The following is a 72,089-nucleotide window of genomic DNA, read 5'->3' on the forward strand; positions in this document are numbered from 1 at the left end:
TAAACAGGGCCTCAGTGTTATAAGTAACACTGAAGCAGTGTTGAAGTTAATGAGATAATTAGGGGATTAATTGAGTGATGATTGATCATTATTGAAGACATCTGATTAGATGTTAAAAAGCAGAATCACTGAAGGAGAAAAGCATAAATTTTATGGTGATCAGTGTTTGCTCTAGTTGCGCTCATGACCTTTAAACTATTAACTTTAGTTTGGCTGCCCTAACTGAGTTATAACAGCCAGGTGAACAAAGAGAAAAGATGATCTAATGGTGTTTGTTGTGTTTTAACAATAATTATTTCACAATCATTTAACATGAATCACTTAACTCATATAGAAGCTAATTTTTTGTTAGATTTACTTTATCAATTACAGCAATACTATACTTGAACAGCATAATTTTATATGTACAACAAAATCCAAATGATTTCTTTGTAATTTATTTTGTTTGACACAGACATGAAGAATCAGCCTGTGAACCTCAACAATGGTGACAATTATAAAGCATGTAGTGCATTCATGGCTCCTATCATTACTGCATGAATAAATAATGAGCTTATGTTCAGAGTTGATCTGTTTGTCACCATTGCTGAGATTAATATTCTAATTCTTGATGTCTGTGTGTGCCTACTTGTGTTTCCACTCATGTTGTGTATTTAATCCGTTGTCCTTGTGGTATAGGCTATGTGGGAAAAATGTCATGTCAATTGAAATAAAGAATAAGTAAACATAAGAGTTCGATCAGAAGAAAAGATATGAATTATTATTAGAGACGCGAACTGTTTTGGATTTACACCCTTCAAACTTTATCACCTACGGGTATGAACGATAAAGCATTATTTAATGTAATGTTATAGTGATATTTTGTAACTGTTTTGAATGACGTGTTGTTTCTACTATGTATTCACAATGAGTTTGAGTGGCTATGGAGCCTGACTGATTGTTGTAACTGTTTAGAATTACAATTTGATGCTGTTTGATGACGACGTGTTGATTATGTGTTTTAGATGATCTTGTTAATCTACAGGTTGTCTTTACTGATTGTTGTAACTATCACAATTTGTAACTGTTTATGATGTGGTGCTAATTATGTACTCCCAATGAGCTTAATTGTTTACAGATGGAGCTCTGTTGATTGGTCATGTGTTTATCTTAAAAGAGATGATTTTGAACATTTGTATACTCCTGATGAAGGTCGTGTGACCGAAATGTTGTGTGTTAATAAATATTAATTTTAAATTGCAAGTAACGATAGTGTGCGGGAGTTCCTTATCTGTTGAAACGACCTACCTGTTTGGTCTTATTATCCTACGCACCTATCACTTGCAGGTGTGCGATGGAGTTTGTTCACTAACTGTGTGTGCCTACATAAAATACTTTTTTTTTCTTAGAAGTTTTTTTTATTTTTTTTTATTTTTTTATCAAAACAACTATTAAAGGATTAGTTCACCTCAAAATGAAAATGTTCTGATAATTTACTCAGCCCAATGCCATCCAAGATTTTCTTGTCTTTCTTTCTTCAGTGGAAAAGAAATACATTTTTTTGAGGAAAACATTTCAGGATTTTTCTCCACATAATTTTTTCATACCGCAATGCATGATGGGAGCCATGAATGAGTTTTAATTGGTGGCACCCAGAATGCACTGCAACATGCTTTATTGTCACCATTGTTGAGAATCACAGGCTGATTCTTGATGTCTTTGTGTCCAAAAAATAAAATAAAATATTTCAAAGTCTTTTGATCAGAACAACTTTTAAGAAATCTTTTTGATTATATTGAAAATAGTGTACCGTATAATCACATGCTGCTGTAATCAACAAGGTAAACCTAACTCTCTAAATTATTTTTGTGATTCAGGTCAAATGATGACTATGTCAAAACATAACCAACACCACCTGATCAACTTTTCTCTTTGTTCATCTGAGAGTTATAACTCCGTTACACAGCAGCCAAACTAAATTTAACATTATTAGTTGAGCCCAACTAAATCCAACACTGATCACCATAATGGCAACTTAAAAAAAAGAGATTTTGTCCTTCAGTGATTCTGCTTGTTAACATCAGGTGTCTTCAATAATGGTCAATCATCACTAAATAAATCACTAAATTATCTTATTACCTTTAACACTCTTGAGTCTGGAGCCAAATAAACTCCCAGGAGAGTTCATTTAACACTGGAGTTTTTGCTGTGTGAGTTCATGAGTGGAATAAACATATGGTTTGACTTTTACTTTCTGACCCCTGGACTTTCCACCTCTGATTTTAACATATAATATATTTTAAATATATACAGTGAGGAAAATAAGTATTTGAACACCCTGCTATTTTGCAAGTTCTCCCACTTAGAAATCATGGAGGGGTCTGAAATTGTCATCGTAGGTGCATGTCCACTGTGAGAGACATAATCAAAAAAAAAAAATCCAGAAATCACAATGTATGATTTTTTAACTATTTATTTGTATGATACAGCTGCAAATAAGTATTTGAACACCTGAGAAAATCAATGTTAATATTTGGTACAGTAGCCTTTGTTTGCAATTACAGAGGTCAAACGTTTCCTGTAGTTTTTCACCAGGTTTGCACACACTGCAGGAGGGATTTTGGCCCACTCCTCCACACAGATCTTCTCTAGATCAGTCAGGTTTCTGGGCTGTCGCTGAGAAACACGGAGTTTGAGCTCCCTCCAAAGATTCTCTATTGGGTTTAGGTCTGGAGACTGGCTAGGCCACGCCAGAACCTTGATATGCTTCTTACAGAGCCACTCCTTGGTTATCCTGGCTGTGTGCTTCGGGTCATTGTCATGTTGGAAGACCCAGCCTCGACCCATTTTCAATGCTCTAACTGAGGGAAGGAGGTTGTTCCCCAAAATCTCGCAATACATGGCCCCGGTCATCCTCTCCTTAATACAGTGCAGTTGCCCTGTCCCATGTGCAGACAAACACCCCCAAAGCATGATGCTACCACCCCCATGCTTCACAGTAGGGATGGTGTTCTTGGGATGGTACTCATCATTCTTCTTCCTCCAAACACGTTTAGTGGAATTATGACCAAAAAGTTCTATTTTGGTCTCATCTGACCACATGACTTTCTCCCATGACTCCTCTGGATCATCCAAATGGTCATTGGCAAACTTAAGACGGGCCTTGACATGTGCTGGTTTAAGCAGGGGAACCTTCCATGCCATGCATGATTTCAAACCATGACGTCTTAGTGTATTACCAACAGTAACCTTGGAAACGGTGGTCCCAGCTCTTTTCAGGTCATTGACCAGCTCCTCCCGTGTAGTTCTGGGCTGATTTCTCACCTTTCTTAGGATCATTGAGACCCCACGAGGTGAGATCTTGCATGGAGCCCCAGTCCGAGGGAGATTGACAGTCATGTTTAGCTTCTTCCATTTTCTAATGATTGCTCCAACAGTGGACCTTTTTTCACCAAGCTGCTTGGCAATTTCCCCGTAGCCCTTTCCAGCCTTGTGGAGGTGTACAATTTTGTCTCTAGTGTCTTTGGACAGCTCTTTGGTCTTGGCCATGTTAGTAGTTGGATTCTTACTGATTGTATGGGGTGGACAGGTGTCTTTATGCAGCTAACGACCTCAAACAGGTGCATCTAATTTAGGATAATAAATGGTGGAGGTGGACATTTTAAAGGCAGACAGGTCTTTGAGGGTCAGAATTCTAGCTGATAGACAGGTGTTCAAATACTTATTTGCAGATGTATCATACAAATAAATAGTTAAAAAATCATATATTGTGATTTCTGGATATTTTGTTTTAGATTATGTCTCTCACAGTGGACATGCACCTACGATGACAATTTCAGACCCCTCCATGATTTCCAAGTGGGAGAACTTGCAAAATAGCAGGGTGTTCAAATACTTATTTTCCTCACTGTATATATATTAACTTATATTTTCTCTGGCTGCCATAATTATCTCATTAACTCTAACACTGCTTCAGTGTTACTTTTAACACCCTGCTGGTGGTTCCCATATAAACACAGAGCGGCGTGAAATTTAACACCAGTGATTTTACTGTGTAGGCTGTCTCCATTTATTTTTTACCTGAATGTGCTCATATGTCCAATATTTGTTTATTTGATTGTTCTCAAATAGTTTGAGCACTCAGATATGTAATAGGTCTATAGGTCAGATAATAAATAGGTCTATAAGACATCAGTATTTACAGCATAAACACATTCTGCTTTTCTACAAAGATTTTTCTTTATTCACAAATCTCACTGCTGTTTGTCTGCTGATTGACACTTCCACCACCCTCAGAAAGCAGGCATGAAGAGAAATGTAAAGTAGAGAAGAAGAAAAAGAAGCAGAGAGCGGAAGAGGAAGACCAGCCGAAGACTTCAGAAGAGGAGAAAAAAGAGAAGAAGAAAAGGCGCCGTAAGCGGATCGTCAAGAGGGTGTTGGTGGGAGCCGCTATAGGAGTCGCTGTTGCAGGAGCTGCGGTGGTCACTGGTGGACTCGCGGTTCCTGCTGCTATGGTGCTAAAAGGTGCTGTTGTCGTAGGCGCAAAAGTCGCCGTAGATAAAGTCAAGAATAAGAAAAAAGATAAATGACTCATAAACCCTTACAATAACTGCAAGAGTCTCTTACCATTCTTGACAACTGATTAAACATGATTTATGAAGCTTAAAGAACATTAAAGGATTCTATGAGGCACTTCATATTTGGAACCTCTAAAAGTGTCCATAAAAGCCTCTTTAGGGGTTCAGTCATAAGAGTCCTTTATGGTTCTTCATAGTCAGGAAAAAGGTTCTATAGAGAATCCCAATGAACATTTGTTTTTAAGAGTGTACAATACATGCATATACATTATTTTTCAATGATAAATGTCTGATGTAGAGACACGTTTAGTGTTTAGCAAAACATTCCTTTTATAATTGAGTATTAAAACCGAGTGTAAATCAAATTGTGTAATTAAATCCTACATGATGTCCTCATGGTTTCTTTATGAAGATTAGTTGCTGTTGTCTGTTCTGGTTATGGTTCCCTGTACCTCGTGTTTTTAGTTTTTCAGTTTTTCATTGGTTTCTTTGTTTATTACTTTTTCTGTGAGTCATTAGTTTCAGTTCTGGTGTGTCTCTACAATTATGATCTAGATTATTTGTGTATACATACAGAACTACTGAGCACCTGTTACGATTACTCAGATGTATTCCATATGAATAAAATAACTGATATTAATAGTTCAGGTTCAGGGTAAATGATTGGGGCCATGGTTATGAGCACAACTTTTCCCAACGCTTTCCCAGTGTTATTCAAAAGTCTGACTGAAAGGGGTAATGCAGAACTGCAGTAAGACTTCCTCACACTGGAAGGTGGCAGCAATAGATGGCATTTTACTTGGGATCCCAATAGGTCGGTACAACTGAAAGAGAATGTCTCGGTTACGTGTGTAACCACTGCTGACGCCAGGTTCCTGCTCAGTTCCTCAGCGAAATACAACTGGTGCTTGCTAGGGGTGGAACGATACACAGAAGTCATGGTTCGGTTCATACCTTGGTTCATACATCACGGTTCGGTACAAGTTCGGTACAAAGCAAAGCAAAAATGCAGAAAGCTATTTTTATTTTATTGTGCATGTCTCAGGCTGTTCCACCAAAGGAAAATAAATGTCTTAAGCCTTGAATTTTTTTCTATAAGTTTTATTAATAAAGTAAAGGGATAGAACCAGTTTATTTGTAGTGCACTGACAATAGTTTTATATAGTTAGTTTATTAATTAAATTAATAAAAAGACAAAAAAAGATATTGAGATGTTTGGTAATTGCACCTGAATGAATTTAAAATTAATTTGCTAAATTTCAGATCAATATATTTGTTTTCCTTAAAATTTTAATAAACACTAACTTTATTCTCATCTGAATTATAAATAATTTATTTCTGTATAAAATAATAGTTTGAGGACAAGAAATGAAAACCAATGCAATATGATGAATGTCCAAAATATGGCACCAACAGACTGTTTTTAAATGGGGTTGGATAAATATTTTTTGCTTTTAAACAATGTGTGTGTGTGTGTGTGTGTGTGTGATTTTGGTTGAGGTTACAGTTTGACAAGATTTTACAGTTTTGACAAAAGCACAATGTTGTGTTTTATTGTGAGTGTAGACAAATATAAGTAAACACTTTGCAGTTTGAATGATGTCCTGGGGCCTGTTTCAGAAAGGAGGTTAAGTGAAAACTCTGAGTATGTTAACCCTGAAATGAGGGAAACTCTGGGTTCTCTTACGAGAGGTCTCTCGTACTGCGTAAGTAGCTTACGCTAGGGGAAAACCTCTTTTCCACGAGATATTGAAGCCAAAAAATTATCCTTATAATTTTGTATTATTGCAAAATGCGTTGCGGCAGCATGCGGCCATGGGCGAGACAGCTCGCGCGCCCATTGGCTGCTCTGCGGCAACTGCATCAGCCTACCGAGCGAGGCCTGAGGTGACGTCATGCCAATGAGGGCGCTTTGCGCCCTCTGCGTCACGTCCCGCCGAAACGGGCGTGGCTTAGTAGGAAGGCTCGGGGCAGCTGATCCCTGATTTTTCATCTCTTCAGCGAAGCTCACGCATCGTTGGATCCCGAGAGAAGCCACGCCGTCTGAAGAAGCCTTTCAGCGGGACGAGCCATCATCTGAAGCTGCTGGCCACGCCGCCTTCTACTGCTGCCTCTCCCGCTGCGCTATCCGGCGCCTATATCCTTTACCTCAAACTGTTCTTTGTGTGTGTGTGTGTGCTCGCTCCGCGACACACACTCTAAAAGAGCTCACGTCTTTTTAAAGATGCCTTCCTGCGGCTCGTGCCGAGCCCCACTCAGCGAGGGAGACCGCCATGTCATCTGCGTCTCCTGTCTGGGTGAAGATCATGCAGCGCTCGCCGACGGCGGCTGCCCTCACTGCGAGCTACTGCCTATGATGACTCTGAGGACTCGTCTGGCAGTTTTCTCCGAGCCTGCACCTCCCGCTGTGTTGCCACGCCGTAAAAAGCGCCACGCTCAGCGGGTTCCGGAACCTTCTCCAGCCCGCCAAAGCTCGCCGGTTCGCCCGCTTGCTTCACCGGCTTCCGTTGAATCACTTCCTGATGCGCAGCGGCCGCGGTCCGCCGCCGTTTCCATCGAGGATGCTGACTCAAAAGCCGCGTCTGGAGAGGATGACACCTGCTCTCTGCTGGCCTCGGGCAGCGAGGATTGGGCGAGCTCTGTGGATCTCTCGCCTTCTGTTCGTAAACCAAACAAGAGAGCTAACATCGAGAGGGAACTGATGCGTGTACTCGCGTTGGCCGCGGCGAGCCTCGGCCTCGAGTGGTCTGCACCTGAGCCTCCTTCTCACACCCGGCTGGATGGTTGCTTCCTCCCTGGGGAGCGCGCTTCGCCTGAGTCCAAACCGGCACCCTTTCTTCCTGAGCTTCACAAAGAAGTTGCCAAAGCTTGGAGCGCTTCCCTCTCAGCACGAATGCGTTCGTCTGTGTCTCCAGCATTCTCTACTCTTGATGGTGCTAGGAACTGTGAAGAATTCTGTACACAGAGTGTGTGAAGATGACATTTCCTTTGCAAACATTGTTTCTGGGGCAACGCAGCAGAACAGGAAGCCGCTTACCCTGCATGAGATGACGGAAGCTGAAATGCTCGAGCTGGTGCGGAAGATCAGTATCAGCGACTGTTAGATGCTATGCCGTTAGAATTGCTTTTTAGAGCCTTGCTGCAAATAAGTGTGTGGAAAACTATTTCAAAGGCAGAACCTGGGTTCCACGGAACTCAAGGCTATATAAGACGCAAACAAAGGAAGATTTATTGCTCTTCCTTGCAACCAACAACCTAGTACGCCAGCTTTACTAGGTGCAAGAAGCATGCTATCTTTAGCTATTTTTTACATCTGTTAGTTAGTACTCATTGACAATCTGTAATAAGTATTCTTACCATTTGATTATTTTAATAAAGTTTGTTAAACATTTTTTATAATCATCTGACTGAATCTTGGATTTCTTGAGTACCGTCTTCTTCTGCCTGGAACAGGAAATCTTTTGTGAAGAAGACGCACACGTGGGGTGAGCATTCTTTCTGTTGAAAGTATTATTACCATGTGTGTTGATTTGATCATATAGCCTAGCCAAAGAGGCAGCATGTAACAGAGTGTTGTTATATTGCAAAAAAGGTTCAAGGAGTACCTCAAAAGACAGACTTATAATACTTGTGATATATCTATTATTTTCATAGTAGAATATTAGCTTGTATAGACTGTTCGTCTAACTCCTTAAGGGTACGACTAGGGGATAGGCTCCTTAGTTACTGCGAGAATATTTCTATAAACTCAGAGGCTAACATTCACTTCCGCCGGTCGAACAGGCGATAGCAGCCCACCTTTGCCCGCCCTCTGCTGGACGGCGGACGAAACCGGTGCTGCCGTCTAAAGCCTGCCGCATGACGTCAACTCTGCTCGGGCGTACTTTCTCCGCCGCTGGGCAGGCTGCGTCAGCGCTGGGCCGATCTCCTCCGTAAACTGGACGAGATGGGACCAGAAGCAATCTGCTTAGCGGACTTGAGAAGCACTTCGGACCTCGCTCTCCGCGCTACTAAGTCTGCTGCACAGGCCATTGGACGATGCATGGCTTCTGTCACCGTTGCTGAGAGACATCTATGGCTGACGCTCACGGAAATGTATGAGTCTGAGCGCACCGCGTTCCTCGACGCCCCGCTGTCTTCTGCTGGCCTCTTCGGATCCTCTGTCAACGAGTTCGTAGAGAGATTCGCCGAGGTGCAGAAAGCGTCGCAAGCTTTTAAGCACTTCCTACCGAAGCGCTCCAGTTCTACAGCGGGTCGTGCAAAGCCGCCTGCTCGGAGCTCTCAGCCACAGCCTCCGCCCTCTGCCGCTTCATCGCAGCGCCGACAGGACCGCAGCTCGAGGCCTTGTTCTCGCTCGACTAGCCGCCGTCCCGCTCCGCATGGGCCACGGCCAAGGATTGAGGTGAAGTCGGAAGCCCCGAAGCCATCCTAGCACGCCTAGGAAAGCGTCGGTGTTCGAGTCCCGCCGCGGCCGAACTCTCACCGAAACGCACCGCTCGTTCAGTTCCAGGAATTGTGACTGTTCCAGCGTATCCTGCAGTGTACAAGCCGGTACAGCTGCCCGCTTGCCTGCACACAAAAGCCGTTTTTATGGCTACCCAGATAAATCCTTTAAAGAGTGTATTTTCTGGTGTCCCGGCCACGGCCACGGCCGAAGTGTAGAGCAGATGCCCACTGCCCAGTGCCCATCCCTACACACAAGCACAGCCCTTCACACAGGGCCCGCGCTCATAAAATCGACTCAGGTCGATCGCGCACCCAACATAGTAAACGTGCCCACTGCCCAGTGCCCACAAACACTATGTTCTGCATGTCTCACGGTTTCTGTAAAAACGAAACCTGTGCGCGTTCACTCTGCTCAGGCAGACAGCGCGTCCAAAGCAGTAAATGTGCCCGCTCCCCCGCGCCCACACTTACTCACAGACATTACAAGTCCTACGGGACTCGCCCAGCCCTCCCTCACTCGGTTAAACACCGCAGCGGGGTCGAGCGCGAGCATTCTGCCCGCTGTGATCAGCGCGCTCCCCGCCTCAAATGTCACAGGCATAACGCCTATATTACAGCACACCGAAGCGCTTCTGTCGCCCAGCGAGCAGAGCGCGCTTCGCATCCAACCCCTAGCCACCCACGCGAATGCGTGGGCAGCGCTTCCCGGGGTTTCGGAGTGGGTGCTAGACATTATAAAAGGAGGCTATTCGCTACAGTTTTGTCGGCGCCCTCGCCGCTTCACGGCGCGAGTCGAAACCACGGTGAATTCAGAAGTAGCACACTTACTTCGAGCCGAAATATCAAAACTGTTGAGCAAAGGGGCTATAGAGCCTTTATCTCAAGCTCAAAGCGAAGGGGGGCTGTACAGCAGATACTTCCTGGTACCGAAAAAGCGCTCGCACCCCTCAAGCTCCGAGGCATGCGAGTGCTGAACTATTTGGACGACTGGCTAATTCTAGCTCAATCACGCTCAGAGCTCGTGGAGCACAGGACCATTTTACTCGATCACCTCGAGAGGTCTCAGAGTCAATTGGGCGAAGAGTTCTCTGAACCCCAGTCAGACGATATCTTTTCTGGGCACAGTTCTGGACTCGCAGTCTATGATAGCGCAGCTGTCATCACAGCGCGTACTAGACATTCAGCGCGCAGCGAGCTTTTTCTGCTGCGGCGCGACCGCCCTGCTCAGGAAATTTCAGAGGATGCTCGGTCTCATGGCCTCAGCATCATCAGTTCTTCAGCTGGGCTTGCTCCGCATGCGCCCTCTGCAGTTCTGGTTGAAAGCGCGGGTACCGCGCAAAGCGTGGGCATCCGGTCAGCTTCGTCTCAAGGTCGATCAGATTTGCGTTTCAGCTCTGAAACCTTGGAAAGCAAACGACTGGTACCAATCAGGTGTAAGCCTGGGGATTTCCTCGAGGGTGAAAGTGGTGTCGACGGATGCCTCCACCTCCGGATGGGGAGCGCTGCTCGAGGGCAGACCGTTCTTCGGCCAGTGGTCAGAACGGGAAAAGCTTCAACATATCAACTGCCTGGAAATGTTGGCAGTGGACAACGCGCTGACGTGTTTTTGTCCTCAGATAAAGGGCCACCACGTTTTAGTCCGTTGGGACAACATGTCAGTGGTGTCCTACATAAATCGCCAAGGCGGTCTCAGATCCCGAAATTTATACAGGCTGGCGGAACGCCTCCTGGTATGGGCTCAGCGCAACCTGCGCTCGCTGAGAGCAGTGCACGTGCCTGGGCTACAGAATTTGGGGCCAGACAGACTGTCCAGGAACAACATTCCGGCAAGCGAATGGTCTGTACACCCGCAAACAGTCCAACTGTTGTGGGAGAGATTCGGCAGAGCGGAAGTGGACCTGTTCGCGTCTTATGAAAACGCTCACTGCCCTGTGTTCTTCTCCAAGAGCAAGAGCGCGCTGGCCCAAGCGTGGCCGCGCTGCCCGCTCTATGCTTTTCCCCCGTCTCTCTCCCGCCTCAGGTAATAGAACGGATCAGGGAAGTGAAATGCTCAGTGCTGCTCGTAGCGCCGCTCTGGAAGAACCAACCATGGTTCCCAGTTCTGATGCAGCTAGCAGACACTGCCCCATGGCCAGTGCCATTGAGGAGGGACCTCCTCTCTCAGGCCAAGGGTTCGATTTGGCATCCTCACCCGGAGTTGTGGTCCCTTCATCTATGGGTGCTAAACGGGTACCCGCTGACCTCCCAGAGGGAGTGCTAAATACTATCAGTCAGGCTAGAGCTCCGTCTACCAGACGGCTCTATTCCTCGAAGTGGTCGGTATTCTCCGGCTGGTGCACAGCTCTGGGCTTTTCACCCTTCAACTGTGGGGTGACGGAGGTTCTCTCCTTCCTACAAGAGCTGATGGATAAGGGCAAAGCCCTTTCCACGCTCAAAGTCTATGTGGCGGCCATAGCAGCGTTTTCTAAATCAACGCTCGGTCAGTCAATAGGAAGGAACGATTTAGTCATCCGCTTCCTCAGGGGAGCTAGGAGGCTGAATCCTCCCAGACCTCCCTCAGTCCCTATGTGGGACCTTTCTACGGTGTTGGAAGCCATGAAAGGTGACCCATTCGAGCCTATCCAAACGATTAGCCTCAAACACTTGTCTTTCAAAACAGTGTTTTTGCTGGCTCTCACCTCAGGCCTCACTCGGTAGGCTGATGCAGTTGCCGCAGAGCAGCTGTCTCGCCCATGGCCGCATGCTGCCGCAACGCGTTTTGCAATAATACAAAATTATAAGGATAATTTTTTGGCTTCAATATCTCGTGGAAAAGAGGTTTTCCCCTAGCGTAAGCTACTTACGCAGTACTCGTTCCCTCTTCTAGAGAGAACCGAGGTTACGTTAGTAACCGAGTACGTTTTCTGTTTCAGAATGGGAGGTATGTCAAACCCGAGAAAGCAGAGTAAGTCAAGCCCGTTTCTGAAAGAGAGGTAACTTATACTCAGAGTCAGTTACCATGGCAACTGTTTTTCTTATGCCGTATAAATGCATCTTGATTTAAGAATTTTCAGATATTTTGAATGGAAACAACAAGACAAAAAGGCTAAGTAAGAAAAGCATTTTTTTTGCAGTGCAGTACATTCATTCATTGTCCATTTTTGTATATAACATTGGAGATGCAGAGCACAGTAAGGCCACTATATGAGAGCGGGAAGTAAAGTGTGCCTCGCTCTCACGCTCTTTCTGAGAGTTTTCGTTGTTTCCTGGACACAAACCCGTGAGAACCATCAAATAAGAGATTCAGGATTGCAGGTCAGTGGTGGAGAAATCGGTTTAAACGAGGTAATCTGAGAAATGATGTTCACTTGATAACATCTTGAGTCCACACTCAAGAGTGTAAAGTGTTAAAATATGAGTGTTAAATTAACACTCAAGAGTATTGAAGTTAATTAGATAATTAAGAGATTCATTTAGTGATGATTGAGCATTATTGAAGACACCTGATGTTAACTAGCAGAATCACTGAAGGAGAAAATCACAAATTGTAAGTTACAATTATGGTGATCAATGTTTGCTTTAGCTGGGCTCTTGACCCTTATATGTTTACTTTATATTTTGCTTGTCTGCTGTTATTGATTTATAACAGTCAGATGAACAAAGAAAAAATGTGATCTGATGGTCTTGGTTATGATTTGACATAATCATGTTGTGATCTGAAAAACTAATTGAACTAACTAAACTTATTGAGTTTGGTTTAACTAGTTAATTACAACAGCTCTGTGATTCTACAGCATATGATTTTCAGTATATTTCATATAATCAAAAATATTTAATAAACATTGTTCTGATCAAAAGACTTTCAAATAAATTCATTTAGAAACACAGACATCAATAATCAGCCTGTGAATCTCAACAATGGTGACAATAATAAAGCATGTTGCAGTGCCTGCCACCAATCACAACTCATTAATGGCTCCCATCATGCATTGCGGTATGAATAAATTATGATCTGAATTGTCTATGTAATTTACTTTTCCTAATTGAATATTCTGCTCGCCACCATTGTTGAGATGCATAGACTGAATCTTGATGTCTGTGTGTGCCTAAAACACACAGGCACAGAAACTGAGGCCTCTACCACAATAGGCTTCAGAAGAAATGTGTAAGAATTTAAAATCCTTGACATAAGTTACAGTCAGTCCTGTGTTTGTAGGAAATCAAGGAACTTTTTGTAATTTGATGAATCTCCAGAAAACATCATCCCAGCAGGCACAGGATATAGACTACAACATCGGTCAGACATTGGATCTTGGTTGAAAATGAAAGTCGGGTTGACGTATAAATCCATTGTTTGTTTGACGTCAAGCTCCAACGTTGGGCAGTCGTTAAATTTTGGTTGGAATAAACCAAACAAAAAGGTGAAATGCATGGCCGTACACTTATTACCAGCTTCACTTAAAACTAACCAGATTTACAGATTTACAAATTACTTATTATTACTAATTCACGGTTTGGTCCTAAATTTCTAGATTTATCTTAGTGTTTTACTTGAACTAAGCATGTAACAACAAACGTTTATCACATATTTACTTAACGTTTAAACTTAATATTTTAGATAAACTACCATATGCATAAATACAGTTTAATGATTTGACACTAAAGAATGAAATCTGAACACTGGAGAAGCCTTGTTTACCTGTGACCAGCAGAGGGCGCTGTGTCATCCAGTAAATATGTATGTGTGTGTGTGTGTGTGTGTGTGTGTGTGTGTGTGTGTGTGTGTGTGAAAGGGATAGTTCACCCAAAAATGAAAATCAGCCCATGATTTACTCACCATCAATCCATCCTAGGTGTATATGACATTCTTCTTTCAGACGAGTATGATCCGAGTAATATAAAAAATGGCTCTTCAAAACTTCTGTTTCTGTTTTTAAGTCTATCAAAGTGCATCTATCCATCATAAAAGATGCATTGATAGATGGATAGATGCTCTTTGATGGACTTCAAAACAGAAACATTATAAAGCTTGGAAGAGCCAGGACATTTTTCGTAGATCATATTCGTCTGAAAGAATAATATCAGATACACCTAGGATGGATTGACGGTGAGTAAATCATGGGCTCATTTTCATTTTTGGGTGAACTCTCCCTTTAAGGGTTTGCAAGCGAGTTTGTGTTTACCCGGGTACGAAAAAATTTTGTCCACAAATTGAATTGTATTTTATGGTTTGGAAATGGAGGTGTTTGTTGCTTGAACAGAATGTAATTTAGCTGCTCCCTGTATCTAAAAAATAAAGTGAAAATATGCAAACTAAATGAGAGATGAAAATGGTCTAAACTGAAATTTTGTCTAACAAAAATGGAAATAAAAGTACTAACACCAGAAAAATGTGACCGTTTTTCTTTAGCATGGAATGATTGGTATATTTATTTTACTTGTATTTAACTCGCACATATCAACAGATCTCTCAACATGTTTGCGTTCTGGTAATACAAGCAATGATCAGATGCAGAAGTGCATAACCGTAAATGCCCTATTTTGTCTCATTAACTCGAAACGGGAAACTCACGAATATATGCATGCTTGTTACCAGGGCAACCAAATATTTCACACACCAAATAGTGCAACGCTGACCAAAATGCGACCAAAAAGGCGGCTACATGACATTTCCCTACTTCTGTAATATAACCAATCACTGTCAGTGAAACCCATAGTAAAACCCTTGCAGTTTCACTTCAGTGTGTCGACAAGTGAAAAGGAGATTGATCTTAACACAGGTGAGAATTGAGTCTCCATTCATAATGTTCATATTGGTCATAATCTGTAGGCTATATGATGCTAGGTGATTTGTTCAGTTTTGTTTATTATGTTGACAAGTTTTATGTTGTTGATTAGTGATTATAGGCCTGGACATGTTACTCCACAGCCATAACACACAATTTAGCCAAACAAGCATTGGACGTTATTAAAAATAGGCAATAATAGGCAAATTTATAAATAGTAAAAATGCTACTACTTACTAAAAAAACGAACTTTTTGGTTAGTCTTCTATATGGTGCTCAAGTCCACCTGGGATGTCGTGTTCAAGACGTCAGGTGATTAACTACACAAAAATACAGCAAGGTTTTTAAACTTCTTATGAAGAACAAAGAAAGTGCATCAGGTGTGTTTCTTGCTTTTTTAACGTTTTGTATTATTATTATTTTGTGAAGTCACTGTAAACTTTATCATTACATAGGCTATTATACTATATAAGTATTACAATACCATTATATTTTGTGCAGGAAACTAGCTTATTTTGTTGTAAATAAAAAAGTATAGCCTACTGTGAAAAGTTGTAGGCACTTCTGCTGTAAATGAGGATGCTTCCAAAAATAATGTCATAAATAATTTAATTGAACAATTAAATTATATTAACTAAATTAGAGTTGTCAAAAAGTTTCAAACACTTTCAGACACTTCTGTGTGCGCTCAAACGCTCCCGTGTGTTGAGCATTGTAGCCAGTCACAGACATATATGATGAGCGCGTGAACACAATAGCCAATCAGAGGTGTTTAAGATTCTGCTCAACCGCATTCAAAGAGTAACAATTTTAAAATTTCGGTACCAAAGTGGGTACTCGCAGGTGTCAACTAGTCCAATGTCGAGAGTGAATGTCACGGGCGAGTGACGTCACGACCAGGAAAGGATAAAAGCACATCTGGTTTGACCGCCGTACTAGGGCTTGCATAGACTAGTCGAGTAGTCGATAGATCGACTACTTCAACCACTAGTCGACGCTGTCGGAAACAATCGACTACTCGAGCGCCGATTAACCATAAGTGAATTAAAAATGGCGAACGTCACCAACAGACACCACACGTCAGAAGGTGTGGAAGTATTTCATCAAGGATGACAAAAATATTGTAACTGGCCAACTCTGCAAGAGGCCGTTCACATATTGCGTCTAAAAACGTGTGGAAAGCGTGGCCGTGCCGCTGTCTCCTACAAGCACTTGCGCTCCCATGGCGTCTGTCATTGCTATGCAACTATGAACTGCGCTCTCCATGATGACGACAAAGAAGTATCAGCAAAGGATTAATTGATTTCTAGCCCTTGCATTAGCTTTACTGCTAGATATATTTCTGGAGATGAGAAGGAAAAACCCGCCTGGAAAAACTAGCGCACCATGTTGCTTCCATGACGAGCGCGCTCACCGCGCCTACATTTGAAATAACGAGATGACCTTAAGCGTGAAAAAGACGCGATATGTGAACGGCCCCTAGAATCAGATGTCTGAAATGAAAGTCAAGAACGGCTATTTATTTGGCTTTTGACTGTTACATGAAAATTTAAAAATGAAATGTCATAATTATAATGTTTTGAGAGTTTACTTATGCAATTGTTGCATTAGTCTTTTCATTTACAGTAGCATGAACCACGAATAGTCGAGTAACTCGAGTATTGTTTTGATAAGAAATCGACTAGCAGAAATCAGTAGTCGTGCAACCCCTATGCCGTACAAACAATGATTCAAGTTGTGTGCTTCTCCCTGCCCTTGTTATATCACGGGTGGGGATACACACAAACTTTGTGTGATGTGTTTGGGAGTGGAGCATGCTCTGTCAGTCTTTGAGGGAGCTGACCGTAAGCATTGTGAGAGGCTGCCGCTTCGCATGCTCCATTCTCGCCTGTCACTCTTAGAGGAGGGTGTTCAGGTGAACGTTCCCTGTGGTTCGGGCCCCGCTGCTGCCCGAAGCTCTTAAAGGGATACTCCATTTTAAAATGAAAATTCTGTCATCATATACTCACCCTCATGTTGTTTCAAACCTGTATGAATTTCTTTCTTCTGCTGAACAGAAAGGAAGATATTTAGAAGAATATCAGTAACCAGACAGTTTCTGGTCTCATTGACTTCCATAGTAGGAAAAAAATATACTATGGAAGTCAATGAGACCAGAAACTGTCTGGTTACTGATATTCTTCTAAATATCTTCCTTTCTGATCAGCAGAAGAAAGAAATTCATACAGGTTTGAAACAACATGAGGTTGAGTATATGATGACAGAATTTTCATTTTAAAGAGGAGTATCCCTTTAACGTGGGGATCGCAAATGGATCTCAGGGCGGGGTTTGAGACAGGTCCCGCCCTTTTGTCAGTCTCTACCCGTGGGATCCAGTGCTCTCTCTCCGGAGTTGGAAGCCCGCCCTGCTGTTCCTTCCACCCCGGAGGAGAGACCGATGCTTCAGCTGTCTTGTTCTGAGGAACCGAATGTGCTGAGCGTCGAAATGGTGGAAGATGAATTGCCAGCTCTTTCCCCAGCGTATAAGGAGCTGGTGGAGGTGTTGTCTCGCACTGTGTCCAAGTTGAACACCGAATGGCCAGCCGAGAAACAAGGCGCTCGTCCCAAAAGTTTATTAGATGAGCCCTTATTAACCTCAAGCACAGTACCTCCACCGAGGGGACTTCCATTCTTTCCCAACCTCCACAAAACCTTATTCTGCAAGAGTATTTAGCCCCTAGGTCCACGTCTACTCTGATATAAGGGGGCTAAAAGAACATGATTATGGGGTGATGCCCAAAGTAGAACAGGCGCTTGCCAGTTATCGGTCCCCAGCCTCGGCAATCCCTGAAGTCCTCAATGCTGCCCATTAAGCCACTAAAACATAATCTATGCTAGTGGGTAAAGCATATACAGCAGCAGGTCAGACGCTCGTTATGAGGTATGAGCATGCCTTCATACTATGGCTAAATTACAGGTATACCAGGATGACCTTCTAAGGGACCTGGAGACTAGTGAGGGGGCGGGGCCTGACGTGGTTCGAGAACTGCGTCGGGCCACCGTTTTGTCTCTCCGAGCCACTGAAGAGACTGCTCGTGCTATTGGGCGGTCAATGGCAGTGAATGTGGCATCAGAGAGACACCTTTGGTTAAATTTATCTGAAATCACTTTCCAACATTTCAGCAGTCACAGCAGATATTTGATCTACCTAGCTGACATTTTTTTTTTAAATATTTACAAGCTCGCAGCTTTGTTCAAAAGAGTTTTTCATCATTCCCTAAAGAACCGTCAACCTCTCAGATGGACACACTGTTTTTACAGAATCCATTTATCAAAGGAGGAATTTCCATTTCCATTGCCCAGATGAGGCCCGGATATGTATGTTATCCGGGTCTGGATTTAGGCTGTCTCAGTTTTTTCTGTTTCTTTTTTTCGCAAATAAATGTATAGAAACTTATAGAAACTGTGCAATGAAGCAGCAGGTTTTTGTCATTTAATTAACAAAATGTGTTTTCTCATAATAATAGAGAGAGAGAAAAAAATATACTCACAGAAAGATGCAGAGGAACATCATGGAAGAACCTTCTATTGTGAATATTATGCTGTTGGGCTCGACTGGATCAGGAAAGAGTGCTTCAGGAAACACCATCATAGGTGTTAGAGAAACATTTAAAGAAGATTTGTCTCCTGAGTCTGTGACCAGAACCTGTGAATCAGCACAAACAGAGCTGGATGGACAAACAATCACAGTGATCGACACTGTAGGACTCTCTGATACATCAGTGAATATTAAAGATGCTGAATCTCAAGAGAAGATGCTTACTCTTCATAGTGTTGATGTGTTTCTGCTGGTGATCAGACTGGGTGAGACTTTCACAGAGAGAAGGAATGTTATGCAACTGAGCCAGCTTTTTTTTGGATCAAAGCTCTTAAATCACACAATAGTGCTCTTTACTCACGGAGATCAGTTACATGAGCCAATAGAGAAATATCTGAATAAATGTGAAACACTGCGGTCAGTAGTTGATCAGTGTTCAGGAGGTTTTCATGTTTTTAACAACAAAGATGAAGATCGATCTCAGGTCACTGAGCTTCTGGAAAAGATAAAGAGTCTGCGAGAGAAGAATGGAGACAGCAGATACACTGAGCAGGATAAGAAGACTCTTCTACTCAAACAACATGATGCTGCAGTATCATTATTAGCAGCAGCAGTAGGAGCAGCAGCAGTAGGAGCAACAGTAGGAACAGCAATAGTAATAGGAACAGTAGCAGGAGCAACAGTCGGAGCAGCAGTGGGAGCAACAGAAGCAGTGGCAGGGGCAAAAGCAGGAGCAGGATTAGCAGCTACAGTGGGAGCCGCTGCATTGACTGTTGGGAAATCAACAATAATGGGAGCAGCAAGAGGAGCAGCTCTGGCAGCAGCAACAGCAATTAGTGCTGGAGTATATCTGTGGTATGCTAAATAAATCTCATTATAATGATTAACACAGTTTCTTATTCCTTAGATATTTTTTCCAGTGTTAAACAAAAGAGCATTTAATTAAAAAAATTTGATGTGTGAATTCCATAAAACAAGGAATTTTGTTATAATCATTGGTGTTCGAGGGCTCCCCTCCTGTGGCTATTCATGGTACTGCAGACATTGTATTTTGTCCCTATAGGCCTATGTCACTAGCCTGGCAAGCCAGACCTACATCAAGATGTTAGGTCTGGCAACTCTCCATAGACACGGCTCAATCCGAGGGGCGGGATAAACGGCTGTCTTTCAAATTCCCTCTGCACGCAATAGGACAGCGCTTAAACCAACCAGAGCGTTTTCCCAACAGTGGAGCTAACGTTAGTTGATAGATTCAACTTTCAAACATCTGGCCGGCAAAACTACGAACACATCTTCCTTTTTTAAAGAATGACTTAAGTGCCGTTCTTTGCTCTTTTCTCAAAGAAAAACTTAACTCCAAGTCCTCCAGAGTCGCGGCCAAAGCCGATTCGAAAGACTGTTCTCCTGCAGCAGCTCTTCTTTGTTTTCAAGTAGCAGGGAACCATCACAACTCTGTCGTCATTATGTTAAGCCCGCCCCGCCTACTCTATACACGACGTGATTGGCCTGATCTAATTTAGGTTTTTGCAGCTCAAAAGTCAACAGAGAGTTGCTAGACTACCCTGGCTGCAAAATACATTTTGCTGCCGCTAGGGTGTGTCTAGATTTCTAGGCTACTATGTCACACTTCCTGCTTCCGGAACGCGGAGTAGGGATTCAGAACTTCCGGTCAACAGTATTTCTCGATAAGGATTTAGATTATCAGCCATAATGTCTAAACCATCCGAGGTAGGCTGACCACGAGCTATGAGGTTGTGAAACGAAGGTTTTTGCACCTGTAGAAGCTATAAGTTCATATGAAATCAACCTTGTTTTAAGAAAAACATGTTTTATCCGCGATCTTATGAAAATAAAAAACTACACTACCCACAATCCTAAGCGTAGCAGCAACGTTTGCTGATTGGTCCAACTCGCTGTTACCATAGAAACATTTACCTTACTGGCGAACGGCTAGAGCTATAACAACAATGGCAGGCTACACCCGCAGCTGTTGTTGTAGTGTACCGGGTTGCTCTGCATCAGGACGTAGACCTCAGTTTTGACGTTTCCACTTGAGAGTTTTCATTTACCATCCGAACCACATCGTCATATGTGACTTCAGGCAGGTTGCGGAGAGATTTGGTCCAGCGGTATCTATCGGACTCCGCCATTGTAAAAAGCTAACTGGAAGAGCCGTATCCCTGCTAAAAGACGTACTTCCGGTATTCAGTTTTTTCGTGACATAGGCCTATTATCTTGCTGTAGATTCGAGTGTCGCTGCAGTTCGGTTTCTGCCGTTTCAGCTCATTAACAGATTCATTGTGATTATAATGATTTAAGTGAATCTTTTCAACGCAATTTCTTTCATACATGTATTTGAACAAATAGATAATGCAAACTTTAACACCTTAACACAGTTTTTGATAATGTATTGAGTGTAGGCTACACGTGCGTCACACGAGCGGGATCTAGTTATTGTGGCCATTGTGTCTATGTCTTAACAAACTGACAATTATTTGTATTAAGAGTTGAGTTGAGTGAATATGTAATTTCTATTTTTTTAGTCTTTTATAAATGTCTGCAGTAGTTTCTCTTCAGCCAACATGATTTCTACTTATTTTTCTGTCTAAAAAGCATGTTGATTTCATGGTTATTCTAAGTGTTAACTAGTATTTAGCAATTTATGTTTTCCAGTTATCGTCTAATGTATTGTCCTGTATTAGTACACTGTTATTAATTACAGGTATATTGTTATAGTTTTCACGTTGTACTGTTACCATGTGTTTGCATATGTCCAGTTTGGCTTCGTTGCTGTGGTCTTTTATGAATGTCTGCGGTAGTTTCTCTTCAGCCAACGTGATTTGTACAAATTTTTCTATCTAAAAGGATAAATCAGAGTTGAAAGAATCCACGTGTTGAGTGTGTCACTCCACATCTGTTACACAGTCATGATTTCCCTATGTACTTATGTGATTTTCATGTGTTTCTGCTTTAAGGAAGGCTATTATTTACAGATTTATATTCGATTTATATGATGATTATTATCATTATTGTTTTCATGAAAAATACAGCATGCTTGTTACAAATATTTTGGGTTCTATAATAATTAAGCGTTATTGCTTCAAATGAATACTTTATATTATTGTTGCTGGAGATGGATGTGTGTGATTGGTTATACGTGCATGTGCACGTCATTGTGTAGCCTACATTAGAAGAGGGAGTTCTCGCGATACGCTTCATTCACAATAAAGCAATGGAGAAGAAGCATCGCTTAAATGTGTATTCATTTAATATCATCTTTTACATGTTAAAATGTACAAATTCATACCATCATTGTTCTGGTCGAGTTGTGAGAAAGACTGTTCACGATATATTTTTTTTCCCAATGTATATGTGACTGTTATGTCTAAACTCTGTATTTAGCGTTAACGATTTACGCCGCACGTTTGAGCTTCTGCAAATGAAATTTAATGACATTTTTGAGTGCAGCATCAGAGGACAAGAAAACAAGAAATGACTGACTGATGGGGATCCAACGTTTTTTGCAATGTGAAAGACGATTTTTCATTTTATTTCTGTTCTGTTCATCTCTGTTTGTAATAATTCAACAATCGACACGGATCCTTTAGTGAAAAGTTGCACAAATTACTTTTAGTAATTATGTTTCACGATTTGGTCCTAGATTTATCTTAGTGTTTTACTTGAACTAAGCATATAACAAACATTTATCACATATTTACTTAATGTTTAAACTTAAAGGGATAGTTCACTTTAAAATGAAAATTATGTCATCCTTTACTCACCCTCAAGTTGTTTCAAACCTGTATGAATTTCTTTCTTCTGCTGAACACAAAGGAAGATATTTTGAAGAATGTCAGTAACCAAACAGTTAACTGGAACCATTGACTTCCATAGTATTTTTTTTTTTTCAACTATGGAAGTCATGGTTCCAGATAACTGTCTGGTTACTGACATTCTTCAAAATATCTTCCTTTGTGTTCAGCAGAAGAAAGAAATTCATACAGGTTTGAAACAACTTGAGGGTGAGTAAAGGATGACATAATTTTCATTTTAAAGTGAACTATCCCTTTAATATTTTAGATTAAGTTGGTAAACTACCATATTGGTATATGCATACAGACAGTTTATTTTGACACTAAGAATGAAATCTGAACACTGGAGAAGCCTTGTTTACCCGTGACCAGTAGAGGACGCTGTGTCATACAGTGTGTGTGTGTGTGTGTGTGTGTGTGTGTGTGTGCGTGCGTGCGTGCGTGCGTGTGTGTGTGTGTCAGAGGTGGAAAGTCCAGGGGTCAGAAAGTAAAAGTCCTGCCATATATTTATTCCACCCATGAACTCACACAGCAAAAACTCCAGTGTTAAATGAACTCTCCTGGGAGTTTATTTGGCTCCAGACTCAAGAGTGTTAAATTAATGAGATAAATTAGTGATTGATTGAGTGATGATTGAGCATTATTGAAGACACCTGATGTTAACAAGCAGAATCGCCAAAGGAGAAAATCTCTTTTTTCAAGTTGCCATTATGGTGATCAGCGGTTGCTTTATAAATGTCACCATTGTTGAGATTCACAGGCTGATTCTTGATGTCTGTGTGTTTAGAAACTAAATTAGATAAAAAAAATTGTATTTTAGATATATTAGATAATTAATTATAGCAGCTCTGTCCCTGTATAGGATAATATTTTTAACTATATGAGTCCAGAGATTCAGGTCAAATGATTGTGTAATAATGATTGTTAAAACACAACCAACACCATCAGATCACCTTTTATCATTGTTCATTTGGTTGTTATAACTTAGGTACAGCAGCCAAACACAATCTAAAGTTATTGATTTAAGGTCAAGAGCCCAACTAAAACAAACACTGATCACCATAATGGTGACTTACAATTTACGGTTTTCTCCTTCGGTGATTCTGCTTGTTAACATCAGGTGTCTTCAATGTTGCCAATAAAAAATAAAGAGTTCTTAATTCATCTTTGACGTCTGTCTGTTATTTCAATATTTTTGTTTAAAAAAAAGTAAATTTTACTCATTTTAAATGGTTAACTTTTAATGAATTAATTTGATTAATTATTACTCAATTCTAATTTGTTCAATTTAATTAATAATATTGCTTGTAATCTGTTGCCACAATTTTATTGAGTAAATATAGAGTATTCATTTTTACAGTGTAAAGAAACAGATCAGCTCTTCAGACTCGTGATGGACCATGAGATGGGTTACACAGATCTGAGATGGTCACTAAATAGAGTAATGAAACACAACAATCTGTCAGGACAAAACCCCTTTCGCAATTTGCATACAATTGTCGAGTTCACGCGCTTGGTCATAGGTACTAAACCTATGCGCGTGAACACGACAATCGATTACTATGGACTTCTACCGAAAACAGGAAATAAATACAGTATGAGTGCTGGCTGAATAAACATAATTTTTATTCATATCTTTCACATCTACTGCAGTCAAATTCACTCGTGTTCACGCTGAAGGAATCACTCACATTGGCTGTGCACTTGTAATGACACATCAAGGATGTTAAGAGGGTAAAAGCAGGTTTAAGACTTGTCCTATTGAAGTCAATAGGGTTCAAATTTTAAAAAGAGGATGCACGATGTAGGCAACACCGATTTTTGTCGTTGTTCTCTGTATTGACAGCACTCCAAATGTACAAAAAAATTAGCTCAATGTTAAAATTGGCCGGAGTTCTCCTTTAAAACAACTAATAAAAAATAGTAGTAAGGGAAAAATGCACAATCCTTTTTGTGTTTATTTCTTATACTTGTCAAATGAGTTTAACAGACTGGTAATGCCAACAAATTCAACATATTATTTAGCAATTTTTGCAAAAAAAAAAATTCTGCATTCTCTAGGATAATTTGGGACCTCTCCTAGCTTATTGTATCTCCAGCAGTGGAGAATACCCTCTCAGAACAGGTGAAACCTAATATTTCGATTTGAATGATTGATTCATAAAGACTTATCTTCATTACTGGATGAATCAGAGCCCTAGCAGTTAAATAAATAGAACGGCACGCATCTTGCGGAAGAACACTGTAGCCGGAGCTACTTCTCTGTTAAGTAGTCCGAGTATAAACACTTATTACAGGCTTACCGTAGTGATTCAGGATAAGACAAAAACATGGTTTGAAAAAAGGCATTCATGATGTACACGCTCATTATATACATTTAGTAAATTCTGAAGCAAATTTTCGTCATTTGAAGCGACTTTCAAAAGGTGATCTACTCTGTTTTGGTTGCTATCGTAGACATCCGTGTTTATTCTCGAACTTTAAACTTTTATTTCAGTACTTCTGTGATCATTTGAATATTTGTAACACCGAAATACCGATACTGTGTTGCTGAAAAAGATTGTGAGAGTAAAGCTGTTTCATATTTAGGGCTGCAACTAACGATTATTTTGATAATCGATTAATCGGTCGATTATTTTTACGATTAATCGATTAATCGGTTTATGTACTTATACTTTAGTTTTGCCCATTTTTTTCCCAAATAAATTATTAACAAAGGGTCTTTATCATTCAACAGACTTTTTAGAGATTTTAACCATTTTGCATCGTCATATCCTCATCAAAAACATACCTGGAGTTGTTTTATTATGTGTTAGTAATCCTTTGTCGAACTCTTCTGCAATCAAAACACTGACCCATACGTACTCTAGCAAATTTCACAAGGAGATTTCAAATAATGTTTTCACCATGGCTGTCCTTAGGGCTACTAAAGTAGTTTAACATCCCGAACAAAGCTTATGAAGGAATCTTTCAGAACATATTTTCACGAAGAATAAGAATAAAACAGAATAAAATTGCAGTAAATTGCATTTTATAATTTTTTTCCTGTAAACACACAGCTTATACCTGGGAAACAGCTTTATAGCTTATGCTGTGAAATTGTAAACAATCCTTCGAATAAAGTGCCAATGGCATGAAACCTGAATGGAAATCACATTTTAAAGTAAAAGTAAAATCCATCAGAAGGTTGTCCAGAAAAAAAATGGACACACAAAAAACCTGCTGTGTGAAAAAGAGTAGTGAATACTTAGAAAAAAAAAGTGCATTTCAAATACATTTACCCTCTCTCATTCAGTCATAATTAGGCTGCAAGACTTAATTATGAACTGGTAAACGACAAACTGATCACAGAACATGTTTGTAAAGCTTTAAACAGCAATGTTATCAGCTTTTACGACTAAACATTTGCAAACAACATTGTACTGCAGAATCTGCGTATCAATTGATTTTGATTAATATGCGCGAGGGAGAGAGAGCAAGACAGCGCTCGGGATGAGTGCGCGCGCGCGGCCGGGGCTCTCTCTCTCTCTCTCTGCTCGTTCATATGCTCTGTCAAGCGCGCCCTGTTAAACTGGAAGGACTTAAAAGCACATGGAAATGATACACTTTCACTCTGTGATGGTTAGACTGTGCAATTAATTATTTTTTCTGAGAGAAGCCAGCTTCCATTGAAAATGAATGACTTCCGATAACTTTGGAAGCTCAAGTCGGCAGCGGTGTGAACGTACAGTTACTCCACTGCCGCTTGCCTCCGCCATCTGGCTGAATGCTGCAGAGACGCTGAGCGGGAAGCACGTGACATAAAACGAGGCCAGTTATTGGCTATTCGCTACTTCTCCTTCTGTACTGGCTGAGTAAAACCTCCGGTGGCTCATTACTGCCACACTTTGGTCACCGCAGATTTAAAATATGCACGAAATGAGCCGCTTACGGTAAATAAAAGTTATTTAGCAACTAATCGATGACTAAATTAGTTGACAACTATTTTAATAATCGATTTTAATCGATTAAATCGATTAGTTGTTTCAGCTCTATTCATATTGACAACTGCTCAGCGACAGCGCAAACAGATTTGAATGTTCCAGAATCCAGTGTGAAGATCGCGTGGGTGTTTGAATCGAGTTCGTCTCTCTCTCTCTCTCTCTCTCTCTCTCTCTCTCTCTCTCTCTCTCTCTCTCTCTCTCTCAAAACGTATATAGTAGCGCGAGTGCTTTCATTACTATTTTAATATTCATGAAGTGAGTGTGAGACGTAGCTATTAAAGGATAAGCTCCCAGCACTTCGCCCACAAATCGGCCCAGAACCGTTTTTGGAACCGAAACTTAGGAATTTCGCACGGTTCCGGTATTTTTCGAAAAACACTACCGGTTCTGGATAAGAGCCGGTTTTCGGTTCCCAACCCTACTCACGAATGGCCGAGCCGTCCACTATATGCTTTTCCCCCGATCAGGATGCTGCCACAGGTCATCGAGAGGATCAGGGAAAGCAAGTGTGCAGTGCTACTGATAGCCCCTCTCTGGAAGACCCAATTATGGTTCTCCGAGTTGGCTCAACTGCTGGAAACAGCTCCCTGGCCGATTCCACTGAGGAGAGACCTCCTCACTCAGGCGAACGGGAAAATTTGGCATCCCCATCCCGACTTATGGGCCCTTCACGTATGGCCCCTCAACGGGTATCCGGATGTCTGCCAGATAAGGTTATAAAAATCATCAATGAAGCTAGAGCGCCTTCAACCAGGCGCCTCTATGCTCAGAAATGGGCGGTGTTCTCCAGCTGGTGTGCAGCACGGAACCTGGACCCATGTTTATGCGAGATACCAAGTGTACTAAATTTTTTACAAGAGCTACTGGACGCGGGTCGCACCCCCTCTACGCTCAAAGTATATGTGGCGGCCATAACAGTTTATCACGCTCTTGTAGCCGGTCATTCACTGGGAAAGAACGAACTCATTGTGCGTTTCCTTAAAGGGGCGAGGAGACTGAATCCCCCGCGACCAAAGCCTCAGGCTTTGCTTTGGGCCATTACATGAGCGAAGTTAGCACGCACAGCATTTTGAATGGGGTTCCCACAGCGTAAGCTAGCTTACGCAATATGAGAGACCTCTCGAAAGGGAACTACTCGGTTACTGACGTAACCTCGGTTCCCTGAGATGAGGGAACGAGTATTGCGTAACCCGCCGTGCTTTGTGCTTATCTGGACTTTGCTTCAGAAGTATTTAACCTGACTCGGCTCGGGATGGGCGCATAATAGCATCTGGCCACGCCCATTCTGTCGAGCTCTGACGTGCTGGGACTAGACGTTCGTCATTGGTTCACGCGTCTGAGCCGCCTCGCCATAGGTTCGTGCAGTTGCCGCAGCACAGCCTATGACTGTGCTCGCAGCTCATCTGTGTATGCTGTGCAGCTGCACTGCGTTTTAAAGATTTTTAGCTTCAGTATTCTCGAGAAAAAGGAGTTTTTCCCATAGCGTAAGCTAGCTTACGCAATACTCGTTCTCTCATCTCAGGGAACCGAGGTTACGTCAGTAACCGAGTAGTTTATATGTATGTGCGAGTAGGCTATTTATAGGTGTATGCGTGCGTCAAGTTTATATAAGTTATTCACAAGTGTATATGCATTCATTACTTAAATATCATGTATTGGTATGGATTTCATATTAGTGTGCACGTGTACTTCATATATGTATTTTGAACATCCAATTGTATACATGTTTATCTATTTTATAGGTGTATATGCACGTGTTATGTATGTAGGCTATTGATAAGCAAAGTTTGATTTAAATCCTACATGGCGCCTCATACTTGAATGTGTATTCATTTAATATAATTTTTTACAGGTATAAAATGTTCAAATGCATACCATCATTGTTCTGGTCGAGTTGTGAGAAAGACTGTTCACGATATTATTTGTTTCCCAATGTATATGTGAGTATTATGTCTAAACTCTGTATTTATCGTTTACGATTTACGCCGCAAGTTTGAGCTTCTGCAAATGACATTTAATGACATTTTTGAGTTAACTATTGACATAAAATGCACACCCCAAACGGTCCATATTTAAAGTTTGCATGACATTTGTATGAATTATAATGATACAAATACTGCATTTTCAAAGATCTGTATTTGACACTGCACAGATATGTTGCTGAGTTTGATTGACACATGTTAATTAGGGTCAGGGGTCACAGAAAACATTCAAGAGGACAGAAATAAACAAAGTTTTACTTTTAAAACCAAAATGTGCAGCATCAGAGGAAAAGAAAACAAGAAATGACTGACTGATGGGGATCCAACGTTTTTTTTTGCAATGTGTAAGACGATGTTTCATTATATTTCCGTTCTGTTCATCTCTGTTTGTAATAATTCAACAATTGACACGCATATCCTGCATCATTGTGACAGAAATGAGCCACTGTAAGTCCTGCAAATGTGCTTGTAGTTTTTTGTGGTTCAAGGTAATTGGGGTATTTAGTGAAGAAGTTGCACAACTTACATTTAGTAATTATGTTTCACGATTTGGTCCTATATTTATCTTCGTGTTTTACTTGAACTAAGCATATAACAAACATTTATCACATATTTACTTAACGTTTAAACTTAATATTTTAGATTAAGTTGGTAAACTACCATATATATGCATAAAGACAGTTTATTTTGACACTAAGAATGAAAGCCTTTTTTTACCCGTGACCAGCAGAGGGCGCTGTGTCATGCAGTAAATGTGTGTGCGTGCGTGCGTGCGTGCCATTGTAAGCGAGTTTGTGTATTTGGGTACGAACTTTCTTTGTCTACATATTTAATTGTAATTTATGGTTTGGAAATTAAGGTGTTTGATGCTTTAACTGAATGTAATTTAGCTGACCCCTCCATCTCGAAAAAAAAAAAGGAAATATGCTAAATAAAAACAAAACAAAACTAAAACATTTTGTCTAAAATTTAAATATATTGGAAATAAATGTAGCCTACTAACATGAGAAAAAGAGTTTTTCTTCATTTTGGTGCTCACAAATAGAAATATCATTAAAAACTATCACTGATTCACTCCGTGTATAATGTTATGCAGTGTCGGCCTCGTTTATGATGAGAAATTCAAGTTTACCCAGATAGATTTTGACGAAAACAGAAGCATGTAGGCTACCATATACAGTAGGCTAGGCTACCTAGCCACGTTAACAGGAAACAGGAAACTAATGAATATTTATGTCCAATGCAACCGAATCTATCCTAAAACTCGAACCAAAACGCGCCCGATCCTGACAAAGATAAGAGGAAAGGTGATGATACACAGGGCAACTTTTTGAGCAATTTTGCTGGGCAATCTTGCCGAGCGATTGTTGCTTGGGCGCTTTCCCATTGAAAATGGGCAATACATTTCTATCTGGATATTTTAGATCGGTCGTGGGCTGTGTCTCATCTGGTTGCCCGTTGACGGCAACATTGCCCAGCAACATTGCTCAAAAAGTTGCCCTGTGTATCATCACCTGAGGGCTACACGAAATGTCCTTAGCTCCCTCTGCAGAAATAACCGGTCATTGTCAGTGGTAACCATTCAGTGACTTTCAGTTTCACTTTAGTGCGTCATGATCAAGCCTGCTTGTTTACATCAGGAAGTGAAGAGAAACTTGGTGGCGCTCATCGTGGTTCTTCACACATGTGAGTAGATGTTACATGGACTATATCTCCAGTCATTAGTGTTCATAATGGTAATACAGTTTTATATGACGCTCCAAGATTTGTTGAGTTTTGTGTATTATGTTGACAAGTGTTGTGTTGGTGATCGGAGCGATAGCCTATAGGCGTATACGCACATCACACCAGGTGCGCCTAAACACACAAAACAACAAGCACTGAAAGTTAAAAACGAGATTAACATCACATCATGAAAAATAGCTACGGTAAAATAATCTTAGGAAATGCAAGTGACTACTGTGATCTGCCTGTCACGTTTTTTGTTGAGAAGTGGGTTAGTGTCGGCGCGTTAGGAGCTCAAAAATGAAAGTAGGCCAATAAAAAACATTTGTACTAATGCAAATAATGAAATGTATGGCTGTTTTGATCCGACAAGCCAGTTAAAGTAATGGAGTTCGTCGTTATTTTGATGGCTGTAGACCATTAGCGCCATATTGGCGCTCGGGCTTCAGTTTTTGACGCAGAGGAGGGAGGACAGGTTGTTTTCTACTTATTTTCTTTTTGATCGATTAAAGATTAACTAGTTTAAAGATTAACTAGTAAAATACACATGAACGCCACCACACAAAGTCATATTACCACTGCTAACTGGAGATATTGATATATTTTGATGAACTTGTTTGCTTTTATTTCTAAAATTCAGTAATTTATTTTTCCCCCAATAATGGGCATATATATATTAAGGGTTTAATGCTACACAAACATGACGGTTCGGTACATACCTCGGTGTTGTAGTATTCGGTACAGCAGGGGGGAGAAAACTAAACACAAAATTACTTATTTTTTTCTTTTTCTTTTAAAATAAACTTCTTATATTTCTCAAATATGTACACGTGTTTAAATAAATTATATTGTTAAAAAAACTATGGAATTATTAAAAAAAAGGGAGCCCTTAATTACACATTACTATAATATTAAAGGTACCAATTAACAACAGAGCTCAAATTATTAAATTGCTGCTATTTATTTTTAGATATAATAATCAACACACACACACACAAAAAAAACGTATATTGCACATAAGGCCGGTTTTCCATCAACTTCTAAAAATAATTATAAAGTTAATTTTCTATTCCAATTCATTTTTATCATTTACACAATGGCTGTCATAACTTGTAGTCATGACAAATTTATTTAAACAAACATTAAATAATCAAAACATTACTAACAGTTAAATAATTAGAATACATATGCTTATACAGTGCATATATGAAATGCTCCTCTTTAGAGTTCATTTCTCTAGCGAACTAATCTGCTCCGGACACTAAATGCCTGAGGTAAATGTAATGCTAAACGTGAGATATTATTCTCAAGCTGTTTTACTGATATCTTTCCGCAGCCGAAACAGTGGTTGAGAGATTGATCGATTGTCTCTTTTTCTTCTTCTGCGCTTTTTACTGGTATCAAACAGCGTTGCAATGCTACGCGTCCCCTTCTGGATTGGAGTTTGAATCGCCTGTAACTGTATGTATTCGTTGTGTGACTGCATGCACCGAGCCGTGACGTCCTTACTGTACGTTTGGGACGAATACATGTACCCAGAGGCGCTGCAAAGACCCCGCATTTTGAGGGGGCCCCTGATGTCTAATAATTTAAACAATCAGAAAATGTTAATATAAACACGCAGCAACATCTCTGCATCCCCCTCTAGTTTAGCTGGCTATGCCTTGCCTCAGCCGACTTAATCAAACTGGCGCAGCGATTATTCACAGTACTGTAGATAATGCATGATTTGATTTGTTAAACATTAAGAGGACTTCTCTGTCTGGCATGGCCACTCACTCTAACCTTTAACCTAGATAAATGTGCGGCTTTGTGCGCTATTATTAGGTTAATCTCAAAGTGTTTGTGCGGAGTGTGGAAGCTGAAGAATAGTGCACTTTACTGCATGACATGCGTCATCACAAATTTTAACTGGAAATTAGCAAATATTTGCCTTACAGACATAAATAGAAAAAAAAGCTTGAAATGTCTACTTTTAAACGCATCAATTCAAATCAAAACAAAGACTCTCTGTTTATGTAATCCGTATGAAAGGTGCATTTCTCTCTATAGGCGCGTTCACTGCGAATATGGCGAGCCAGCATCGTTAACTACATCTATGCAGCTGAAACAGACTCAGAAAACACTAGTTATTAATAAACAATTAAAATGTCTCCTTCATATTTTTTCCTGACACATTTATAATCGTTAATTTTGCTGGTGCTTTTTGGCAAGCTTTATGAATGCGCTTGTATGTTGTTTAATTATGTCTAGGTAACAAAGATATGTTGACAAAAAAATATTTTAGAAGGGCCTCATTAATTAATTTTGCCTGGGGCCCGACCTTAAAGGGATAGTTCACCCAAAAATGAAAATTCTGTCAGTAATTACTCACCCTCATGTTGTTCCAACCCCGTAAGACATTCGTTCATCTTCGAAACACAAATTAAGATATTTTTGATTAAATCTGAGAGTTGTCTAACTCCTCCATAGGCTTCTAAGGGACTGAAACTTGCTGGCCCAGAAAATGTACTAAAGACATCGTTAATACAGTCCAAGTGACTCCAGTGGCTCAATCTTAAGTTTATAGAGCGACGAGAATAGTTTTTGTGCGCAAAAACAAACAAAAATAACGACTTTATTCCACTTTTCATTTCCTTCTCTCTGGGCCTCGAGTTTTTTCACGTAGTGTAATAGCGTAGCGCGTCTGTGTTGCACGTCACCACATATCACACATGACCAGCGTTGGCCAATAGTGAGCCTACGTGGTGACGTACAACACAGACGCGCTACGCTATTACACTACGTGAAAAAACACTACGTGAAAAGACCCGAGGCCCAGAGAGAAGGAAATCAAAAGTGGAATAAAGTCGTTATTTTTGTTTGTTTTTGCGCACAAAAAGTATTCTCGTCGCTTTATAAACTTAAGATTGAGCCACTGGAGTCACTTGGACTATATTAACGATGTCTTTAATACATTTTCTAGGCCAGCAAGTTTCAGTCAGTTAATCAAAACTCTCAGATTTAATAAAAAATATCTTAATTTGTGTTCCGAAGATGAACGAAGGTCTTACGGGGTTGGAACAACATGAGGGTGAGTAATTACTGACAGAATTTTCATTTTTGGGTGAACTATCCCTTTAATGTATGTTCGCCTCTGCATGTACCGTCAACCCCTTGTATCTATACTTAAGCTATGTAAAAGGCAGCAGGTTTAATTAATTTAATTAACAAAATATGTTTCCTCGTAATAGAGAGAGAGATGGAGAGGAAAAAATCTGTTCCACTCACAGACAAGATGCGGAGGAACAGCATGATTGAACCTCCTTATATGAGTATTATGCTGTTGGGCTCGACTGGATCAGGAAAGAGCGCTTCAGGAAACACCATCATAGGTCTTAGAGAAACATTTAAAGAAGATTTGTCTCCTGAGTCTGTGACCAGAACCTGTGAATCAGCACAAACAGAGCTGGATGGACAAACAATCACAGTGATCGACACTGTAGGACTCTCTGATACATCAGTGAAGATCACAGATGCTCAAACTCAAATAGAGCAGATATTGCATAGTACGTGTGATGGTGTTGATGTGTTTCTGCTGGTGATCAGACTGAGTGAGACTTTCACAGAGGAGGACGTTGCAGTTGTAAAATGGATCCAGAATAATTTTGGAGCAAAGTTCTCAAATCACACAATAGTGCTCTTTACTCACAGAGATCAGTTACGCGGTCCAATAGAAGATTATCTGGGAGAATGTAAAACACTGCGGTCAGTAGTTGATCAGTGTTCAGGAGGATTTCATGTTTTTAACAACAAAAATGAAGATCCATCTCAGGTCACTGAGCTCCTGGAAAAGATTGAGTCACTGAGGAGAAAGAATGTATGTGAGAGATACACAGAACAGGATTACAAGCAGACTCAGAAAGTTCTTCTACTCAAGAAATGTGCAACAGTAGGAGGAGGACTAGGAGCAGCAGCAGCAGCAGTAGGAGCAATGGGAGGATATGTAGGAGTAGGTGGAGCAGCAGGAGGTGGAGCAGCAGGAGGTGGAGCAGCAGGAGCAGCAGCAGGAGGAGCAGGACTAGCAGCTTCAGTGGGAGCAGCTGCATTAACTGTTGGGAAAGCAGCAATAATAGGAGCAGCAGGAGGTGCAGCTCTGGCAGCAGCAGCAGTGGGTGCTGGAGTCTATTTATTGGCAAGAAAATATAGCTCTAAAGACAAAGATAAAAGTAAATAAAAAACTGTATCATTACAAAACATGTATATAACATTCTATAGCATAGAACAAACATATTTGAAATAAACACATTTACTTCCACATTTAAGCAGTCAATGCTTCAAAACAAGTAATTCAAGTAGGTTAACAGACAAAAAAAGCAAAAATAAATCTTGTACTACTAGACAATACTGATGTAATAGTCAGATTTTTTTTTTTTTTTTTTTTGCATTGTAATATGTTTATTTACATTTCCCCATCCTTTTTACTGTTTTGTATCAACTTAAAGCCCTTTCATACTGAACACAAAATGATTGATTGCCTTCAGCTAATTCACATCTGGACGATAGGTGGCGCTGACTAAGAATCCATTTTGCCTCGTGTATCTCGTATGTTTCCCATTTGGCTTTCTTTATTGTTATAAAAATATCCCGAGCTGCATGAAAAACACACACAGAACATATATCGTTGTATTCATATATTTATTTGGCTTCATGTTTCATCTGTATGTTTCTCTCAGATCTAGAGCGAATGAGCTCTGACTCATAACAGACACGCACAGAAGAAAACAACGCTCGCTCTTCAGATCACATAATTCAGTGGAAAATGAATAGAAATGATAATCTGTATAAAGAACATGTGAGAATAAATCTGTTCTCAGACACCAATGATTAAAATAACTCAAAATCCATTCTCTTCTCTCTTCCGGAATACTTTTCTTCTGTGTTTTTACAAAACAGTGCCACCACTCATTTCTTCTAATATGTTTAATATGAAAAACTCTTAACGTGGCTTAATATACTAAGCATCAATAATTTTCTTTAAAGATTTTCTATGGGAGGAAATCGCTTAAAGCAGCACTAGGTAACTTTTCAACCTTCATAATATATTTCCAAGACTCTTGTGATGGTACATCGACTTACAATAGGTTGAATAATACGTCTGCCATAGCCTGACGGGGTCTGTATCATTTTTAATCATACTTTTAAACTTCGGGTTTCGGGTAGTAACCCCAGAACAAAAATAACTACAAAATTCGACTGCTTTACGGCATACCTCACTTCCCCCAACACGTCCTCACATGCTGTTGGACTTGTAAGTAACGTTATATTGCTTATATTGTATATCACTCGGACAAGCTTTCTCTCGTTGGTGTGAGCTAAAAAGCACCTGGCGTTCTTGTTGATTGATTAGTAGACATCTTCGGAGGCTAGCTGTGCTTGTTCGATGTCAAGGCTGGATTAGTACCCCCAGGGGCCCCTGGGCACTGAAGCTCATGGGCCCCCCTCCCCTACCTGACAACCACACCCTCCAAAGGAACACACACACACACAGGTGGCCCACCAGGTGTGGGATTTAACATGCCAATCACTATTGATCAAAAGCTGAATGACTAGTTCACAAGACAATGATACAAAATATTTTTTTCTGAAAAGTAGGGCTGCACGATTTGGGGGAAATGTCATAGTGATTATTGAAGTCAATATTGCGATATGCGATATAGTAAACAAATGGTTTCATGAGTTAACTTGCTTATTTCTCAAATAAAATGCACACACAGATTAGTGATAATGCTGAAATTTGTAGCCTATTTCTCAACTGAAACTAGAAACAACAACTAAATGCACTGTGTTTTCAAATTAAAATAATATATTTTTTTAAATTAAATATTGTTATTTGTCTCAATGATACAAGAGTTAAAAATAAATGTCATATTTACCTGTGCCTATAACAGGTAGACCTAGGACATATACCGAAATTGAATAAAGTTATCAAACTGCACTGCATAAATTATAAATTAAATATAGACTAATCCTTATTAAAGCAAAAAAAAAAAAAAAAAAAAAACTGTAGTCAACAGCAGAGTCATTTTCTCTCTTCTTTTTGTTCTTTGATTAACTTTACTGACAGAAAGCTTTATTGGCTGCTGTCTCTTTAAGACCAGCTGACGGAGACGCTGATCTCACACGCGCCTCACCCCCAATTTCCACCGGCTGCGTTACGGCTGCGTTACGGCTCCGGCACGGTGGCGGAGTCAATAGGTTTCCATTAAAGTCAATGAGTGTATTTCCACTGAATGCGGTACAGCTGCGTTCCGACTCCGGCAATCCGCAGCCCTCCGGAGCAGATACGCAGAGCTTCTATTTTTGCCGGATGCCGGAGAGCTCCACAGCACTACAGGGCAGAGTGCGCAGGACAGGAAGTAGAGCAAAAAAACAGAACAAACCAAAACAAAATAAAAGATCCGGTTAATTTTCTAAATAAAATACACCGTGATCATGGCGGATCATATTTCCCTACACTACACCTTGAAAACGTCATAATATACCATTCCTCATAACGTTCTGTTTATAGAAACTATATATCGCGCGATCATACGTGAATTAGCGAGATCTCGTGGGTCCTCGTGACTTCAGCTGTCAGTCATGACCGCAGCCGTTCCGCAACAAATCCGGACCTGGTGGGTATTGACGGACGACGGAACACGGAGCTGTAACGCAGCGGAGCCGTTCCGCAGCCGTTACGCATCTGGTGGAAATTGGGGGTCATTCTCTCACAACTCTTCACGTTCATCATAAGACAGCTCTTATGTTATGAAGATACTTGACAAAACGGACATTTTGGCATAATTGTGTGTGTTATTGTAAGTTCAAGCACGAAAGATAACTGTATTCTGGCGTGCTGTCTGTGCGCACGATACTGGCGCGCGTCTTTCTGTATCTGTGTGTGTGTGTGTGTGTGTCACAGTCACACTTTTGTCTTGTCGCACATGAATTGTTTAAAAGCATTTGCATGAATAAGAGATCATATAATGTAATATACACTTTTTTTATTCTGATTGGATAATTATCAAGATCGAGACCAAGCCTTGTGTATACTATTTTTATGTAGCAGCTTAGTGGCGAACACACACACAAAAAAAACTCCGATCACGGAGGGCCCCTCTCTGCGCAAGGGCCCCTGGGCACGTGCCCAGATTGCCCATATGGTAGATCCGGCCTTGTTCGATGTCCGACGATTTGTAACGCGTTGTGTTTATTCCCCAATCGAACTTGTGTAACTGTCTGTCACACGTTCTACCGTCCACAGCATTACTTGATAGACAAAAATAGGACAAGAATGAGCATCAAACAGAAACAACCCGATTACGGGACAGTTAAACAGGGTGCGCGCAGCTCTTAAAGGGGACACACCTTATTGCCACTCGTTACAGCTTCCATCAGACTGAACAGGGACCGGTATACAGGGGGGAGGTGATCAGGCCATGAGTGAAGAGACTGCTCTGCGTGAGTGGTATTTACAACAGTAACGTTAAATACAAGTAGTCCACAGCGACTCTAGGGGTCGTTGTTTGACCAAAACGGAATTCTTACCTAGCCCTTAATCAGTGTTTGGGGTCATTATGACCCCACTGGACTTTTCTTTCATTTTTTAAAAATGTTACCTTCATCTCAGGGGCATGAAACTCTGGGACTTCTCCTAAATAACCTATCTAAACATGCACAAAAAAACTGGGCTTGATTTGGTTGTTCTAAAGGTGTGTAAAAAAAAATTTACCTTTTAAGGTGTTTGGGGTCAAAATGACCCCACATTGAAAATGAATGGGAAAATGAAAAAAATGACTTTTTTTAATTTTGTTTGTCAAAAAAATCAAATTAAATCCATTATAAATCTGAAAATTTCTACATATAAACCAAGGTCTGGTCCTAGAGCATAAATAAAAAGTAGAACGAACTTTCTATCTCACACACACACACACACACACAGACACACACAAACACATAAACAAACAAACAAATGTATGTTTTTGCAACAGAGAGCATTTTTACAGAATTTGGCAAATAAAATAAACAAAACTGGCATAAATCTAAAAAAAATTTACATTTAAATCAAGGTCTGGTCCTAGAGCATAAACCCAAAGTGGAACGAACTTTCTATCTCATACACACATACACACAAACGCACACAAACACACACAAACACACACATGTATGTCACTGCAACAGAAAGCATTTTTATAGAAATTGGCAAATAAAATAAATAAAACTGGCATAAATCTAAAAAAAATTTACATTTAAATCAAGGTCTGGTCCTAGAGCATAAACCCAAAGTGGAACAAACTTTCTATCTCATACACACACACACACAAACACACACAAACACACACATGTATGTCACTGCAACAGAGAGCATTTTTATAGAAATTGGCAAATAAAATAAACAAAACTGGCATAAATCAAAAAAAAATTACATTTAAATCAAGGTCTGGTCCTAGAGCATAAACCCAAAGTGGAACGAACTTTCTATCTCATACACAAACACACACAAACACACACAAACACACACATGTATGCCACTGCAACAGAGCATTTTTATAGAAATTGGCAAATAAAATAAACAAAACTGGCATAAATCTAAAAAAAAATTACATTTAAATCAAGGTCTGGTCCTAGAGCATAAACCCAAAGTGGAACGAACTTTCTATCTCATACACAAACACACACAAACACACACAAACACACACATGTATGTCACTGTAACAGAGAGCATTTTTATAGAAATTGGCAAATAAAATAAACAAAACTGGCATAAATCAAAAAAAAATTACATTTAAATCAAGGTCTGGTCCTAGAGCATAAACCCAAAGTGGAACGAACTTTCTATCTCATACACACACACACACACAAACACACACATGTATGTCACTGCAACAGAGAGCATTTGTATAGAAATTGGCAAATAAAATCAACTAAACTGGCATAAATCTGAAAAATGTCACATAAGCAACATGGAACAAGCTTGTTCCCACACACACACACACACACACACACACACACACACACACACACACACACACACACAATCATGTCATAGTGGTGACTTGTAATGGTTCTGCAAATGTATATAATAATTTGATAATAATTATATAATTAATATTATATAATTATAATAATTAATTTGATAATAATAATAATTAGATTTTTTATGTATTTCAAAATGTTTAAATAAATATTCACATATATATATGTATATATATATCAAATTTGTGAGGAGAAGTGAAAATGAGTGAATGAATGGTTCTCTATGGCCCTCTATTGGATACATTTGGCCATTGCACTTTAATTCCTTTCCCATAAGAAATAAGTTTTTTCGACTAACCTTTAGATGGCAGTATTCCATCCCTAACACATAGAGCAATGCCCAAAAACCATTTAGATTGAATTTATATCATTATTTAAGTGATTTTTTCTTTAAAAAATCATTTTTCATGAGCCAATTTATGGCCTAGTTATGTAATTGTGCAGTAAATAGGTAAAAAACTTCAAAATTTCCACAAAAACACAGCATAAATGTATAGTTGAGAAGTAAATAAAAAAAATGATATATAGTTTTCCATATAAAAATGTATATTTCCTTATGCAATCGCTCTTTAAAAGTTTGGGGTCAAAATGACCCCAAACACCTTAAGTGTTATCCTTTTCGAACACTGATTAAGGGCTAGTGGGGCTTTAATGTGTAATTAAACGCACTGTGTTCATATTCTGGGCTCATCTGCTTTTGTATACTTTAGTATGATGTTTACTGAGTTTGGTCTTTTGCATAGAACATAAAACCATGTGCAGATGTTGCTGTTAAAACAGAACCTGTACAAATGATATCAACTGGTTTTTCATGACAGTGATTCTGTGCTCTTAGTTTGAGGATTTTTTTTTTATTTTAAGGTTGTAAAACTGACACCTGTTTCCTTTTGTTGGTGTTTCTTTAATTTTTTAATTTTTTCACATGATTTGCCTTTTGTTATAATAAATGAAAAAATAATAAAGTAAAATCATTTTTTAATATTTATGTATTTTTTATTTATGTTTAGATGTGCAATTTGTTTCCTGTTATGTTCCATTTCATTTATTTATAGACATTTGCTATACAGGCACACAGAAACTCTCAGTGTTAAATGAACAGTAGCACTGTTTGCTACACTGTTAGACCTTACCGGGTTTTTTTACAGTAAAATACTGGCAACACTGTTGCCAGTAATTTACTGTTAAGTGTGCAGTTCTTTACTGTAAAAATGCACTAAAACTCGAGTTAACTAATTTCACTTGCAAAAACCGACTGCCTTAAATTGACCAACTGTCATTTAAATGTATTAACTAAAATTTATAATGCATTAATAACGTGAGCAAAGTATTACTGTGAACTTATTTCATTTGAAACCACAACAAAACTTTTGTAAATGAAGAGATTTCCACTGAACCAGCAACTACACAGTCACTGCTTTTTAAATAAAGCAATATGCAGCAAATCATCAATGTTTGTAGATCTTCTCCTGGACTGAAGCACAGGCTCTACTCTTCTGCACAATGGTGACCCAAAAAACAAGATTTTACAGTAAACTACTGGCAACAGTGTTGCCAGTATATACCTGTTTTTTAACTTACAGTTTATTACTGTTAAAATACATTTTGTGGGTGTGTCTTTTTATCTTACACTGTTAACCCTTTCAACCCCACAGGGAAATCCACACTACAAAGAGTAAAAGTAACATTGAGACAGTGTTGCAGTGAGATAATTAAGTGAATATGTAAGTGATTGTTGAGCATTAGTGATGAACACCTGCTGTTAGAACAGAAAATAGAGAAACACAAGACCTACAACTGACTTCCAGCCATTACACATTATTACACTTATTATTAACCAGTATTACTTTATTTTATACATCTACAGAAGTTGTTATTAAGATGTTTAATTGAAAATGAGAATAAGAAAATAAGATGTTTGAAGTTACCATTATAGAGATCAGTGATTGCTTTAGTTGGGATGCTGATGCTAAGACATTAGATTTTCTTTTGCTGCTTGAGTTGTGTTTTTGCAAGTCACACTTGTGCACACACACATTTTATGAATGATTGCGGTTATAATGATTATGATGACAAAATCATCATATTGTCTGTTCATTTGTCCTCAATCAAAAGTGTTACATTACCACCACTGTGAAACCACAACAATAAATTACAATGATTCATTTTTTAACACATCATGCATAACCAGAGAAACAGAGCTACACTGACTTGTAGAAACACAGAGATATCATAATTTAGCATATGAATCTCAACAGTGGTGGCAATACATATTTTTTTATTCATGCAGCAGTGCATGCTGGGAGTTTTATATTATCCTGGAACCCAGCATGCATTGCGACATGACACTTTTGATTGTCACCATTGTTGAAATTCATGAGCTGATTGTTGATGTCTGTGTGTGTCTGACATAAGCAGGAGTTAAAAATGTTTTAAAGCACTATATCAGTGGTTCCCAAACCTGTCCTGCCGGCACCCCAACACTGCACATTTTCTTTGTCTCCCTAATCAAACACACCTCATTCAACTCATCAGCTCATTATCACATGGGTTAATGAGCTGATGAGTTGAATCAGGTGTGTTTGATTAGGGAGACAAAGAAAATGTGCTGTGTTGGGGTGCCGGCAGGACAGGTTTGGGAACCACTGGTCTAGGGGTCAGAAAGTAGTAGTCCTGCCATATGTTTATTCCACGCATGAACTCAGCCAGCTGATTTCACTAATTAGTTATATCTCCTGTCTGAATTAGCAAATCCAGGTGATTGGAACAAAATACTGAGGACTTTTACTTTCTGAACCTGGACTTTACACCTCTGAAGAGAATAGAGAAAGAAACAAGCAGAAACACAAGAACTACAACTGACTTCAGCCACAGTTTTAAATTAAATCAACTGAAGAGAAAAGAAGACATTAAATCTCTGAAGATCTCAGCAGAGGAGGATTAAACAACTCCACAAACAGCATTACCAGCTTCACTTATTACTAACCAGACTGACTTTACTTCTGATGTCTACAGAAGGTTTTATTGAGAATTAAAAGAGGTTTAACTCTAATGTGTTTCATTTGAAGTCACCATAAAAGTATTTCCATTAGTTGGGCTCTTAACTCTTATTATATCTTTTGACTTCTATGGCTGCTATGACAGTGTGTTTGTCAAACACATTTGCAGCAGCAAAAAAAGCTAAAGTGAAATGAGATCAGGTGATGATGGTTACCTGTTGATCGACCAAAACATTTTTAATAAAACACCAACATCTAAAACTGTTAATTTTCAAAAAGATCTTCTGTAGATGAAAGACAGAAATAAGGTCAAACTGCTTTGTAAAAAGAGAGATTTCATGTCTTTTTAGTTGATTTTATCTAATGCCAAGTTCACACTGCACGATTTTCAAAGTAGTCGGGTCACTGTTCTTTTCACACTGCGTGACTATCTGGGGTAACATTCAGTTGCTGCTGTGTTCACACTGAATGATGGATTGGCGACAGGAGGTTTCACACTGCATGACTTTCAGGACGAAGAATCGCCAACAACTTCTGTCTTGTCCGCAAACCACGTTTCACAACCAAACACACGCAGGTAAAGAGTCGTAGGGGTAAATAAATAATTTTGCAATGTGATTCTGTTGCTGCTGGTCAAGAAATGTGCGTGCTTTGTTTGATAAAATAATATGTATCTATTAAAATACTGATATTCTGGTGTATAACTCCTCCCCGAACATCCCGCTGTCCTGTATCTTGCTCTCTCATTGGCTGTCGGTCATCGCTAATGTCGTTTTCAGTCAGAACACATTCACACAGCAGGATATTGAATCGCCGACAGGTCCAGATGTTTAGCATGCAAAATATCTCAGGCGTCGGCGACTCGTCTGCGATTCTCTCAGATCTTGTCTTTGATCAGTCACACTGCTTTATGTCACTCGCGTGAACGAGCACCGATTTTGCCTATGATTTCGGCACAGGCGTAACTATCGGTAAGCAGGGTAAGCGGTTGCTTACGGGCCCGGACCAATCAGGGGCCCGCCCGCGTTACTGGAAGATATTGATTGACAGCTGGGTACCCCTATCGCATTTTACTACATTAGTCTGATCGCATTTGAGTAAGGATAATTTTACTGACTCTCTCGTTCGATCTCGTTCATCAAAATGAACGAATCTTTATTTGAGTCATTCGTTCATTTAAGTGGCATTAAATGTTATAGCCTACTTTTAACAGCCAAATTCCCCGAAAACATCCACCTACGCAATCTCAATCATATTTTGAATGAAGAAATCATTATAATGCAGCCAACGATAATTTACAGGGAACATAAATATTTAATTTACCTTCCGAGTCTTTGGTTCATTTGTCATGTGACGCACGCAATAAACGGATCGTTCACGAACGACACATCACTGAATTTTGAATACATAATGACAACAACGTTTGACTGATCATTAAATAAATGTTTGAAACGAACAATGATGAATTTGGTGTAGCCTAATTTGTTTCTAATTGGGACTGGGGAATCCCCGGGTTAACATGCGCATTGCGTGCAAAACACTAAAAAACGTTGAACTTGAGACAGATATAAAGGAGTCGTCAAATTTTAAACACAAAACGAAAAACGAAAACGAAAAGAGGAATTTGACAAATGAATTAATAAATTACCAAAAATAGGAAGCTTCTTTAAAAAGATGACACATGGGCAGATCGAGATTGAGATGAAGCAAGCGAGTGAAGCGAGTGAAGCGAGTAAAGCACGCACCTGAAGCGATTGAGAAAGCCCGTGCGCAGAGGAAAGCCCGGAAAATGCAGCTATAATGTAAGTGAGCATACTATATGTGTATATAGCAGTGACAGTAACAGTAACAATGTGTTATTATGGTGCGCCGTCACCAGCAGGTTTTTTTTTTTTTTTTTTTTTTTTTTTTTGTGCGCGTGCGTCATCACGTAGTAGGGGGGCCCACCTTGATAATCCTGCTTACGGAGACCAAGGTCCCACACAAGAGTCCTCACATTCCAGATTCGAATTACCCAACCCAGAGCCATGAATCATTTCAGTCTCCAGAAAGTCTGCTAACCAAAGACTTTTATTGGTTAACTGAAGGAAGAACTGGTCAACGTTTGATAGTTTTGCAAGAAGGATCAGTTCAGAAAATGGTACTGCTGACCCCTGCGGCTAACGGACCCCATCTTGGTCCCATGAGAGATGAACAAAACCTCTCTTCAGCAGGAACTATCCATGACCTCAGATTGGAATGTCTAAACTTTACACACCAAAAAGACTTTATCAAAATCCATAAAACTCATTCAAGAACAATGTTCAATGGACAACATCATACATCATTCTATGTGTTTCTACAATACATGTGTCCATTTAATATGCTTTAATCCCATATAATTCATGTAATTGTTATAATTATTAGATGTGTGAAGGAAAGTGTGTACTGTTTCATATCAATGCCATCTTACGAACACAACTAGCAAGATGACTGGAATTATATCTGTGTAAAATGTTTCATATTCTGATAATTAGAAATCATGCCTAAACTGTTGCATCTGGTCTTTTAGTTTCATTAGAGAACCCCCAGGGAAGACATGATTTATGACTTTGCAAACAAAGCCAGTGTCTAATTGGTCCGCTCCCTTCAAGAGGGGGGACAAACTTTTAGTTTAAAACCCTTAGACCCAAAAACAAAGCTCTCTCTCTCGCTGCTCTCAAAAACTCTAAGCTCTAAGCTCTAAGTTCTCTCTAAGTTCGTTCCTGGGTTCGTTCAAAAATGTTCTGATACAGAAGAGCTCTCAATGAGTGCAGAACAAAGACGGAGACGGCAGACGATGGTTTAGTAACCATGTAACGTTAACAGACGAGCAGAGCAACCCAAAGTCAGATCCGATGGGTTAGATTCATTTCCAGTCATCTAGCTCTTTTCCGTATCTCATTTTCTTTCTTTCTTTGTGTTATTCTTTCTTTTCCGATTGAAAGTCTCGGTTTTAAGTTAAGTTTTGCTGCAAAGTTTCGGTCCACGATTCACGGCAACGCACGCTTTCAACTTCAAAGACCTTACCATCCGGCATCCACGCCACAGACATTTATCCAAGCACGAGGAGGCCAGCTGACGAATGGACGAGGGAAACCCCCTTTGACGCTCACCAAAGGAATTCCCAAAACAAAAGCAAAGACGCAAGTACCTCCAGACTAAAATCTTAACTGGTGCAATTGATATAAATGTAATAACCTGCACTGTTAGACCTTACCGGTTTTTTTTACAGTAAAATACTGGCAACACTGTTGCCAGTAAAATACTGTTAATTGTACAGTTCTTTACTGTAATCTAGTTTGTTTCTGTAAAAATGCACTAAATTATAGTTAACTAATTACACTTGCAGAAACCGACTGCCTTAAATTGACCAACTGTCATTTAAATGTATTAACTAAAATGTATAATGCATTAATAATGTGAGTAAAGTATTACTGTGAACTTCTTTTATTTGAGACCACTAAAAAACTATTGTACATAAAAAGATTTCCACTGGCTCAGCAACTACACAGTCACCGCCTGTTAAATAAAGCAACATGCAGCATATCATCAATGTTTGTAGATCTTCTCCTGGACTGAAGCACAGGCTCTACTCTTCTGCACAATGGTGACCCAAAAAATAAATTTTACAGTAAACTACTGGCAACAGTGTTGCCAGTATAAACCTGTTTTATAACTTACAGTTTATTACTGTTAAAAAACATTTTGTGGGTGTGTCTTTTTTATCTTACACAGTTAACCCTTTCAACCCCTCAGGGAAATCCACACTACGAGTAAAAAGTAACGATGCAGTGAGATAATTAAGGGAATATGTAAGTGATTGTAAGCAGAATCACTGAAGAAAAGAGAAACACAAGAACAGAAAATAGAGAAACACAATAACTACGACTGACTTCCAGCCATTACACATTATTACACTTATTATTAACCAGTATGACTTTATTTCTGTCATACATCTACAGAAGTTGTTATTGAGATGTTTAATTGAAAATGTTTGGTTTGAAGTTACCATTATAGAGATCAGTGCTTGCTTTAGTTGGGATGCTGATGCTAAAACATTAGTTTTTCTTTTGCTGCTTGAGCTGTGTTGTTGCAAGTCACACTTGCGCACACACAGTTTATGAATGACTGCAGTTATAATGATTATGATGACAAAATCATCATATTGCCTGTTCATTCACTAAGGAATTCATTCTCACTTATTCAGAGTTTAATCCTCAATCAAAAGTGTTACATTACCACCACTGTGAAAAAGCAGCAATAAGATACAATGACTCTTTTTTTTTTAACACATGATGCATAACTAGAGAAACAGAGCTACACTGTGTTTTAGAATCACAGAGATATCACAATTTAGCACATGAATCTCAACAATGGTGGCAAAATTTCTTTTTTATTATTATTATTATTCATGCAGCAGTGCATGCTGGGAGTTTTATATTATCCTGGAACCCAGCATGCATTGCGACATGAAACTTTTCACCATTGTTGAGATTCATGTGCTGATTGTTGATGTCTGTGTGGGTCTCAGTCAAGCAGGAGTAAAATAAAATTGAATGCACTATATGATTACAATATTCTTCAGAAGACCTAATTACAGAAATATTGATTTCATTTAGTAGATTCACAGATATATGCTAAACATGAGATAGCTATAATTTCAATGACTATATACAGGAAAAATCTGAAAATCAGGCATGTCCAGAATGATTGTGACATCATCACAAAAAAATAAAAACACCTGATCATCTTCCTCTTGACTCTTTCTTGCCATAACAAATGTGTTTTATAAACTCACTGTTACACCAGTCAGAGAGAGATGAATGGTAAGAACTCAAGGTACAAGAGACCAACTAAAGCAAATACTGATCTCCATCATGGTGACAACAAATTTTATTAATAACTAAATCTCTGTTAATTCTCAACAAGAACTTTTGTACATGTATGAAAGAAATAATCGTAAACTGGTTTGTAAACTGGTTTCACACTCAGTGTGGCTGGAAGTCAGTTGTAGTTTTTGTGTTTCTCTTTTTTCTGTTCTTGATTCTCTGTCCTTCAGTGATTCTGCTTATCAGGTGTTCATCAGTTTCTCAATTCACTCACTTCTTTTCATTCAAGTGGACTATATTAGTGAACTAATGTAGGGAATAGTGAATGAGGGTATAGGGTGTGATTTGGAAAACAGCCTCTGAGTGTCGATTTTGAGCACTGTTAATTCACAGTATATTCCTGTAGGCTAGTTTTATTTTCTACGGTATATTACTGTTTTAATGGAAAATGGTATAATATTGTCAGAATTTTACAGCAAGGGTTAACAGTGTGCTTAAAACGATAGAAGGGTTAAATTAATGATTGATGGTTCGTTCAGGTCATGTCTTACAAGTGCATAGAGAGTCGGAATTTTTTTCCTCTTCCCCTTTAACTCATTCTTTCCAAACTCATTCTTTCTTTATTTCTTTCTTTATTACTCTCTTCCTTTCTGCAACCTGTATGGATGTGTGTGTATGCGTGCGTGTGGGTTTGTGTTAGAGATTAGTTTATGTGTTAGTATATAATCAATAAAGTATTGTATGTATTTGAAAAGAGATTGCTTGTGTATGTGCTTACAAATTTATTGTCTTGAACTTCGATTTAAGTTACCGATGCTTTTACCCGTGATTATTTCTTAATTTATTGTTAGCTGGGGATTCATTCTTTCTTGGCCAGGAAGATATTATATTTCCTAGAGTTAATACTTGTTTATGCTTTCTGTTCATTGGATGAACTGATAAAATGATCATACCATTGATTCTGCTACAGTAAATTCTGAAAATAATTAAAAATAATTCAAATATTAATTATTGATCATAATCCGTTATGAATAATAATTAATTATATTTATACGTGGGCGTATAAACGCTATAACACTCATATTTTAACACTCTTGCGTGTGGAGCCAAATAAACTCCCAGGAGAGTTTATTTAAAGAGCATCTTGCAGGTTTAGAAGACCCAACAAGTCAATGTATAGAAAAATAATATAGGAACTAGATTTTCTTAAAAAAAAAACGTATAAATACGCTACAGTGGCTTCTGGAGTCGTTTTTGTGAGAAAATGTTACTTCCGCATCTGAAAATGGGCGTGACGGGCGTGACGTAGCACGAGGGAGAGCAGTCGATTCAAACAACAGGGAAAAATGGATCGCAATGACATTTCGGACGCTGAGGAAATTGTTGACGGACCACAGCCATACAATTATGAGCCTGCTAGGCTGCCAAGAGAGCAGGGACAGGCCAGGATCAAATGTTAGACAGAGCATATATTGGAACTTACAATAACAGAAACTAAGCTTTGATCAGGCGTTTGTCATGCTCATTACCATCCGCCCAGACTAACGTTACGTGATATAACTTAGCGGTTTCTCACACTGAAAAAAATGTGGAGTGACATTTACTTAAAAAAAGCTAGGCAACTTTTTCCACACAGAAAGTGCTTGTAATCTTTACTCGGGCTATTTCAATTAGTAATTAATTGTAAAAGTAATTAAATTGAACAGATTATAACTGAGTAATAATTAATCAAATTAATTCCTTAAAAGTTAACCATTTAAAATGAGTAAAATTTACAAAATATCTTGTATTGCCAACATTGAAGATACCTGGTGTTAACAAGTAGAATCACTGAAGGAGAAAACCATAATTAAAGTCACCACTGTGGAGATCAGTGTGTGTTTTAGTTGGGCACTTGACCCTTAACTAATTAACTTTAAGTTTTGTTTGGTTGTTGGTCATGAGTTATAACAGCCAGATGAACAAATAGAAATGGTGATCTCATGGTGTTGGTTGTGTTTTAACATAATCATTATTTCACAATCGTTTAACCTGAATCACTGAACTCATATAGAGTCCAATTTAGTTAGATTAATATTAATTATAGCTGCGCTGTCCATGTACTGCAGAATATTTGTAACTTTTACAATGTAAACAAAAATAATTTCCAAAAAGTTTCTCTCATATAAAAAAGAGACACACAGACATCAATAATCAGCCTGTGAATCTCAACAATGGTGACAATTATAAAGCATGTTGCAGTGCATTCTGGGTGCCACCAATCAAAACGTTCGTTTGACGTTACCATCATATTGATCAGATTTTACTTTAGTTGAGCTTCTGAGGAGTGTTAAGTCATTTTTTTCTGCCATTATAGATGTTTTCAAAAAACAGTATACATTGGATAAGCAGGTCAACATAGCTGCTTTAATGTCAAACCAGGCCCGTCGCGACAAGGCAGGCAAACCAAGCAATTGCTTGAGACAACGACTGGTTAAGAATAAAATGCAACGACAAACTGTGTGAGCGCCCCTTTGATAGTCAATGCAGTAAAGTGCAATGACACTGTTATCGGGATCCCCCTCAAGGGGGCCCCTCTCAGTAGTCGCTGACAGCAGCCAGCCAACCACGCGATCTCTGCTGCCGGCAAAATACAAAAACTCCTCGGCAGTCATCATGAAGCGGAATTATGCTTCAGGAAGCCAGAAAAGAATGAAGAGAAAGGAAGAAGAGGATAAGAAAAAACAAGATAGTGGTAAGTAGGGGTGTAACGATACACGTATTCGTATTGAACCGTTCGGTACGAGACTTTCGGTTCGGTGTTCGGTACGCATTTTCAAACCGAACGGTTCGTTGGATCATTTTTCCTGCCGACCAAAATTTCGTTATTTCAAATGTACGCAACGCGTGGCAAGCGCGCTCATAATGTAGAGACGCCGACGCGACCACAACATTGCCCAACATCAAATGGCAAACGTAATGTAAGCGGAACGAAACTGAGCTACTCGTTATTGTGTGGTTGACGGACCGTTGTTTATCAGTTTGGCAAAGCAGCGCGAGCCGATCGTGATCATGCGACACTGTTACTACACAGCGCTAATAAGAGATCCAGTAAAGAAAGCATTTGAATTCGCCACAGAAGTAATAACATCGCTGGAGATCTAGTGAGAAACATTCACATATTTTGGCAGGAATAGTAGGCTATAATGCCTTCAAGTAACATTACGTCGGTTTTATTTTGACATTATGAATACAATGCCCTCAAATGTTAATCTTAACTAAAATAAACATTTGTTTATAACTACTACAATATTACATTTATTTTTTTCCAAGGAGCTGTTTTGTTTTAGGCTATATGCTCCTAAGAAGAGTCTATTATAGCTCCAGAATTGCTCAAAGTAAAAATAAATCATATTTTATGATGCTAGTTTTAATTTAAAAAAGAAGAAAAATAAATAAATCAAGGAAATTGGCATTTCTTTCTTTTTGCTGTATCGAAAACATACCAAACCATAACACGTGTATCGTATTGAACCGAACCTTGAATTTTGTTACAGCCCTAGTGGTAAGTGATAAATTACACTGGATAAAATAGCTCCACTTGTCTTGTACAAATGGTGTAATTTTGCAGCAGGTAGGCTAGAAAAAATATGTTTATGTTAGCTACCTGCCTGACGGCAAATGCTGCCTGTAACAAACAGTTAGTGCAACTTTTTTTTTCGAACGGATGGAATATGGTTACATATTATAATATGTTTTTTATTGGGGGGGCCTCCATGTCCATTTTGCTTGGGGCCCCCAAATTCCTTCAAACGGCCCTGTGTCAAACAACTGCTTTTTCTGTCATTTTTGACTTACAGAATTAAGCTTTGTTGAAAAGTATTATACTCAGCTGAAATTATAAATACTGAATGTAACTCTATTGCTTGCTGTGTTTCAGGTGCTGAATGTTGATGTCAGCGAGTGTATAAATAACACTGTCCTTGGTCACTTTGTTTAAAACCTGTTTGGTGTCGTCTATACACGCACATACATCAACATTCAGTATGAAGCACAACAATGGTGACATTCTTCATGCCAGCATACAAAACACAGTCATGGCTCCCAGTATACATTGAGATATGAATAAATTATACATTTAAATTCTTTTTTGTTTGTCACCATCCTTGAGGTTTGTATGATGAGTGTTGATGTCTAGGTGTTACCATTTTAGCTTTCAAATAGTTTTGGACAATTTTACACAAATCACTTCCGTGTTACAAATGATCACTTTTTTATTTTATTTTTAATTTTTATTTAGTTTTTAAAACCACTGTAATGAAGTCACTTGACCATTAAATCAGCCATGTTGATCTGCTTTATCAATGCATAAATGTTTCCTGAAAACTCCTGCAAAGGCTGAAAAAAGGTGTTTTCGCTGTTTTCTTCATCATCTTCAAAAAAGTTTAAAACAACTTTTAATAACCTGACTTGGCAATTTTTATGCTTAAGGCTTGGTCAGTCAAATTGGCCATTATTTTATCATACTGTGCTGGTAAATATATTTACATTTTATTTATTTGCATTTTAAATTCATAAATATTCATCTTTTTTTCCAGCTGTTACTAACATCAGCATCACCGCTACAACAGTCACACCAGAGACGACCTCAGCTGGTAATGTACTCTGATATTTCATGACGTCTCATCCAAAATTTTATTTCTTCAATTCTGACTGGTGCTATTCTATTAATATTGTTTAGCACAGTGATTTATTACTGATAGTTGTATGTGCATATAGTTCTGCTCCTAAGTTTTCAGGAAACATTTATGCATTGATAAAGCAGATCAACATGGCTGATTTAATGGTCAAGTGACTTCATTACAGTGGTTTTATAAAACTAAATAAAAATAAAAAATAAAATAAAAAAGTGATAATTTGTAACACTGAAGTGATTTGTGTAAAATTGTCCAAAACTATTTGAAAGCTAAAATGTTGACACACACCTAGACATCAACACTCATCATACAAACCTCAAGGATGGTGACAAACAAAAAAGAATTTAAATGTATAATTTATTCATATCTCAATGTATACTGGGAGCCATGACTGTGTTTTGTATGCTGGCAGGAAGAATGTCACCATTGTTGTGCTTCATACTGAATGTTGATGTATGTGCGTGTATAGACGACACCAAACAGGTTTTAAACAAAGTGACCAAGGACAGTGTTATTTATACACTCGCTGACATCAACATTCAGCATCTGAAACACAGCAAGCAATAGAGTTACATTCAGTATTTATAATTTCAGCTGAGTATAATACTTTTCAACAAAGCTTAATTCTGTAAGTCAAAAATGACAGAAAAAGCAGTTGTTTGACATTAAAGCAGCTATGTTGACCTGCTTATCCAATGTATACTGTTTTTTGAAAACATCTATAATGGCAGAAAAAAATTTACTTAACACTCGTCAGGAGCTCAAGTAAAATTTGTTTACTATGATGGTAACGTCAAACGAAACAATCATTTATCAACATCTAAACCTCTGTTGTCAATATTAACTTCTGTAGACGTGTGACAGAAATAAAGTCAGTCTGTCACACGTCTACACACAGCAAAAACTCCAGTGTTAAATTAACACTCCTGGGAGTGTATATGAGTCCACACTCAAGAGTGTAAAGTGTTAAAATATGAGTGTTAAATTAAAGGGATACTCCACTTTTTTTGGAAATAGGCTCATTTTACAACTCCCCCAGAGTTAAACAGTTGAGTTTTACCGTTTTCGAATCCATTCAGCCGAGTTTCTGATATTTAGAAGAATATCAGTAACCAGACAGTTTCTGGTCTCATTGACTTCCATAGTATTTTTTTTTTTCCTACTATGGAAGTCAATGAGACCAGAAACTGTCTGGTTACTGATATTCTTCTAAATATCAGAAACTCGGCTGAATGGATTCGAAAACGGTAAAACTCAACTGTTTAACTCTGGGGGAGTTGTAAAATGAGCCTATTTCCATAAAAAGTGGAGTATCCCTTTAACACTAAAGAGTGTTAAAGTTAATGAGATAATTAAGTGATTAATTGAGTGATGATTGAGCATTATTGAAGACACCTGATGTTAACCCTCTGGGGTCTGAGGTGTTTTTGGGGTCCTTGAGATGTTCTGACATGCGCTGACATTTTTGCTTTTTTCAGTTGCTTATAAACATATTAATGACAAAGGTGTAAATTCACTCTATTTAGCATAAACAGGGCTACCATCATATATGAGCACCATGCATGTACATGTTTGTATTTTTGAGAGAATAATGTTTATGCATGGTTATTGAAAAAACTAAAAACTAAAGTTTCTGAAATAAGGCCACAAAACACATAGTAAATATGTGTCAATAAGACTTTTGACTAATGGATGTCGTTGCCATGTGTTTTTTCTTCAAAAGTATGTGAAAATTATCCTGCCTAATCATTCACATAACACAATACATTGATTTAAATTTTACAAAACACTTTCTGTCTGGAAAGTCAATATGCGGAGTGGGCGTCAACGATCATGCATATTTAGTGGTTCGCACCTGGAGACAATGGGGCCGCATACTTAATGAGGCATTCATTCAGGTGTGTCACAAGAAAGAATGCAAGAGCAACAGTTGGAAGCATCTAGTATTGGCCTATAATATGAAAAGGAAAACATGTCTAGTAATTGTGCAGTTAATTCTCATACTGTATTTTCAGTTTTGGAATATTTATCCTCTCCCCAAATTTGTCACTAATAAAACACAATAAAATATTATTTTAAAGAAAAGGCTTATATTTACCTTTTATTAGTTTGTTTACATCTACCTTGTATTTTTTTTTTTATTAAAAAGGTTACAATTACAACAACAATTCAAGTGTAATATTTATTTGTAAAAATTAAAGTATACATTTATCATACATATTTCAAAGTTAAGGATTCATTACTTGAATATAGCCTAGGCTACATTGGAATAAACACTATAACATATTATTTGATTATTTTTGACAAAACATACTATATTTAACATATGAGCAAAAATTGTCAAACAAAAGCTTATTTGAGGTGGCAGATATTTTACAGTGAAAATGTATAATCTATTCAAAACTAATCAATGAAATGTTGTCTTTCATATGTCTGTAACATAGTAACTTTCGTTTTTATAATAAGAAATATAAATGTTAATTTGCAGTTTAATACGTTGCTTATACAAATGCATTTTATTTCAACATATTTCACTCGATTTTTACTCAATAGCCTATAGCAATGCAGTTTGCTAAAAGCGAAACATTCACAGACAGAAACGATTCAAATTCAAACCGTCTTTTACCAGTTGTGGTAAACAGCGGCATCTCTGCCGTTCATTCATTCATTCATGCACAGAAACGCGACGCACTTGAGAATGAAAAAAAAAAAACTTACTACATTATTCCATAGCCTCGGATCTGTTACACTACACTGACAGAGAGGAGGCAGAACTCGCATCATGTTTATTTTTCTTTATTTGGCGAAAAGCACAGCACTTTGTTTTTATTGCGAGTGTACACAAAAATAATACACACTTAACAGGATAGATTGATGTATAACACAAGCATATAAGATAACAAAATTTTTTTTTTATTTTTTTTTGCACTCATACGGAAAAAAACGAGCCTATCGCGCTGACGCGATAGCCGACCTCAGGGGGTTAATGTCTTCTTTTCTCTTCAGTTGATTTCATCTAAGGCTGTGGCTAAAGTCAGTTGTAGTTCTTGTGTTTCTGCTCGTCTCTTTTTCTGTTCTCTTCTTTCTTCAGTGATTCTGCTTGTTAACAGCAGGTGTTCATCACTAATGCTCAATCATCACTTTATTAATCAATTAATTATCTCATTAACTTTAACACTGCTTCAGTGTTACACAGCAAAATCCCCAGTGTTAAATTAACACTCCTCAGTGTATATATAGATATAGGTTCAACTACACACTGAAAAAAATTATTCATTAACTTAGTTGAATTTACAAAAAAAAAAAATGTTAATTGGTTCCACATAATTGATTTTAGCGACATTTAAACAAATACATTAAGTTGAACTAAGTTAAAAAAAATTCACTACAGGGTGTTAAAATTAACACTGAAGCAGTGTTGAAGTTAATGAGATAATTAAGTGATTAATTAAGTGATGATTGGACTAGAGCATGGATACCCATCGGTACCCGACGGGCCGGGCCGGATTCGGACAGATATTTCGAAATTATGTTCGGGTTCGGGTCGGGCTCGGACATCAGCGCGATATCAAGCAATTGAACATTTTACATCTTATTATGTAGGTATAGCAGGCCAATAGCTTCTGATGCAAAGGTTCGTTTTTGTGATTAAAATAAATGTAAAAATATTACCCTAACATCCGTCTTCCTGTGCGCAGAAATTTGTTTATGTAGCTGTGACAACGAAACATGTGCACAATGCATATTAAGCTACATGTGGCAACGAGAGCAACGATGGAAGACGTTAAAAAGAAGTTGGCATCAGGAGATTTTAAAACCACCGAAAATGAAGGAAAGTCTACTGTGTGGAGGTATTTCTCCATAGTTGTCAATGATAGTGATGAACCTGTTGGTTATGTTAAATGTAGGGCTTGCGGAGTTCTCATGAAATATGACAGCAAGAGGACCGGGAAGTGGCATTCCCACTGGAAGAGGCTAAGACAGGGGAGAATATTAGGAGAGAAATCATCAGACTTCTAACTGAGTATGGCCTGGATATGAGTCTGCTGAATAAAGTGGTGTGGGTGACAGACCAAGGCTCAAACATAATTAGTGCCCTCAGACCATATCGAAGACTTGACTGCCAAGATCACCTTTATAATACGGTGATGCGACACGCCCTGGACCCCACGCAACTGGCCCAAGATGCTCCGACTGTTGCCGAGACTCTACAAGCTACCAAGACACTGGTCAAATATGTCAAAAAGACAGGCATTGCAGCTTTGCTGTCAAAAACCATCATCCAAATGGCAGACACGAGATTTAGCACGGTATATCTGACCTTAAATTCTGTCCGCTCGGTTTATCAAGAGCTATGCGAAAAACTACGTGACCATGCAGAGGGCTGGCGGATCGATGCCATATCTCCAGATGTCCTTGACTTTCTTGTTGAGTTCTTGCAACCATTTTATGATGCCCAGCGTGAACTTGAAGGGGACCAGTACCCAACCATAAACATGGTGTTTCTGTGGTTTGAGCGACTGAAACGTCACTGCAACAGAAAGACGACTGACAGTCGGGGCGGGTTCGGTTACTACTTTGTCGGACGCGGGCCGGGCTCAGACAGAAAAATGCAGCCCGATCCACACTCTAGATTGGACATTAGTGGTGACACCTAATGTTAATGAGCAGAATCACTGAAGGAAAGAGAAACAGGAAGAACAGGAAAAATAGAGAAACACAACGAGCCATTACACATTATTGCACTTATTATTACCAGTTTGACTTTATTTCTGTCATACACACTAAAAAAATGTTGGCTATGTTGGCTTTAATTAACTTTTTTATGTCAACAGATTCCACATAACTTGGTTAAAGGTGCAAAGAGCAAGTCTCTGAGTTTTTGCAGAACTATGCCCCCCTCTGGCGACAAATGAAACTGCAACACTGCAACTGAACGCGCATGACGTCACGCCCAGTCTCAGATTCGGCCCGAATCCCTCTTATTTATTTTACTGTACAGGATTATAGAGGCAATCGCAGTGATCAGAGAAGGGCTCATTCAGCCCATCAGGCAATTGTTTAAGCATGTATGGGTTAGAAAAACAGGTATTTTTAACATGAAAAGTTGCTTAATGCACCTTTAAATTAGTTAAACTGGATTATTTGTTTTGGTTGAACGTAAAAATATTTATTTTAGGATAATTTAACTTAACTAACTTAATTTTTTTGGACAAAATTAAGACTGTTAACCTTATTCAACTAAACAGCATTGGATTAACCTTATCTAAAAGATTTCTAAAAGATAAAAGAAATCTGGTAACACTTTACGGTAAGGGTACATGAATTATCATGAATTAATGTATAAATTCATGCATGAAATATGCATTAATTCATGCATTAATATCTCATGAATCATCAGGAACTAACACGAGTTCAACGTTTTTTATTCATGACTTCATGGATGAACAACACCTTAATTAAAACATTAACTAAGATGAGTACATCATCATGAATTATGATTTATTACGCATGATCATGATGTTTTCTTTGTTCACATAAAAAATTGGTCTTTACCACCCATTGTGGATACAGCTATGGTTATGGTACATGAATCATCATGAATTCATGCATAAAAAAGTATTAATTCATGCATGCAAGACTACTCTTCGAATTATTAAAGGAATGTACAAAAATCCACATTATCTTCTAATGCATGCATACAGGCTAGAACAGTATATCAATTAATGTGAGAACTTTTTTTCTGAATTATGATCTGAGTTATCCAGCATGTTCATGTCTTCTTCATAGCCTGCAGGTAAATGGACAGACCCCCAAATTGGCCAATCACAGCACATAACATACGAATTCTGTTGGCGTTCAAATACAGTAGTCATCATTAACTAAGCATTATTTATCAATGACTTCATCATGTTTGTGGCCCCTCAACTAAAGTGGTGACTTGGTGCTTTGAAACACTGATGAACAATGTGGCATAACTGTGAAATGACATGAATATGAACATGAAAGTTCAAGCCTTTGCAAACAATACTGTGAACACAAATGGACTTTGATCTTAACGTTACCGCTTTATTCTTAAACGGTATAAACCAGTTAAAAACCATAAAGCTGTTAAAAAAAATGTTTCACAAACAGCTTGATCTTTTTTTTGGTAAAGAGGCACCTTTTAATGTATAAAGCTAATGATGTGACTCCTCCATATCATGAAATTGTAAAACAGCTTTATGGTTTTGTAAAGAGTTTTCAGATATACTGGCACTTAAAATAAAGTTCATTGTGTATACTGAATTCCTTCTCAGCTCTTTCCAGCTGTTGATTTAACTGGTTTATACCGTTTGGTTTCAGAATAAAGCAGTAAAGTTACATAACATTATTACGATTTTACAGCTAAAAAATGAACGTTAAACTATTTACGAATATTTCATATTATAAAGATATCTGTATAATTTCCCTTTTACCATTTTATGGATTATAAATGTAAGATCCCTTAACCCTACTCCCACACCTAAACATATATGAAGGACTAAAAATGACAGAACGAAAAATAAATAAATAAAAAAATTAAAGTAGAAATAAATAAATAAAAAATGCAGAAATAATAGTGAAAATAAATACATTTTGGTAATATAAATGGCTATTTCTGTATTTTTACATGTATTTATTTATTTATGCATTTCTATATGTATTTATTTATGTATTTATACATTTATTTATATATTTATGTATTTATATATTTATTTATTTAAATATTTATGTATTTATTTATACATTTATTTATTCCTACTTTTATTTATTTCTGTATTTCCACATTTATACATTTATTTATTTCTGTATTTCCACATTTATACATTTATTTATTTCTGTGTTTCCACATTTCTACATTTATTTTTCCTTGCGCATGTATGCTAATTGACCTATGGCTAAGCCACGCCCCCAAACGCAATGAGCCAATCACAGTACGCATAGCTAACCCAATACACTCTGCATTCTCTGCTTCCACGTCCATTGCAATGCATTGCAGTTAAGGTACGTTCACACTACACGCGACCAAGCGACACGATACCATTCATTTTCAATGGGGAGAGGGCGACTTCCGGCGACTGGATGGGGCGTGTCTGGCGACGCGACAAAGTTGAGAAATGTTTAACTTTATGCAAATGAAGAGCGACTTTCGCGAGCGACAACCAATAGGAGTGAAGTCAGTGGAGCACACGTGATCCGTCACTCTTCAGTGCTGCGTCCGACCGAGGCAAGATGAATGAGAAGTTTATTTTAGCAGTCAGAAACTGTCCAATAATGTATGATATGTCTCTGTGTACATACAGTGGTACTCGCCGTGCTGACTCTGAGGCCGAATGGTTTCGTGAACTCAGAAAGACCAGTATTTGCCCATTTTCTGCAGTTAAATAGCCGCGATAGCACAGGGCACTCGCTGTTTCTCATTCATCTTTAATATTATGCATTTTATGTACTGATCCCATTTATATTTAGACTTTTCCTTCCAAAGTGTTAGCTTGTAGCGGCAAGAAAACAGATTTGTTGTCTACAACACGTAACATCCGTGAATGTCACTCACAAACATTACCTAGGCAACCAGAAGTGAGAACGCCCATTAACGACCTCATCGCCAGCCACTGGCGACATGCAGCGATAAAGTCGCTTGTAGTGTGAACGGGGCTTTAGTCAGTTTTCATTCGTTTGTATGTTTTTTCTTGTCATTTTGACTTTTAAACAGCGTGTGTGTGTGATTTTGTATCAACCTACTGTTGTAGGTTACAGTTTTTGACAAGAGTTTACAGTTTGACAAAAGCACAATGTTGTGTTTTACACAAATATAAGTAGGCTAAACACTTTGCAGTTTTAATTATGTCCTGTATGAACAAAATGGAGTATGTTTTTATGTTTCCACTGTTCGATCGCACCTGCTTTCTGACACACACACACACACACACACACACACACACACACACACACACACACACACACACACACACACACACACACACATTCCAGCAATGCAATCTTGACATCGCAGCCTGTTCATTATTCTGCGCTCACACCAAACGCGAATAGAGCGTCAAATTCGCGCGTATCGCGTCTAGTTCTACGCTTGAACATTTTGAATCCAAAGCGAATAGGACACGTATAAAGTGAGCGTTTGAAGCGAAATAGCATCAAACTATAACGTTTACACTGTGAACTGTAAATCTTTGTTCTGGAGCTGAAGCTTCTCGACCTCCTCAACAATAAAATTATTAATATAACCCTCCAATGCATATTTAAGGCCCTTTTGGTGACATCGAGATGATATATATAATCTTTCTGTCTCCAAAAAATCATCAATTGCCTCCTGTGAAATGTCTCCTACTGTGACAGCTGCCATTGCGCCTGTTACCGAATGTTGAATGTTTGTGAGTGAGTGGAGGGGGCGTGGCTTAGCCATGTCAATTAGCATACATGCGTAGGCCTGTCACGATAACAAATTTTGCTGGACGATAAATTGTCCAAGAAATTATCGCGATAAACGATAATATTGTCGTTCTGAGACCATTTTCATTTAATATAATTATAATGGCATAATAATGCAGGGACACCTTTTCAACGATCTATAAACTTTTATTTCTAAAGAATATTAAACATTGAAAACGGAAAACATTTTAAATATCCAAAAAAATGAACAAAACAACCAAAAACAATAAAAGCAATGGACTCTTAGTGTCTGTTAACAAAATAAATGTCTGTTAATAAATAAAATGGATGTAAACATAAAATATTAAACATTAGGCTTTAGACATTATGGGCATAAATAGTGATACATTCCATAACAGGCAAAACTGACAGTTAGGACCTTTGTAAACAAATTAAAAAAAGCCTCAACAAGCCATATCGCACAATTTTGCACTGTTACTCCTGTTACTTTGTCCTCCTGTTACTTTGTCAAGTGATTGTGTACTGTCGGGAAGACGGAGACGCACTTTATTGCGTGTATATGCTACGCACTGAAAATACTTGGTTAGGATTAGGGGTGAGGAGTGAGTGCGTGCGTATTACACGCCATAAAGAGCGTATCATATGCACGCAAAAAATATTTTTGGTGTATAAATGGCACGAGAAATAACATTCGTGGTATAGATACGCATTTTCATGTGATCGGGCTCGCTGTCGCAACTCACAACTAGCGTCTTCTCTCTCTCCCGGCAGTAGCCGCAAACAGTCCCGCCGGCGCTTTCCCATACAAAGACCATGTGACTGACAAGCGCCGCGCGCCGCCTCCCCACACAAAGACCATGCAACTGACAAGACGGTTCACTCCTCCTATACGCTAAAGAACCGAGAGTGGTCATCCAGTCTCTTTGGTAGAGAGAGAGAGACGAGGAAAACAAACAAGCATGCAAATGGAATTATCGCGGCCGGAAAAATTATCGAGCTCATTTTTTTTTATCGTGCGATTAATTGACTTATCGACTATCGCGACAGGCCTATACATGCGCAGGGAAAAATAAATGTAGAAATGTGGAAATACAGAAATAAATAAATGTTGAAATGTGGAAATACAGAAATAAATAAATGTAGAAATAAATAAATGTAGAAATAAATACATATATAAATGTATAAATAAATAAATATATAAATACATAAATATATAAATAAATGTATAAATACATAAATAAATACGGTAACGCTTTAGATTACAGCTCGGAAAGTACTGCGTAATTAAAATGAAATTACAGTGTAACTTTCGGTAATTACAGTGTACCTATAAAGTACTTACATGTAAGTATAGGGGAATAATATGTAAAGTTTTGGGAATAAAGGGGTAACAACCAGGAAAATACTGCGTAATTAAAATTAAATTACATTGTAACTTTCGGTAATTACAGTGTACCTATAAAGTACGTACGTGTAAGTATAGGGGAATAATATGTAAAGTTTTTGGAATAAAGGGGTAATAACCAGGAAAATAACTAATTATTTAGGCAAATTATTTAGACTGTAAGTATTCCATGTAGTTACAGGGTAAGTATGACATTGCGGGCTGTAAATTAAAGTGGTGCTTCTTACCCTCTTGTTTCAGGTAGTTACAGGGTAAGTACAATAAAAACACATGTACACACACAATCTGATATCACTTGGAAAACCTTTATTCGAAAAACAACTTATTTCAAAACAGATTTACAACATATTACACTTCTTATTCTTTATTATTTTTTTAAAATCAACTTTTCATTTCAAATACTAAAGTCCTGAAAGAAAGTAGCATGTTTTGTCCTTTTTTGTTTCTCTTGCATGGCTTCCTCCTCCTCTTGGTCCTCCTCTTCTTTTTCTATCGTTCCACTGATTAGCCTAATATTAAGGAGTCTTTTTCTATTCTGTATTATGTATTAAAAGAAAATACAGTACACCCAGAAATGTTATCATAATTTACTCATCTTTTCGCTACCGACCAACTGTCACCAACGAGTGCATGAGAGTCGGCTTGAATGGCTTCGCGTTTGGTGAAGCTTTAAGCGTTCATTGCATTCTCGCGGGAGTTTGATGTGAAACTCGCGCGAGAACTGGTGTCTGTTCTTCTGCATGGTTTGTTTTTCATTATTATTATCTGTTATTGTTTGTATTTTGTTGTGAGCAATAATAAAAACATAAAAAAAAAATAATAATTCGACATTCGGTTTTTTCGGTGCGCTTACGTCACGCTTTACTCAACCCTCTCATGAACGCGCAGGTGACAGTTGGTCGGAAGCGATAGTCGTCTACAGTTTAACAATTTAAAATATTAGGTATTTTTCTTACAAACGCTTATCGTTTCACTTCAGAAGACATTGATTCATCCATTGGGGTCGTATGGATGACTGTAGTTACACTGTTAACCCTTGCTGTAAAATTCTGACAATATTATACCATTTTCCATTAAAACAGTAATATACCGTAGAAAATAAAAGTAGCCTACAGGAATATACTGTGAATTAACAGCGCTCAAAGTCGACACTCAGAGGCTGTTTTCACAATCACACCCTATACCCTCATTCACTATTCCCTACATTAGTTCACTAATATAGTCCCCTTGAATGAAAAGAAGTGAGTGAACTGAGACACTGATGAACACCTGATAAGCAGAATCACTGAAGGACAGAGAAACAAGAACAGAAAAAAGAGAAACACAAAAACTACAACTGACTTCTAGCCACACTGAGTGTGAAACCAGTTTACAAACCAGTTCACGGTTAATAATAAAATTTGTTGTCACAATGATGGAGATCAGTATTTGCTTTAGTTGGTCTCTTGTCCCTGGACTTCTTACCTTTCATCTCTCTCTGACTGCTGTAACAGTGAGTTTATAAAACACATTTGTTATGGCAAGAAAAAGTCAAGAGGAAGATGATCAGGTGTTTTTATTTTTTAGTGATGATGTCACAATCATCCTGGACATGCCTGATTTTCAGATTTATCCTGTATATAGTCATTGAAATTATAGTTATCTCATATTTAGCATATATCTGTGAATCTACAAAATGAAATCAATATTTCTGCAATCAGGTCTTCTGAAAAATAATCATATAGTGCATTCAATTTTATTTTACTCCTGCTTGACTGAGACACACACAGATATCAACAATCAGCACATGAATCTCAACAATGGTGAAAAGTTTCATGTCGCAATGCATGCTGGGTTCCAGGATCATATAAAACTCCCAGCATGCACTGCTGCATGAATAATAATAATAATAATAATAAAAAAGAAATATTGCCACCATTGTTGAGATTCATGTGCTAAATTGTGATATCTCGGTGTTTCTAAAACATAGTGTAGCTCTGTTTCTCTGGTTATGCATCATGTGTTAAAAAAAAAGAGTCATTGTATCTTATTGCTGCGTTTTCACAGTGGTGGTAATGTAACACTTTTGATTGAGGATTAATCTCTGAATAAGTGAGAATGAATTCCTTAGTGAATGAACAGGCAATATGATGATTTTGTCATCATAATCATTATAACTGCAGTCATTCATAAACTGTGTGTGCACAAGTGTGACTTGCAACAACACAGCTCAAGCAGCAAAAGAAAAACTAATGTTTTAGCATCAGCATCCCAACTAAAGCAAGCACTGATCTCTATAACGGTAACTTCAAACCAAACATTTTCAATTAAACATCTCAATAACAACTTCTGTATGACAGAAATAAAGTCATACTGGTTAATAATAAGTGTAATAATGTGTAATGGCTGGAAGTCAGTCGTAGTTATTGTGTTTCTCTATTTTCTGTTCTTGTGTTTCTCTTTTCTTCAGTGATTCTGCTTATTAACAGCAGGTGTTCATCACTAATGCTCAACAATCACTTACATATTCCCTTAATTATCTCACTGCATCGTTACTTTTTACTCGTAGTGTGGATTTCCCTGAGGGGTTGAAAGGGTTAACTGTGTAAGATAAAAAAGACACACGCACAAAATGTATTTTAACAGTAATAAACTGTAAGTTATAAAACAGGTTTATACTGGCAACACTGTTGCCAGTAGTTTACTGTAAAATTTATTTTTTGGGTCACCATTGTGCAGAAGAGTAGAGCCTGTGCTTCAGTCCAGGAGAAGATCTACAAACATTAATGATATGCTGCATGTTGCTTTATTTAACAGGCGGTGACTGTGTAGTTGCTGATCCAGTGGAAATCTTTTTATGTACAATAGTTTTTTAGTGGTCTCAAATGAAAGAAGTTCACAGTAATACTTTGCTCATGTTATAAATGCATTATAAATTTTAGTTAATACATTTAAATGACAGTTGGTCAATTTAAGGCAGTCGGTTTCTGCAAGTGTAATTAGTTAACTATAATTTAGTGCATTTTTACAGAAACAAACTAGATTACAGTAAAGAACTGTACAATTAACAGTATTTTACTGGCAACAGTGTTGCCAGTATTTTACTGTAAAAAAACCCGGTAAGGTCTAACAGTGTATTGTTGTATGTGCTGTTGTCAACTTTTAGGAACACATGAGCTTGCATTATGCATTCACAGAGATTATTTTATTTTTCTAAAAACTTTTGTTTGTGTTAATCTGAAGAAGGAAATTCGTATAATTTACATCTCGGATGACATGAGGGTAAAAGATGAGTAAATGGTGAGGACATTTCTGTACTGTATTTTCTTTTAATACATAATACAGAATTGCAAGAGACATGTCATGGGATTCCTTCTTAAGATTTATCAGTGGAAAGAAAAAAAAAAAGAAGAAGAGGAACAAGAGGAGGAAACCAAGCAAGAGAAACAAAGTGCTGTAAATCCGTTTTGAAATAAGTTGTTTTTCAAATAAAGTTTTCCGAGTGATATCAGATTGTGTGTGTGTACATGTGTTTTTATTGTAGGCCTACTTACCCTGTAACTACATGAAACAAGAGGGTAAGAAGCCCCACTTTAATTTACAGCCCGCAATGTCATACTTACCCTGTAACTACATAGAACAAGAGTATATTTACCCAGCATTTAAAAAAAAAAAAAAAAGTTGCAATAGTTTTGCCTTGAAACTTAATCAGTGCACCTTTGCAATAATAACAAATTAGCCTACTTTATAAAATGCACTGATATGTACCCCGTAATTAAAAAAAAGCCTTCATGTATTTTTATACACTATTATTACAAAAAGGTGCAGTGTATGTACTCACTAAATTGCTCCCAAAAGTAAGATTCTAAAATACTTAGTCTACACTGTTAGACCTTACCGGGTTTTTTTACAGTAAAATACTGGCAACACTGTTATAGGCAATATTTCTTTTGTATTATTATTATTATTATTCATGCAGCAGTGCATGCTGGGAGTTTTATATTATCCTGGAACCCAGCATGCATTGCGACATGAAACTTTTCACCATTGTTGAGATTCATATGCTGATTGTTGATATCTGTGTGTGTCTCAGTCAAGCAGGAGTAATATAAAATTTAATGCACTATATGATTACAATATTCTTCAGAAAACCTGATTACAGAAATATTGATTTCATTTTGTAGATTCACAGATATATGCTAAATATGATATAACTATAATTTCAATGACAATATACAGAAAAAATCTGAAAATCAGGCATGTCCAGGATGATTGTGACACCTAATCCTAATCATCTTCCTCTTGACTTTTTCTTGCCATAACAAATGTGTTTTATAAACTCACTGTTACAGCAGCCAGAGAGAGATGAATGGTAAGAAGTCCAGGGACAAGAGACCAACTAAAGCAAATACTGATCTCCATCATGGTGACAACAAATTTTATTAATAAATAAATCTCTGTTAATTCTCAACAAGAACTTTTGTACATGTATGAAAGAAATAATCGTAAACTGGTTTCACACTCGGTGGCTGGAAGTCAGTTGTAGTTTTTGTGTTTCTCTTTTTTCTGTTCTTGTTTCTCTGTCCTTCAGTGATTCTGCTTATCAGGTGTTCATCAGTGTCTCAATTCACTCACTTCTTTACATTCAAGTGGACTATATTAGTGAACTAATGTAGGGAATAGTGAATGAGGGTATAGGGTGTGATTGTGAAAACAGCCTCTGAGTGTCGACTTTGAGCACTGTTAATTCACAGTATATTCCTGTAGGCTACTTTTATTTTCTACGGTATATTACTGTTTTAATGGAAAATGGTATGATATTGTCAGAATTTTACAGCAAGGGTTAACAGTGTAAATAATTTGCCTAAATAATTTGTTAGTTTCCTGGTTGTTACCCCTTTATTCCCAAAACTTTACATATTATTCCCCTATACTTGCACGTAAGTACTTTATAGGTACACTGTAATTACCGAAAGTTACACTGTAATTTCATTTTAATTACGCAGTACTTTCCGGGCTGTAATCTAAAGCGTTACCATAAATACATATAGAAATGCATAAATAAATAAATAAATACATGTAAAAATACTTATTAAAAAATACTTATACTTATTATTATCACAATGAATCTGTTAATGAGCTGAAATGCCAGAAACCGACACTCGAATCTACAGCAAGATAATAGGGACAAAATACACTGTCTGCAGTACCATTAATAGCCACAAGAGGGGAGCCCTCGAACACCAATGATTATAACAAAATTCCTTATTTTAAGGAATTCACACATCAAAACTTTTTTAATTAAATGCTCTTTTGTTTAACACTGGAAAAAATATCTAAGGAATAAGAAACTGTGTTAATCATTATAATGAGACTTATTTAGCATACCACAGATATACTCCAGCACTAACTGCCAGAGCTGCTCCTCCTGCTGCTCCCATTATTGTTGCTTTCCCAACAGTTAATGCAGCTGCTCCCACTGAAGCTGCTAGTCCTGCTCCTACTGCTGCTTTTGCTCCTGCCACTGCTTCTGTTGCTCCCACTGCTGCTCCAACTGTTGCTCCTGCTGCTGTTCCTATCACTATTGCTGCTCCTGCTGCTGCTGCTGCCACTGCTCCTGCTAATAATGATGCTGCAGCATCACGCTGCTTGAGTAGAAGAGTCTTCTTATCCTGCTCGGTGTATCTGCTGTCTCCATTCTTCTCTCGCAGACTTCTCCATTCTTATCTTAGGGGCTCATCATTGGAAATACATTACTCTGCCTACATTTTTGCAAAACCTGAAATACGTACCTCCAGGTACGTTTCCCTGCACTTTTCGGGTGAAACTTCCACTAGAGGCGCTGAGTGGTACAGTATACATTTTTCTCCGTTCCAGATGCGTGTTTATTTAAGGTTATAAAAGTGAAAAGCGATATCTGTAAATTATATTCAGACTTCTCAGTATACACTCATTTTAATATAAATTAGGAATTATTTCCACGCTTTTAAGGTGCCAATAATTCCTAATTTATATTAAAATGAGTGTATACCGAAAAGTGCAGGGAAACTTGTATTTCAGGTTTTGCAAAAATGTAGGCAGAGTAACGTATTTCCAATGAGCCTGGGTTGTGAAAAAAACAATATGTAATGAAAGTATGAGATCGGACTGACTAGCAGTGCAAAGGTGATCAGTGTAATGTTCCTTTCTTAGAGTTTTGAAAAAAAGCAAACTGAGGTAAGTGTTTGCAGAAGAGGCGTGTATTCAGCTGTGTTTTAAAAGAACAACCAGGCATTCCTCATTCAGTGACTGTAACTGGCAGGAGAAACAAACTAGAGAAATACAATCATAATGGCATCAACGTATGAAGGTCAGTCAACTTAATATACTCACACTACAACTATGCAGGGTGACAGTTTCACATCATTATCTGAGATTGGCTTTATTGTGTGTCCTTACCAAACAATGGATTTTGTTTTGTTAGGTTTTTTTTTGCATTTTTATAAGTTCAAAGTTAATTGACAGTTAGCTCATTTGCTGTGACAATAATTCTTATATTATATTAGTAATTCAATAAAGTTAGTAGGTAGCTGGATGTAATCTTTTAGAGTTGACATGAACTTCCTACTTCCTACATGCATGTCAGAGCCATGTTGATGGTGAGTGGTGGGTTAGAAAACAAGTTGCATATACATAATATTATTGGCTCCACATTATGCTTATTATTCTCCATAATTGTGTGTAAATGCACTATTATGTGGCAGTGCTACTACCCAGCTAACAGGGAATATTCTCCTAACTTTGGCTAACGTTCTGTCAAGGTTCTCTCAAAGTTATGAACAAACGTTCTTCCAGTAACGTTAATAGAGTGTTTGTTCAAAGATCAATGTTGGCAGAAACACTGATCACCATCATGTTGACTACAAACGAAACATTAAATAAAGCATCAACAACTAAACCTCTGTTAATTCTCAATAAAAGCTTCTGACAGAAATAAAACTTTAATCAATTAAAAAATCTCATTATCTCATTAAAAATCTCATTAACTTCAAGGTAACTTTGACGATTTTGCTGTGTATCACGAACATCATACTAACCTTTAAATGAAGTTCTGTTGATATTAAGGAAACTGGACATGTTCTTGGAATGTTACAAATCAACATTGGAATGTTGAGTTGTTAATAAAAATTAAGTTGAATGAATGTTTCAGGATACTAACTTTAAAAAAAATCCACTTTCATTAAGAAAACTCGAATGTTCCCATAACCAAAACAGAATATTTGGAAAATGTTCTTAGAACAACCAATCGTTAGCTTGGTTAGTTAGTTGCGGAATCACATTAGTGATCTCTAACACAAGTAGAGTTTAAAAGCACTGGAAAAATTAACAATCTGCTCAAACCGTGAGATGCAGAGCCCAACATGTTGGCAGGGTGTGCTATGCACAGCCACACAAAAGTATCTCAACATGTTCGAACAAGTGGCTCTGGTAGAAGAGCAAAGAATACCCAGCTAGATATTTTTTGTAGTTTTCAGTGATAAGTTTTATTTTTTAAAACACTTTCCTAAAAGGTAGGATAACATTCTCTAAACATATTCTAAAAATGTTTAGTGATAACATTGTTAAAACATTATCCCATAACATTCTTATAAAGTTTTAGCAGTGGGCACTATTTTTTTACTAACCAGACTGACTTTATTTCGGTCATATGTCTACAGAAGTTCTTACTGAGAATTAACACAGGTTTAGATGTTGATGCATTTGAAGTTAGATGATGATAGTCACCATCAATAACCATGCAAACCTCTTAATCATTTTTTCTCGTCTTTTTTGTTGTTGCCATAATTGTCTTATGAACACTCAGTTACAACAGCCTGTCACAGTTTGAGGTAATGGGTAAAGTGAGGACTCAAGGATGAAGAGGAAAATGGGCTTTATTAATATAAAAGTTGGAGGTAACAAAAAAATAATAATAATTACACTGCCTACACTATAGCTTCTCTGACTAAAAAAAACTAAACAATGCTATGTTTAGGCAGTGTTTATTTTAATTTCAGATCATGCACTGCATGGGTGCGAAATGTTAAAGAAAAAATACACTGCAACAATCGTTTTCACAAGCAGCAATTATCCATCGGACTATTAAATTAACCACACACAAAAAAAACCCCACTGGATGAGACAAACACTCCATCATGTGACCACATAAACAGCAACAGGCTACTTGTGGGACTTAAATAAAATTACAAATGTACCTGCTTCGTCGTCATCACAATCTCATCATCTTCATCTCCTTCCCCGTGTGGGTCGTCATCATCCCCGCTAACGACAGGTGCAAATTTAGCAGCATTAATAGTAGGCATATGCTACTGCTGTGTCCACTGTGGTATCCACATTCTTGATCGGCGGAAACGATTTTTGCTGGATTGGGATCTGACTGGCTAGCGTATTTGAAAAAGTTAAGCAAACTTTGTTGTCGTTTTGACATTTTTGTGAAACGAGGCTAACAGCAATCTCAACCAGCACAACAAGCGCACACGAGGATTTAAAGCAGGAGTGTTTAGAAGCATTTATAAATAATAATAAAAAAAAGCTCCAGCTAATGACATGAACTGTTTGGCAGGTAATTCACTTGATCTGAGCATTGTGTTACTGGGAGTCTCTGGAGCTGGAAAGAGTTCAATAGGAAATGCAATACTGGGTCGAGAGACATTTAAAGAGAGCAGAACCAGAGAGAGTGAGATACAGAGAGGAAGAGTAGAAGACAGAAACATCTCCATCATCGACACTCCAGGATTCCTCAACACTCAACTGACTGATGAAGAGATGAAGAAGCAGATGATGAAGAGTCTGGATCTCTCTGATCCTGGTCCTCACATCTTCCTGCTTGTCATCAACCTGGGAAACTTTAAAGAGGACAAGAGGAACATTGTGGAGCAAATTCAGGAGAACTTTGGAGATGAAGCTTTCCTGTTCACCATGGTTCTGTTTATTGGAAGAGAAAAGGTCTCCAGAAGAGAATTTAATCAAATCATCGAGAATGATGAAACTAAAAATAGCCTACTGAATTATTTTGAGGGTTGATGTGATAAACAGCAAAAGTGAATGTGATCCCAACCAAATTGAAAAGCTTCTAAAGAGTATTGATGAAATGGTGAAGAACAAGAGAGAACAAATCTATAGCAATGAGATCTACCTGAAGACTCAGAGAAAACACAGAGAACAGAAAGACAGAATGAAGGAAGAAGTGAAGGAAATGCAGAAAGAAAGAGACACACAAAAGCAGAAAAGAGAGATAAATCCAAAGGTGGATATTAAAACCAAAAGCATGGAAGACAGAATGAAGGAAGACAATGAGAGGAAGCAAGAGGCTGCAAGTAAGGAGAAAGTCTGCAAAACCATTAATGGTGTATTTGTATAATTTTCATGCAATATCCATGTTAAAAAAATTTGAAAGCAGTCTAGAGAAGTGTATTTACAGTGTAACTGAAGAAATTGAAGGAGTAATCTTTAGACTAAATAAGTAAAACATTTGTGTTAGTTGATCTGTAGAAGAGCTTTCCTTAATGAATGAAGTTGCACCAAAGTACAGTATTTACATTTCATAATATGAGAATTTCATTATAATTGATATATATTTCCATTTCCAATGTTTAAACAACATATATTCCCTCTTCCAGCAGATCTGAAGATTGTTCTTCTGGGTAAAACTGGATCAGGAAAGAGTTCAACTGGAAATACCATCCTAGGCAGAAATGCATTTAAAGTGAGTTTTGTATCATCCAGTCAAACCTGTGAGAAACAAGAAGTGTTGGTGTCTGGAAGATCCATCTCAATCACTGACACTCCAGGACTGTTAGATGTCAGGTGGTACAAGCACTTTCAGCATGGACTCAAGCGTGGTATTGAGGAATGTCTAGAAATGTCTGCTCCTGGTCCTCATGTGTTTCTGCTGGTCATCAGACCGAATGGCAGATACACAGATGAAGAGAGAAACACAATGAGATGGATTCAGGAGAACTTTGGAGAAGAAGCTGTACGTCACACTTTTGTTCTGTTCACTCATGTGGATTTGCTAATGGGTGAAACACTGGATCAGTACATCAGGAAAAGCCCTGATCTACAGTTAGTGATTGACAGCTGTGGAGGCAGATTTCACTCATTCAACAATCTAGACAAAAACAATCAAAATCAGGTCACAGAACTGCTGGAGAAGATTGATAAGTGCTTGGAAGCTCAAATCAAACTCAAAGAGCAGAGGGAGAAGCAACAACATACAAGACCTTATTTTCCTGTGTCCACATCTCCTCAAGAGAAGCGAGAACAGGAAGGAAGAATAAATCAAGACAGGGAAATGCAAAGCAAAGAAGAGAGAAACAAAGGAGACAATGAGAGAAATCAAGAGCCCACAAAGACAGAGAAAGACATACATGAACTTCGTAAAGTAACAGATCAGCTCTTCAGACTCGTGATGGACCATGAGATGGGTTACACAGATCTGAGATGGTCGCTAAATAGAGTAATGAAACACAACAATCTGTCAGGACAAAACCCCTTTCGCAATTTGCATACAATCCATCCTAAATAGTTTGTGAGATTAAGATAAGTGTGTCCCAAAGCATAGTATGTTGAAAAGAGCTCAGTAAATTCCCCGGTGTTAAATTAACACCCCTCTGTGTTCATATGGGAACCACCAGCAGGGTGTTAAAAGTAACACTGAAGCAGTGTTAGAGTTAATTAGATAATTAAGTTATTAATTGACTGATGATGGTTGGATTATTGAAGACACCTGATGATAACAAGCAGAATCACTGAAGAAAAGAGAAACACAAGAACTACAACTGACTTCCGAACACAGCTTTAGATGAAAT

The 72,089-nt window shown here is 38.3% G+C and overlaps 2 protein-coding genes across 3 annotated transcripts; both read left to right on the forward strand.

The window, feature by feature from the left end:
* The first annotated feature begins 7,539 nt into the window (after nt 1–7,539).
* LOC311077839 (uncharacterized protein) lies at nt 7,540–20,314 on the forward strand. 2 transcript variants are annotated; one of them, XM_084106481.1, is made up of 2 exons: nt 7,540–8,041; nt 18,274–20,314. In XM_084106481.1, the coding sequence occupies exon 2, from the start codon at nt 18,304–18,306 to the stop codon at nt 19,210–19,212; it is 909 nt and encodes a 302-aa protein (XP_083962607.1). In that variant the 5' UTR covers nt 7,540–8,041; nt 18,274–18,303; the 3' UTR covers nt 19,213–20,314. The 2 variants fall into 2 exon arrangements, with proteins under 2 accessions (XP_083962607.1, XP_083962606.1); XM_084106480.1 differs by lacking the exon at nt 18,274–20,314 and adding an exon at nt 8,340–11,021.
* A 9,412-nt stretch (nt 20,315–29,726) lies between these two features.
* LOC311077844 (GTPase IMAP family member 7-like) lies at nt 29,727–38,931 on the forward strand. Its single transcript, XM_084106486.1, has 2 exons — nt 29,727–29,807; nt 33,080–38,931. Exon 2 carries the CDS (start codon nt 33,088–33,090, stop codon nt 34,060–34,062), a length of 975 nt encoding a protein of 324 aa, XP_083962612.1. The 5' UTR covers nt 29,727–29,807; nt 33,080–33,087; the 3' UTR covers nt 34,063–38,931.
* The last annotated feature ends 33,158 nt before the right edge of the window (nt 38,932–72,089 follow it).

This window comes from Abramis brama, assembly GCF_963993115.1.
Source record: "Abramis brama genome assembly, chromosome: 2".
In the NCBI taxonomy this organism is placed as follows: domain Eukaryota; kingdom Metazoa; phylum Chordata; class Actinopteri; order Cypriniformes; family Leuciscidae; genus Abramis; species Abramis brama.

Excerpts from the sequence above, each read along its gene's own strand:
- LOC311077844 (XM_084106486.1), top strand. The coding sequence starts at position 33,088 with ATGGAGAGGAAAAAATCTGTTCCACTCACAGACAAGATGCGGAGGAAC.
- LOC311077839 (XM_084106480.1), top strand. The coding sequence starts at position 9,358 with ATGTTCTGCATGTCTCACGGTTTCTGTAAAAACGAAACCTGTGCGCGT.